This window comes from Pipra filicauda, unplaced genomic scaffold (genome assembly GCF_003945595.2).
Source record: "Pipra filicauda isolate LSUMZ 115617 unplaced genomic scaffold, ASM394559v2 scaffold197_size1571708_pilon, whole genome shotgun sequence".
Taxonomy (NCBI): domain Eukaryota; kingdom Metazoa; phylum Chordata; class Aves; order Passeriformes; family Pipridae; genus Pipra; species Pipra filicauda.
In genome coordinates, this window is record NW_024104306.1 from 324,228 (window position 1) to 386,144 (window position 61,917).

Genomic DNA, 61,917 nt, shown 5'->3' on the forward strand with positions numbered 1-61,917 from the left:
AGTTTTTAACATTAAAATGTTAAAGGTGCAAATTCTATCTTTCATAGTGGACCACTTCTCCTGTTACTCTCCTTCACTTGAAAGCAACCACTGAAAATAAATTGCATTCTGCTAGCAGTAGAAGCTGACTTGGATGAAGCAATTACATTAAAATGCTTAATTAAAACGAGACATGATTTCTGCATTATTTACCCTACACCACTACAGTAGATTTTGTTTCAGTCTGTTAACAAAACACAAAAGCCAGCTCAAAACAGATCCAGTCACTAGAAAAATGTGCTTCCCGGAAATAAAGGAACATACTTTTATTTGTGTGTATTTTTTTGCTTCACAAAATGCAAAGCATAGATATATTTTGAGGTATATATTGATAAATCATCCCATCACATTATAAAATTTCCCATTATAAATTCTGTCATAGAAATGTAGATGTTTTATAAATTATTATAATTTTTAAAAAAAAAATTATTTCAACTAATTTATATCTCTGTAAAACTTAGTCAATCCCATTCTAGCCTTCAGTCAGCATTCATGGCTTCAAGTGCCTGTGGAGAAATCAAGTGTTGAAACACTTGAGTAGCATGGATTATTTTTGCAACTGAGTCACAGTTCCAAGATGCTTTGAAACAGAGGACGGATATGGTGATATGACAGAATTATTTTGTCCCAATAGCCAATATTTCTTACTCATACATAAAAGCTGAGTACACTATAATAAAAACACTGCATGCCACTTTCCTCCCTTCACACAGAGTTTGAGTGGTCCATGCTGATGACTGCCCAGAAATTGCTTTCACTCCATAAGAAACACATCTGAAGGTATTTGCATTAGCCTAATTGCTGCATGGAAATCACTTCTGCTGTGTTAACCATAATATCAATTGCTACACCTCAACATATCCTCTAGATGCAAGAAACATGAAGAAATAGTTAATCCTTACATTGAGTTAAAGGGAGTTAATCATTCAATACCATAAAAATAACTAAGTTCCTTTTACTGCAACTGTTGCCAAGAAAGAGGTCTCTCTTGCCCTCAGCTGAATTGAGCAATAATTAAGTTAGGAGAAAAAAATCAATTCCAGTCTTTCTGATCACACAGGATCAAAGTATTTTCTCACTACAGAGGAAACTGAAGTGGGGATTGAACAGAAAAAAAAGCTGTGCCTGATTGGAAAAACTACAGAATATTTTCAGTAGGAATAACAATACCTAACATGAACTACAGAAGAAGGCTTCTTTGAAGAGGAAGTAAAAACATAGCATAACAGCAACTTTAAGATGTCTCCAAAAGTGCTTCAGCAACTAATTGCACAATTAGTATTAATGGCATTGAACTCTCAAATATTTTTTTCTTTACTCGGAAAAAATTGATGCACATTTGTCTCTGAACTCATGTGTTTAACATCAGCCAGCACAGTGCAGACAACCCAACAGTTTTGCTTCAGTCAGTCTCTCCCCAACACCCACCCAGTGGTAGTTTGGAATCTGTGTTAAAACCAACAAGGTTGAACTCATGCTCTTGAACTCTTGCTGGAACTGCAGTAAATTTCCTTAACTTTCTGCTCCAGCACCAGGCTGTCACCAACAAATCAGCCAGAGTGCTATTGCCACCACCCCAAGGCTGCTCCTAATGGCTGGTAAAACCATTCTTAAGGCACAGAAAGCTCTTAAGGAACCAGAGAGAATGGACATTAATGATGTTAATCATAACTCTAAAAGCAGACTTTAGTCCTCTAAATCTGTCCACCAATTAACATAATTAATGCTTTTTTAGATAATAGTCTGAATAACTTTGGGATCAATCTATTAGTGCCACTTCCAAGAAATGCTATTTGTCTTCTCTTTGTTCCAACGTTACATTATTCCTAACAAAGTATTAGCTATATTTAAATGATCTTTACTGTTTCAGTAAGTCTATGTAAAAAAGACATTAATCTAAATCTGGCCCACTGTGAATTTTTTCCATCAGAAAAAAGTAAAAAATATTTTACTTGACTAACAGCTAGTAGCTGCCTTCAAAGGACACCTCATTAATGAGGTGTCACTTGCCAAGTTATTTCTGTTGAGCTTGGGGCAACATGTCAAAAAAGTTATGGTCATTCCCAGGTAAAGTGAATTCATTCTATGACAACAAATTGATGAATCCTTGAATTTTGCCACATCAGGTTGATGTCACAACATGGTGGCTATCTCTGTCAGCAACTATGTTAATATTTAATAAAATAATATTTGTACCTGAGGATCAAAAACTGTGTTGCGTACAAATAAACACTAAACAAATATTTTGTATCAAACTTTTATGCAAAGATAAATAATTGTTACACTGTAAAATTGTCAGTTCCGTTTACAGTACATCGACTAGGTTACAATGCATGAGAGACTAAAGAAAACAAAGAGGGTTTGTTTAACTACAAACAGTCTTAAAACTGATATACGTTGTGGATAGTTCCCCATAAAAACTTCAAACGCTCTCTTCATTTCATTGCTCACAACTAGCTAACATCTCTTAGCAAAATAAACACATACCCTTTATTTAGCATGGCATATTTTGTTACTGAATTAATAAACAAACGTTATATAAAAATGATCTGAACATTTGCCTCAAGGGGGAGCTTACAGTTCATTCTTGTAGATCCTTTGCATTTTCAAGCCATTCCAAGCTAATGTTCTTCGACGACATTATAAATACAGCCTCACTGCAAAATGTTATTTTTGCTTTCTTTTCAGTCAGTAAATCATTATACCTCCATGCTACTGTCCTTCCTAGGCGTCTTTGAAATCCACAGTGTGGACTGGTTTGGACTGGTTTTTGTTCTTCCTTTACTGAAAAATAAAAATATAAACTATTTTCAGTGCCACATGTGCCTTTGCAACCCCGATTCAGGTTTGTGATCAGACCTGATTGTTTCACCCCCACATCTGAAGGCCATTTTTGTTGCTTTCACAGAGGAGGTTCCCCATCCACAGTGGCACATGGTGGGTTTAGGTAAGCAACTGTTACCAAAGTTACCAGACCACCCTGCTTAGCAGTGCTACTCCCAAGAACTGTGATAACTTGGCCCATATTTCATTCATTTTGGGGTTTTGGGGTTTTTTTCCAGTTCCCATTTAACCACACCTTCTCTTATAAAGTGGTCTTTCCCAGGATAGGTGTGGACACAGTTTGACCAGGGTTGGCGGGAGCTGAGTGCTTCCCTTGTAGGGGGGACCAGACACACACACACCCCCCTCAGCGCTGCCCAAGGGGCTCAGGGTGAAGCCCAAACCCACCCCAGGGGAGGTACCCCAACCCTGCCCACGTGCACCCTGCACCTGCACCCCTGGGACCCCAGAACACTAATGGGTGTCAGTGCCAGAAAGCTTCTTCCCTTCAGGGCTTGACCTGGCATCTAATGAAGTGATGGTGCATGAGTCAGACTCCTAGCAATGAATGACTGGTAGAAAGCTTCACTAGGGCTGGTTTTCCTTCAATTGTGGTTTGGATGGGGGGGGAAACTGGTTCTAAAAGTAGGTGCTCTGCAATATTTTAAAAAAGTGTTCACTCTCATCTTTACAGGGAGCATGCACCACCTTCCCTCATGTACACTGGCAAGTAACAGTGCACTGCAGCCTACTGGAAAGAGGCATTTCATGAGCCACTGCAGCTGCATTTCAATCAAAATGTTTTACTCTCTGGCTAGAATATTTCACACTGACAGGTTCTTTTCCAATTAAGTAATTACCAGAGGAGGAGAAGTAGCCCTACATTACTCTGTGAGCTGGCAACTTCAGAGTCCCAACAGTCCTATACATTCAGTTTTCTGAATTTTCAGTTTACTCCTTTCCTGGTTTGTAAAAGCAAGCAAGTCTGAGTTGATTTAAAATGTACTTTGAGGGAGCTGAATGGTACAGTAGTTTTAGTCCCTCCAGACTTACCTCTGTAGTCCTACAAAGCAGTGCATTATGTACCTGAGCCCATTGGAGTTATTGAAAAGACTCCCATTGGCTTCAGTGGACTTTAGATCAGGCCACAATGCTATAAACAAAGCAATTGCAATGAATTAAGGAGCTTCAGCACTCCTTTCTTAAAGAGACTGATTCCCTACTTCCTTCCAGATTGATACAGCAAATGCAAACATACTTGGTAAATTAATGATGAAATGCTTTGAATGGAGAGTCCTTGCCACACAGTAGGAACAATTTCTAAATACCTTGGATCAGAACTTGAGCTGTATAAAAGGAGCTTATCTTCAGCAAACCTATGCTGATTTTCACCACCTACACATCTGGTTCAGGAAATATATTTTAGTAAGAAAGGTAAGGAAGATGCAATAAATAGCTTGAGCATATTGCTGTTTTGACCATCAAATGCAATCATAGAAACTGAGAAATATACCAGGTTGGAATTTAAACTTTCTGCAAGGCATTCAGATGATAATGGAGATGGGTCTTTGAAGCAGTTTCTCCTTGCTTCCCTGGAAGAAATGAAAGGGAGAGCATCTAAGCATGAATGAGCTGATCAGTTCTGCCAGCTACAGGGATGAGGTTTTCTTTTCCTTATTAGTACCCTTTAAGAGCCCAATGCCAGGCAAAATTAGTCATGACCTTTCAAGCTAGGCATGTCCTGGTTGGCCATGGATTGTGGGTTTCAGAGGAAAGGTCACCATGTTGTGGAAGCCTAAAAAAGAATGAGAAGTCAGGTTCATGTGGAAAGTTGGGGATCCCTCCTTCCCCAGCAGGATAGAATCCCTTTCCTAAAGCTCTACAATGTTCAGATGATCAGTTCAAGTGCCTCTTTTTTTAATTTGCCTTTTGCCCAAGAACTGCACATTTGTAATGAAACAAAATGATTTGCAAGGTGGAAATAAGTGGAAATATAATTGAAAATAGATGGGGAAATATATTTTTAAAAAATAAAGTTCTGTTTCAACAGATAAAGAAAATACCTTGTTCTTGGTGATAGCATTTTGATTAAAGTAATTTTTAAAAATTGGTGTAATTTCTTAAATTAAAAGTTTTGACGAAACCCAAATGAGCATTCTGGGAGGAAAAAAAAAATCCCCAAACCAAAGAGCCAAAACTGCTGTTTTGATTCAAAACCACTTTCTCACTGATTTTTGTATCATTTAGTCTATCAAACTAATCAGCTAACAGGAAAGGGACAATCTTCCAAGGTGAATTTCCAGTATCTGTGTCATGCAATTTTGAAGTCTTGGAAGTTCAGATGAATTACTTCTGAATGAACTGCTATAGCATCAAAGGCCTGATCAAAGCCCACTGAAGTCAACACCACTAATTCCATTGATTTCAGTGGGCCATGAATCTCTCATTGCTTTCCCAGGAGCATTTGAGGGCTGAAACCTTTCTGGGGAGAGAAAGACCTGCCAGGAAAGGTATGAACACATATGTCATACTTACCAGAAAATCCAGGGCTATTAAAATAAGGGTTCCAGATTTCAACTACTGTATAATTGCTATTGTTATCTATATTATTTCTTTATTACCCTTTTTGCTTTGAGCTTCCAAACTTCTACAGTCCTAGTGCTGATGCTTGGATATAATCTTTCACAAGCATGTATTTGCCTGTCATAAGACATGTTGAAAAGTGCACATTTTCCTTTTCTTTATAGAAAAGTGCATAAAAAAGACAACCAATTTATGATGCAGACCTCATAATATCTTTACGATTACTTGCTTTAATGAGGTACATTACTAAGAAGTACTGTAAATATTACTGTAGATTCACTCATACAGACAGAAACAGGCTTCATATTTGAAAAGTTTTCGCACCTGAAATAAGGTGTTTCAGCTATTGGCAGGAAAAATGAAAGAAAAACCACAAAATAAAAATAAAAACTAAAAATACGGAGGAGTTTTTTTTCTAATTTCTTAAAACAGTGATATCATAATCCTTACTATTATTTCTGCTCTTCAAGAGGGATAACAGCTTGTGAATCTGTTTATTACTCTTGATGTTTTACTAAAATAGCAATTATCTATTTCAGTTTAAACCTTTCTGGATTACATTGCCTTGAGAGCACTTTCTGAAAAAAGGGATGAAAAGGATCCTGTAAAAAAGTTTCAGAAGTATTAGTTCAGAAAAAAAAAAAAAGTTGTCATTTCTTAATGTATCATACTTCGAGAAAAATTAAAAGTCCAAAGAATTTTAAAGCATGAATCAAAATATATCCTGTTTCATAGACTGAAATGTTTCCTCTTTGCATAATAATTCATCTGTTTGACACTGCATCTATGTACAAATATCTGTTTACTTTATGCATTTTCTTTAGCAGATACATGACATACAAAGGATGCATGGCTCAAAGCACAGATTTGCTCTTTGTTTTCAATTTCTCTGCTCCAGTGATCCACCTGTTGCTTGTAGGGTATGGGCAGTGAAACAGCATTAAACAGCTGCTGACCCTTAGGTCTATCCTTGGAAAAAACTGCACTTTAAGTCAGAAAGTGAGGCAAGTCCTTGAGTTCACCCTGTATTTGTAAGGACCCCACTATTCCTTCCTACAGCCCAGATGCTGCATGATGGAAGAGGTGAAATAAAAGTGCTGACAACAGCTCAGCCTACCAAATGGTCTGCAGAGATACCTTTTTCATAAAGAGGTGAAGTCCTAACAGCTATGTACTTTGACACCTGGAATTATTTCAACATGTGGAAAAGCCCGAAGGTGAATGTTCAGCTTTAACAGCTGTAAACTACTTGGATTTTAATAGATGAAAAGATGCTTATTTGCATATTTGGGGACAGATGTAAGCAGTCTTTCAGCATGAATAGCTTGGCAATGGAAATATGAATTCTGCATTTTAAGACCTTTATGGATGAATATATTTTACCTTTTATGAAGCATCTGGAAACAGCAAGTCCCAAAAGCCACCAGTATCAACAGCAGTAATGGTATAGTGGGTATTACAACATAAATTAGATTCGGAATTATACCTACAAGACAAAAGTTCTCATTAATGTCTCCCATGCTGAAAATACCCTTAACCCTGTGAGCAAAAATCTGGAGTAAAATATCAGAAATACATTAACTTACTCAAAAGAACACTTATACATTCCTTCTATAGGAAGAGCTCCAAAGAGATAACTCAGCAGTATCAATAAAACAGCATTTACTGAGTGATGTGCAAGATATGTTAAGGTCTTAAATTCTGATATTTTCCGATTTTGTATTTGAAAATTCAATTATTCTAACAAAGCACATTTCACAGCCTATTATTTTTACGGTCCACACAACCTGTAGATTCAGTTGTCCTTGTATGTTGGATTCTCACCCACGCAGGACCACAGGAGGAGCATCTCCTCTTTCCCCTTAAAAGACGGATATACACTGTTCTTGACTAGTCAGGAGAGCTAAAGATCCTCTCCTGCAGGTACCTGGTCAAAAGGAGTGGGAAATGGTAAAAGCCGAGACTATTATCTGTCTACAATAAAGGATGTGGTTTGCAACTTCCAGAAGGATCCAACTGTTTTTCAGTAATTATATGCCCATGTTTTATGCCAGTGTATGTTTAATGTACAGAGTGGAGAGTTTCTTACCCACCTATTTTGAAAATATTTTTTACTAGAAAAAATAAAGGTGAATGTTCAGGTTGGCTCTGTTTAGGAGTTTTAAACAGTCTTTGTATAGTTTCTGTAAGTGGTAGTATTGATTTTAAAACACAGTTCATCAATATATCAATTCCTCTGGAGTTACAAACAACAGAAATATCAGTTAGGAAGCTGACTTAAATCCAGACAACCAGTGTGGAAATAGAGCACCAACTTTCAATAATCCCATGGTACAATCCTGTAAAATCCAGAGTTGCTCCTTGGAGATGTTCAGTTCCTTGAACTAAGGCCATACTACCTATTTTCATGAACCTCAAGACTCCATTCAGGACATAAATTGCTCAACGAAGTAGCTGGGGCACTACAGGAAGCACCTAGGCAGTAGGTATCCATTTCCAAAATACCAAGTGTCATTTCTGCTAGAAATCTCGGCAAAGCACTCAACTCCTCTAAGCATGTGGTATTCCTTAAAACGCAGCATACTTGTGTATGGCACAGTGCTTATTCGGTAGATAACTGGAGAATTCATGTCATGTCTGTTAGGAAAGATTCATTTGTGCCTTTTTTTTTAATGAGTCAAAGGTATCAGATATAACTGATATGTCTTGGGGAGGAGGTGGGGAGGAGATGGAGAGAGGCAAGGCACTGGTTACCACAGCCTAGAAGGAGATGCTCCACAGCTGGGTGAGCACTGGTGAAATGTTACATCTCAGGAGAAACAGTGTAGATTGTAGATTCAGACCAAAGTTTTGGGAGACAAGGAAATTATTTGTTTCCACAGTTACAAAGAAGAATGACTAAAACTCTTTACGTGTTATTCAAATGTATACGTTTTCAGGGCAGTTCCTGTGGAAACAGACTGCTTCCTCCCGTTGACAAATTAATATTTAACAGTTTCCATTATTAACAGAGTCCACTGTTAATATTTTTACCAGAACACTAAATTCATATGAACACATTACCTGTTTCAGTAGCAATAATGTGATACTGATCTTCTGGTTTACTTGTGTCATAAGGATTTCCTGCTGGCACTGTTGGAATAGTATCTGAAAAGGATATCAGACATCTTAGGAAAACAGTGAGTAAAAAATATGGCTGTTATGTTGTTAAATAAATTAATAATAATTACATCTTAATTTATATTGGAAAAATGAAAGTTTTTATGACTGACTAAACGGCTGGATATATACATGTAAACAAGATTTTATTACAAAATTGGGATTACATCTGGAACAAGAATTACGAGCAGTGCTATTCTGAATAGCCATACATTTGTAGCTATTGCTCTCTAAAGGATTCATTTCTCCTATGTTCCAGTTTTAAACTGTGCCTGTTGAACTTAAATAATTTTGGAGGGTTTTGTAAGCTATCCTTATAATTCTGTATTTACCACTGCAAATCAGTTTAATGTTTAAAATTTCTTACCGTAATCTGGCTCCGCTCTGTCTCCTAATTCTTTTTCTAAGACATAATCTGTTAAATCGATATTTGAAATCAATTGTTGAAGAATTAAATATGTATGCAATAAAACAGATGTTTTCATTATTTTGCATGCAGTATCATAGAAATAGATACATTTCCCCCAAACAGTAATTGCTTAACTCTTTAGCATTTCATCTTCTTACCAAAGACTATTTGCATACTAGCTTCAAATCACTTCTACTTCATACTTTTTGCTCCTTAGAAAAGGGCTATAGTTTATTCTAGTTCCAATTCTTGGTGGCCACTGTTATATTACTGAATAAACCACTAAACATCTTAATTTCCTTTGCTCAATAAAACTCCTAACATCCTCAAAGTTTTATTTGTGCAGACAATCCTAAAACAATACAAAAAACTAAGTGTTCATGATTAGCACTTAAATTTTATCCACATTTTCAAAATAAGGCATACAGAATATTGGCTACGAAACAAAACAAAGCAGCACAAGTTTGTGAGGTTAGATGCCAGTTTCATGTAGTTTGGGTTTGCATCAGGCAGCCCTAAAATCCAAATCATAGGCAGTGGCTTCTAATAAATCTCATAAGGAACTGAAATCACTAAAAGAGGAATGATATCTTACTTCTTGTAACGCACCAGAAACTGGAGGACAAATTCATGGCTTTGGGCTGCATTGCAGAGGCTTCTAAATTTACTTATGGTTACTGTTATAACTAAAGTTCACAAAGATCACAGAATTGATGACCTCATATAGAGGACAGGGGTGGAATCTGCATGACTGAACACCATTCCTTCATCATAAGATTATACTAAATAGTGTTATGAGCCTGCAGTTCTGAGTGTCTTGATAAACACAAACTGCTGGGAGAAATCAGAGCAGCAGTAAAACCCACCAGAAAAAGGCAATTATTTTACCTACTCTGACAAAAAATAGCTACATCTGACCATATATAAAGAAAGATAGCAAAATACCCCGAAGAACTGAGTTCTGTCCCTAGACAGCAGAAGAGCAGTTTTTAATTTGATTGCATAATCAAACATACAGGAACTGGAATGTGGTTGCAATTACCAACCTGTAATTAAATTTAAGATTGCTGAATGATCAATATGATCTAAAGCCAGTAAATGCTGTCAAGGAAAGCACTGTAAAAAGGGCTTAGAAAAATTAAAGTGACCACCAGAAATGTAGTTGCAGCTTGATCAAGACTGCCTAATGAGCACTGCCCTGAACTCGCTGCTGATACAATTAGATTCAACTACATCACAGTCACCTACAACCTGTTTTGGCCTGTGACTGGTATCCTACACCATACAGACAGAAAAGTTGTGGAAAAACAACATACTTGGATAACAAACTGAAATTCAATATGCATGTGGCACTTGAATACTTCTGCTAAAATGGATGTATTTTGTATTGCAAATAGCTGACTCTGAAGCTTTTACGGTGATTTGGGGGGAAAAAAAGGTCATTTGTAAGATCTCAGTTTGAGATGGCAAATGTAATTTTCTTACAGGCATTGCGGCACTTTCTTCAGGCAGTGAAAGGAATGTCATATACCTATTTATACACATTTATGCATCCACTCCTTTCCTCCATGTGACAGAAAAATGCATTTCTAGAGAACAGTCTGGTTTGCTAAAGAGCACAGTTCCAAGAGCTTGAAAAATAAATAGCTACAATTCAGTAGTACTGTATTTAGCTGCACAACAATGTCAGTTGTTAGGATTATTGTTAGATAATCCTAACAATTATCTACCTATATATTATTTGCCTTATACGCCTCATTATACACTAGTAACCTACTTCTACATGGTGAAAGGAATATAAATCCATTTTCATTGTTAAGTAATTTCACTGTTATCGCTTTGTTTTCTGCCAATCCAAAACACCTGACATTTTTTCCAATGGTGAAAGCAATAGAAAAAACAATTCTTTATCACATCTCAAGAAGAATGGTAAGTAGTTCACTATTAGAGAATCATTATTTCACTTCACTTTGTATTTTTTAAGGACATGAAATATACTTGAAATTGAACCTTTTTAATCAAATGTGAACTTTCTGACATAAAAATGTTATTTTAATGACATAAAGTCTTTTTATTATCTTATTTAAAATAATTGGGCTCAGTTGTAAAAGTGATAAAAATGTATATGTCACATTTCCTTGAAGGGCCTATGATAGATAATGATTATCATAAACTAATAACTTTAAAAGCAGAAACAGATTTTGAGGGTGAGGTTAAAATGTGTGGGTATACCAAGCCTTCCAAATATTTAATATTTGCTTCCAATATCAATTGTCATTAATATATTCATTAAGAGACTAGAGAGTGAAAAAGCTATCTCCCAAAGTCAGAGGAAGAAAATAGCCTGAATCTCTACAGACAGACAGATCTGTACAAAGAGTGATTATGGTTTGATTGTGAGCATCGAGAGAACAGATAGAAAACCACAGAATGAGGTAGGACAAATAGCTGTTAAGAGCAGGATTTCACAGAATCACAGAATAGCTTGGGTTGGAAGGGACCTTAAAGATCATCTCATTCCAGGGACAGGTTGCTCAGAGCTCCATCCAACCTTGCCTTGAACACTTCCAGGGATGGGACATCCACAGCTTCTCTGGGAAACCTGTGCCAGAGCCTCACCACCCTCAAAGCAAAGAACTTCCTGCTAATTTCTAATCTAAACCCACTCTCTTTCAGTTTGAAGCCATTCCCCCCATCCTGTCACTACAGGCCCTTGTAAATAGTCTCTCTCCATCTTTCCTGTAGGCTCCTTTCAGATACTGCAAGGCCATAATTAGATCATCCCAGACCTTTCTCTTTTCCAGGCTGAACAATCCCAGTTCTCTCAGCTTTTCCTCATAGCAGAGGTGCTCTATCTCTCTGATCATCTTGATGCCTCCTCTGGACTCGCTCCAGCAGCTCCATGTCCTTCCTGTGCTGGGGACCCCAGAGCTGGAGGCAGCACTGCAGGTGGGGTCTCACCAGAGCAGAGCAGAGGGGTAGAATCCCCTCCGTCCCCTGCTGCCCACACTGCTTTGGATGCAGCCCAGGACATGGGGGGTTTCTGGGCTCCCAGTGCACATGGCTGGGTCATGTCCAGCCTCTCACCCACCAGCACCCCCAAGTCCTTCTCAGCAGGGCTGCTCTGGATCTGTTCATCCCCCAGCCTGTATTCATGCTGGGGATTGCCCCAGCCCTGTTGCAGCACCTTGGACTTGGCCTTGTTAAGCCTCATGGCATTCCCACTGGTCCACTTTTCAAGATTTTATTAATTAATTAATGAAATTAATGCATAATTTCATATGCATTCTGACTTTCGGCTTACTTTTTGAGAAACGGATACAGCATAGATTATTTGAAAATATTTTTATGATCCTGCTGCAAACCACGTTTTCATTTGCTGTAAGTACCACCAAGAGTAGAAAGTGTTACAGGCTCAATCTTGAAAGTTTATTTTTCATGTCTTTTCTGTTTTTTCATGATGTTCTAGTTTATAGTTCATGTTTCCTCTACTGACATATACAGAACTTATGTCATGTCTGGAAGTACAGCCAAATTGCCTAAGATCTGGCTTTTTCTGTCACCATCTCAACTAGCATGCATCTGCTTTTCATATCTAAAGTTTACATGCATGAATGCAGAATTTTTTTCCTACTGTTCTGGACTTCAATCTTCAAGCCAAAATTTTTTGAAACAGCCATCACAAAATAACTTAATACAAAATGATGGGTCTGCAACTACAAGGACAGTGTATTTTTTCCAGTAGGACCAAGAGATGTCTTGGTCATTCTACTTCATAGTGAACAAGGAAAGTAGAAAATGGCCACTTAAAACACTTTGTGGAGAATAAAATAACCAGGGAATTAATTATATCAAAGCAAACCTGGGAATGCATGATAGTGAAGATAACCTTGAAAACATTCTTATTAGATACAAGCAGGTTTATCTAAATTTATTAAAATTTATTTTAAAATTTTATATTTAAAATTTATTTAAAATTCCCTCACAAAACTGAGGCAATTCTTTTTCTAAGGTAATGTCCCACCTGTGCAATATAACTCTAGTTTCACCTACCTGGGGCATATTTGCAGATAAAATTGTGCTTCATGTTGCATCTATCATCATTCCATTGATAAAGGTATGGCCCTCCCAGACCAGGGTTTGCAGTTGGCTGATGATACATCACCACACAGGCTTCACTTCCACAGGAAGGCTCATCTGTATACCAATTTCTAGTGGCACACATAAAGACAAGCTTTCAACTTTTGAAGGTAAGGTTCATCAGGGTACTAAAAACAGTTTACATCAATGAAGATACATCAAATCCAACACTCCCATCCTCAAAGATATGCTTCATTTCCCACAATTTCTCTGTGAAAAGAGTTTAAGTCCCAAGCTCCACAACTCTGGATCTTAAAAATCTGATGAGTCAAAGCACCTCTGCAGAAATAAAATCCTACTGCTCTGCTTTCCTGACTATTTGACTTTTAACTGTCCCCTTGTCCTGAGTTCTGTGAGTTGCTGCTGCTCTGGTCTTTGGCTTAATCAGGAAATGAAAGGCTTTTCAAAAAAGGTAGAAACAGAAAAATTCACACTAATATGCATTAATTTACTTAGTGGCTGGCTCCCTGACTCAAGGTGGCCAGAGTTTTGCAGAATGTGCCTGCCTGCTATCAGGCCACATCCTAAAAGATTCTAGGTGTGGTAGAACAACCTCCAAGAGCCATAGAGGGACAAACTCATTAGATGGGAGCAAGGAAAATTGTAGGCTGAAGCCACACTATGCCACCCTTTCACAGCTCCAGATTCAAAATACCAGCTCCACTTTATCTGGAGGAGTTAAGGAGGGACACTAGAAACTTCATGGGCCAGACAGTCGTCAAGCTTCTTTCTAGAATACTTGGCTTGCTGGGCATTTCAATTCCCATTTCTTTCCACAGAACCTTCTCTATAAGTAGTTTTACAGACTTACCTGAAGGGTGAAATACTTCCATCAGCCCACTGGTAGAGGTCGGGGCAAACACTTGATGTGGCCAGTCCATCACCACTCCTCCAGAGCCCGATCCAGAAATCACCATCAGAAATCCCAGAGCCTGATTTAGTGAGGTTTTGTAACATGTTTTCTATCAGTTGCTGCTCAGCTTCGCTTTCCAAGCTCAGTAAAGCCCCACCATCCATCTCACAAGCCTGGCGGGCCTCCTGAAAGCCCACACGTCTAGACAAGTCCTGGAAATAGGCTAACTTGTAACATGAGCGCTTGAAGGCACCATAGCACACCTTTTGACCTGAAAAATAAAAACATGAGAGTATTTAGGGTACAGTAATGAACGGTAAAACCACCAAAAAAAAAATAGATTACATGATGCATATGCTGATGGAGGCCAGGAGATTTTTTTTTTTTCCCCTGTCTGAAAGGATTCATGGGGATACACTGGCACCACTGAAATACTTCGCTCTAATTTAAATTGCAAATATTGCACAGTTCATGGGAATCTATGGCTTTCTTCCCAAGGCCTGTAAAACTCTCCAAAACACTGAAGGTTCCCACTAACTTCTAGAAAAAGACTCCCTACTCTAATGACTGTACCATCAGGCTGTAAATGAGTGTACTCTGTTAAAGCCAAGGTCTGTTTGGAGGGTATTTTCTTAACTATTTCATACTAATGGACCAACTCCACTTTTATTTTGCAATCAAAGCTATTTGATTTAAAAAAAAAATGTTTAAATTTCTCCATTTTAGTGGCAAGAAGCAGCTAGCAGTTTTTGAATCCTGCTATATGACCCTGAGAGGCTGTATTCACAAGGAACTCATCTTGTGGTGTGAAGATACTCTTCACTATAATGTGACAAAGCACAACATGTAAGGGTGTGTGGAAGGAGAGTATCTGCTTCTTTAGGGTATCTGGTCAATGAAATTTTTGGTGCAAAAAGGAATAATAATAAAAGGAACCAAATACACAAACACAGACTTGACAGGAAAACGTAATGAAGAAAAACAAGAAGGAAATAAAGAAAACTTGTCAGGTACACAAATTGGTGAGCTATCAAGAAACTGCAGGCAAACAGGACTTTGCAACTTGATAAGGATGTTGAGGGGACTATGCAATCTCATGAGGCATCAGCAGGGTTAGGGAATGGGGAGGAACAAAGAGGGAACTGACAGGAAAGGGTATTAAAGGGGTCAGTCACATGTAAAACGGTGTGTGTGACTGAACCTGTTCCTTCCCTAGTGACCATCTATTTCTGTCAGCTGAGGAGAAAGAGGGGACTTGACTGTCCGTGTTTATATGGGTGATGCACTTGGGTGCTGTTGAAGGCAGCACCTTGCCTGTGTCAACCTGTGTGACAGCCGTGTCCTGCCTGCACAGCACTGGAATATCTGCTCAGACTGGTTGAACCATCAAGGGCAAAAGCTGCAGCCACATCCTTCAGCTCAGAGAGAAGCCCTGGGTACAAGGTTAGGCACCAGCAGCCAGGCAGGAGGGGTTCCAGGGACTGGAGGTGCTGGAGGAGGTGACCACTCTCTAAACATGCTTTGCAACACCCAACAGAAACTCCAGATATTAGCAGATATCTCAACACACTCCAGATCTCACAAAGACACCCTGTGATACTTTCAGAAAGCCCTAGATCTCCTACATTCACACCACTTCTCCTTTGCCCTTCAGAGTTATGTCTGTGGAAAGAATCAAAAGCCAAATGAAGAAACAATACTTATTCCTTCCAGTTCTGTGGCTGAGAAAGATACATGCCTTTTTCCAGAAAAGGGAAAAAAAATTATCTTCCATTACTGAGATTCTCTAGAGATTATATAACAAGATGAGAAATTAACAGAGTCCCATATCAGCTGCAATTGAACTCCAGTATGTTCATTTCAGGACAGGAGAAGGCTTCTAAATATAACCATCTTTTAGGAAAAAAAAAAAAAACAAACAATTTTTTCCAGTATGGAAAATTATCATTAAAGAAGAAAAGCGGGAGAGGTTATTTTGATAAGTAAAAATTACTGAAGGATATCAAAGCAATAAAAACTACCAGACATTATCTAGATTGTTTAGAAATCAACAAATTTCTTAATTTGACTGGATAATTTGGCAAGGATATTATTTGATTGTACCATGTCAGATTTGCATTAGAAAATTTTGTATTTAGTCCCATTCTTAAGCAAACCCTTTGGCTTTACCTTTGAACAGGATTTATCCTGTTTTACCTTAAAAAAAACCACCGTAATTTGTCACTGGAAAACAGCAACATCATCCTATAAACTAAGTTGCACCACAACTTTTTAAGCCAGTGTTTTTCTAAACACAAAGAAGAAACATAGGAGTAAACAGAAAAGCCTAAAAGCTAGTTCATTCTTCTTGCTTTAGTATTGTTTCATTTTTTTATTAAATAAGTAGCATAATTCCCATAACAGATTGCAAACAGCACAAGAGCTGACTGAAGACTTCTCTGTATTTGCAGAGTGGACAATTTCCAGAATTTGTAGAGAATGAGCAGACTGTATCAAAGCTGCATTAATAATGCAACATAAAAACAGGAATAGCTCTTGACTTTTAGCTAAGAACGGTTCAATAAAAAGGACAAGCTTGTTCCACAGATATCCATGGAAAAACCCAGGCTTCCAAGATCAGGAAGAGAGGACCTATTTGGACTTCGTCTGATAACGTCCTGACAACATTGCGTGTCCCAATTCCTTTCCTGCCATTTCCCTTTATTCATGCAAGTTAAGAACCTTGCTATCAATCCATGTAGCGAGAGCCACAGTCCTGGCTGGCCAATGGTGCTGAAGAACCAAAGCACAGACCCTTAGATACAGAAGCATATAAAATAATGGGCTTCTTTCTAAGACTTCTTTGAATAGAAGAAAAAAATGCCCCTGTTATCCAAGTAAAATGTTATCCAAGTAAACTGCTCAGAAGTAGGAAGTGCAAGAATGAAAGCTGCATGTGAAATCCCAGCTCATTCCCTTCATCTATAATACTGCAATTCAAATTTTGTTAACATGATCAGTTTTCCCCAGCAGCTCTGTCTCACTGACAGGGTCAAGTGCACAGGGAAGGAGGAGCTGAGCAACATTTTGACCCTCACCACTGAGTGAGTGACAATGGCTTATTGCCAGAGTACACATATGGATATAACAGCTCAAACATCCAAAGGTTAGCACTGAATCATGTGGGACAGGAATCACTTACAAGGAAAAGTGACCACACCTTTCCCTCTAGTTCAAGAGTGGACTCAAAGCATTAATTCAAGATGTATATGTAAATTTAGGGAGAGTCCTTTGTTCACTGTCTTGCCTTTTTTTTATTTTCCCAGACAATTTTTATAAAGAAGTTCTTCCATGGTTCCTTTCATACTGTGCACATACTCCCCCTTGACACCAAGTAGTAAGTAATGAGCAAATTCAGCTACCAAAATATTCCAGTCACAGTTTCAGTCACGCAGGAATGTTCAATCCAGATGAGTGGGCCGACGACTGTAGATCTCAATTCCCATGCTGTGCCTCCCTTTCATGGGAAAATAGTTAGCTTTCCATCTATAACACACACATCCAGTCCCCTGCATGTTTCTCAGGTGGTTGAAGCGCCTCCCCTCACTCTCTGTTCTCATGCACAGTCTCTGCTCTTCTGTGGCTCTCCAAAAACCTAATTTAAATGACCTTCCTAGCAGGACAAATGGGTCCTTGCTGGCTACCTGATCAAGCTCCTTCAGGATATTCATCTCCAGTCAGCTGCTGCACAGAGTCTCATGCTGCTTGATAGACTCATTTAGGTCAGAAAACACCTTTAATATCATTGGGTCATGGAGTCCTGGCAAGTGCTGTGCCTGAGTTGCTATAAGAATACCACTGTTGTTGCAGATGTTTATGCAGTGTTAAATAACTCTAAAATCAAGTCTTACAAAATGAAGGAATTGAACAAGTGAAAATTTGCACGCAATCCAACTCCTAAATTCCTGCTCTTTCATTTGTTGTTCTCTACACCTCTGGCAAAAGAAATAACTTCCCCCTTAAAGGCTGATCATTTCTGCAAGAATATACCCCTAGAAACCAACAGAGAAAACAGCAAGGAACCAAGAAATAACTGGCATTAAGATCCATAGACCCATACAATGTGAATGAAGTACGTGAGGCAGAGTAGTAAGCTTTCTGGAAGAAGCTGTGAATTTCTCTTGTTCTAGTTAATTTAATCCCTGCATTTAGGCAGTGACCGACTCTGAATCTTTTCTTTCTTCTTTTGAAGGGGACTTTGAACTAGCGCCACTATGGCAGATAAATGTGTTAATGGAAATCTGCAGTTTTGCCTCGATAGCTGGCAAATCAGTTGACATTTTAGTGCTCTTCTTGGAATGCACTGAGGTGTCAGGTTTTTAAGCTTCATTTTTTACCACTTTCTCTACTAATTTCTCAACTACAAAGCAAAAATAATTTTCCAGTGAAAACCGACAGAATGGACCACATTGTACAGCAGACAAGATAAGTATGGAAACATTAACTATGTGTTATTTTACTTTACACTAACATCTTTGCAGCAGACAAGACTCCACAGTTAATTTTAAAGCAACATTTTTTCTATTTCAGCTGTATAAATTCAATTCCAATTTTTCTGTCACAATTGAATAGAAAATAGATTTGTAAGCAAGACTGTTGGAATGAATCACATTAAGACACTATGCAATATGAATAAATGGAGGCAAGTTAGACATTTACAACCTCTCCAAAAGATCTGCCCTGTGATACTTGGGGGAATAAAGAAAACATGAAGGAAAACCTTGCGCCACCACATGGTATCCAGAAAGAAAAAAAAGAAAAACATGTTATTGTGTTTGTTCCTTCCTTCAGTGTGAGATTGAAGATCTAACTAATTTAATAAGAATAATTTAAGAAAACCTAAGAACTCATTCTTACTCTTTTCCCCTACAAACACCCAGGCAAATTAAGGTTTCAACCAACCCTATCTGACTATCTGCTGATGTGAAGGTGGAGTGGTTATATCCTTCCTTTCATGAAGCGTATCAGAAAAGCCTTTCCTCACTCAAGCAGAACAGTCCAGACCCTGGTCAGAAGCAGAAACATGCAAAACACACCCTTGGCTTGGTGTCGTGAACCCATTCCTTACCTTTCCATCAATAATTGCTTTCTTGCCTCTTGAGGGAAGAGCATTATGTTGAAGCAACAACTGACAGAAAAAAAAACTGGTTTTCACTTTCTTCCACAGTTACAAAAGTGCAAGATTAGGTGTCTCATTTTCCTTATGGAAATGTCTCCTGGTTTGTTCTCTCTACCTCTCCCGCAGACATCAGCCATACAACACAGCTCTGGCCCTGTTCCCTCAGCCTCAGCAGCTCTGGTCACCTACTGCAGAGAACCTGAACTGACTGGACTTCCCTTGCACTCTGTCTCACTATCCCATTAGCTGATGAAAGCAAGTGTACAGTACTTGCTCTAAGAAACACCAGCTACCATTCATAGAATCATAGAATCGACCAGGTTGGAAAAGACCTCCAAGATCATCAAGTCCAACCCTTGATCCAACAGCACCATGGTTACTAGACCATGGCACTAAGTGGAACATCCAGTCTCACCTTAAAAACCTCCAGGGACCATGAGTCCACCACCTCCCTGGGCAGCCCATTCCAATGTCTGTCTGTAAAAAATGTCTTCCTAATATCCCATCCATAAGGACCAATTTTCATCTTTAGGTGTCACATAGCAGTTCCATAGTAGAATGTTTTGATCTCAACATTAGAACAAAGTTTTTAATTAAACTACTCATTAAAACATTTCTGGAAGGAAAAAAGTGTCCTTAGAGAAAAGGAGAAACAAGCAAATTCTTAGCTGGTATTTCAATCAATTATGTCTCCATTAAGTTTTAATAATTATATTTCATTAAACAGAAATAATAGATTCCTTGATTTCTGTCATGACAGAAGTTATAGTGTCATGACAAAGTGTCATTTAGAAGCTAAATTGCTGATAAAATATCCAGGTCAAAGACTCCTCTTCCCTAAGAGCATCAAGATTTGTACTAACTAAACCTCCATGGGCCCATGAGGGACACAAAGATTATTTTGAGTAACACATATTGCTTGCTGGAGTCTTTGAAGATATCAGGTAGAAGGCAAGCTCCCTGCTAGCAAATCCCAGCCTTCCCTCCTCTTGAATCTCACAAACTAACCTACAATCCAGGGTCCCCTACCATTAGCATCCACTGAGATTAGTGGGGAACAGCCACTGCATGTGCATAGCACACGTGAGGAGAGACAAAACGGAATACACAAAGTCTGAGGTAGTAAAGTCCATTATGTTTTTATATTGTGACTTTTTCTTCACAAGATAGAAAGGAATGTGCTTGGTAGAAAGGAATGTGAAATATTTAATGCTAACCAAAACAGCATGATGCTGATGGAGAATTCTGAAAATAAAGTGACAAAATAAAGACACAAGAACTTAAGTGAGAGTAATAATGAAATAGCAAAAACAGAATTCTACATAAATTAATTAAAATATTCCACTGGTTAGAAATATATTTCTTTGCTTGTGTTATGAAGACTAGTCTTGGTCTCAAGCTTGCATGAGCACAGTGACCTCAGGGTCTGGGTAACACTGGGCACAATTTGTTTTCACCTGTCCCCGAGTCACAGGGCACTCCATGCCAAGTCCCAGTAATGCATTTCAAATGTGACCAGTAAGAGCCTAAAAGATATTAAATTTCCCTAATCACATTTTGGTTCAAAGCTGATGCATCTTGTCAAATGATCTTTGTATCATCCACTCAGATTTTGACTGGATTCAGCTGATGGTCATGTTTTGCTGTTGATGTTTTACTCCATCATATTTGTGGCCATTCATTGAATTTAATTGATGATTCATATTACTTTTTAAAAAAACAATACTGTGATAACATTTCATAATTACATTCTGTCTTCATTTAGGATAAAAGCAAACTGCCATCTTCTCTCACAAAGTTTGTAACACTAAGACACATTCTCTAGTTGAGTCATTATTCAGACCATTGATGTTTTCTCAGCTAACACTTCTGAGCAGCTTAAGCAATTCTGTGTGCTCTCAAATTTGCCATTCAAATACCAGCTCCTGTACAGATCACACACCAGCCTGTATCCATATTAATATCTTCATAGCTATCTCTTCCATACCTTAGTAGGTATTTTTTCCTCCAACCCTCCTAATAACCAAGTCTGCAAAGAGAAGAGACATCCATTACTGATTTATACTTCTTCTGGATTAGGGGTTATGCATAATTGTCATCATACATTTTTTCTTAAGTGATTTTTCTAATGGGAAAAATTTTCAAAGGTTCCAAGTCATTTTTAATGGCTTATATAAAATATCACAGGGCCATATTTGCCTATCTAGTAGCTGTACTTCAAGTAGATATGTGTACAGGGAGACACTTTGTATGCATCATATCAGTCACAAGCATGTAGACAATGTCTAAGGTGGCTTATTGGAGGTTGGCCCCAAGCTCTCAAGCAAAACTCATCTATTAGCCAGACTTCTAACAATATTATTCTGAGGGACTTCTATAATGGAGTCCCTTTCTTGCTAAATTCTTGGTTATTAACCTGTAAAAGTTATAGATGTATAGACAGCATGTATAAAATGATCACTAAAAGGCAAATTCTTTCTATTCTTTCTTAGACACAGGCCAAATCTATCTTTAACCATTAACCACTCCATATCTTGTGACGTAGCAAAGACAGTGCTAGAGGTCCTCAGACACCAGCCAAACAGCCTTCTCTAGGATTAATGCAAATCTTGCAAAGTGACAAAACAGGGACAATGGAAATTTTAAGTAAAAAGAAAGTACTGTATTATACCATTCAGACAGAGAGTTAGTAGTTATGCAGAATATGAAATTACACAAGGAGCATTTGTCCCAATCCAGTCTCTGTCTTCTTTATTTTCTCTTTTTATAGTTCATTTATTGCTGAAATTGGGTTTTCAGCTGTTAACTAGTTAAGCTATTGTGTTTCTAAGCACTTTTGGGGACAAGGAGTTGACTTGTTATTTCTGAATAACAACTGTTCTCAATAGACCCATAACAGCTACACTTTTACAAAACCAAGAAATCAAAAGGAGACAGTCCATTTGTAAAGGAACATTAGGCAGTACTGATTTAAATATTAAATATTACTTATCATTAACACCTGGATTTTGCCATCTGGCTGAATACAAATGCAATTAAAATTCAATCTGATAGCTTCCCTGCATATTGCAGCAAGATTGCTGGTTGTGAAAAATATATAAATGAACACTTATGACAAGTATTGATCTAAATATTACATTTGGGGAGGCTTGTCAAAGCCTCTATGTGCTCAGAACCTGCACTCTTCTAGGTCTTGGGAAGACACAAGCTGGGATCCCTTGTCCTGCAAAATGTTTTTCATTGTGTTGAAGAAACACTGGGAGGATTTGTCTTTCCCAGAGTAGACTAAAAGTTTGCCTGGATTTTCAAAATCAATGTTGTGGTGTTTCAGACACAGGCTTGCTCTTGATGTACTGGGAACTGGAATGAAAGCTGCCATCTTCACAAAGCAGTGATAGGTTTATTCATTCATTTCACAAAGAAAATAACATTTATTTCTTTTAGTTAGCTTCTCAACTCTGGCACACACAGCAGGGATCTCAGGCCACTGATAAAGAAGCTGTAAAGAAGTAGCTTGATGTCTAAATCTCATTAGAAGCTAATCAACACTTCACCCTCCATAACTACCCTTGCAGGAAAACATACGATTACAATTATGTAAATCAATACAAGGTAAGTGTCTTCAACTGGAAAATAAATATCCATTTTTATTAAAAGGTTTTAGTCACTGATTCAGGTCATAAGTCATTATCAAAAAGAAAAAAAAAATCTATAAAGTATTTCCCAAAAGGTATTTCTTTTTTTTCCCCTCACAGTCAAATCATTAAAGCCATGACAGCTTTCCTTTCTTCTAAGTGAAACATACCTTCGTTTTGGCATCAGCTCTGTTTCAGATATATATCACATCATAAATTTAAAGCATGTGATCCATTTAGATTTTCCTGTAATAACAGTTTTCCTCTCTTCTGATCGTGTGAACTTTACAGGTATATATCACAGGGCTGATCATGGCAGACAGCCGCTTACTTCTGTAAGGGGCCACTACACTCCTGGGGGTTCACCCTAGGTGCCAATATAGCTGCTAAGACAACCACCTGCAAGTTGCCTCCTCTATTCCCATGTTAAGAAGGAATAGAGATTGATGTGAGACCTATATTTTTCCCTTGTCTGCCTTGGAGAAATCTAGAAACACTGCCACTTGGAGCAACGCAGCCTCTTTGGCACCACCAGGCATGATGAGGACAATGCACTTAGAAACTTAGTGCTGGCACCCAGAGAGGATCAGCTTGCACTTCAACGTGGTACAGTCTGCATCTGATCAACTGGCAGTAAGAAAAATGTCACCATGAGCATAGGACATGGAGCATACGCATTTTCTTCTGCGATATATACTCCGGACCTCAGTTTCCCTAGCAGTGAATTGTGTTTGTTAAAAATTACAATTCTACCCAAAGAATAACACTCTTCATGGGTACAAATAACTCTGTTCACTTCCATGGACACAAGCAGACCAATGATGACACCCAAGTGTCAATGGAATCTATTTGAATCTATTCAAACTAAGAGGAAATGCGGTGTGTTGGAAAGATCTACACATCTACAAGTCTGCTCCAGGATGTGGATTATTTACCCAGAACTTAAAAAATACTGCTGATGCTCTTAGCAGCATTTTTACTTTATTTTCTTTTTTTCTTAAAAGTCCTACAAACACCCACTAATATGATAAATTTTTTTATATACCATTGCCTGAAGGCACACCAAGTGTCCAATCATATCAGCTGTTATATAAAAAGCAGCACAAATACTCACAAGATGGGCCCAGGGAAGCTGTGGTTGCCCCATTCCTAGAAGTGTTCAAGGCCTGGTTGGATGGAACTCTGAGTAACCTGGTCTAATGGAAGGTGTCCCTGTCCATGGTAAGGGTGTTGGAACAAGATGATCTTTAAGGTCTCTTCCAACCCAGGCTATCCTGTGGTTCGAATTAAGTCCCTTCATCAATAGTTTTCTGTGAAGTCAAACCCAGATCAGATTTCCCAGAAACTTTAAAGACAGACATGGTAGCTAAGAAGTTGTTAAAATGTTGTGGAATAGACATGACAAGAAATGTTTGAATGGCTTAAATATAATGTGTTCCAGCCTAGGGAGCAGGGAATAGTAATACTCTCCTGTCCCAAAACAGCAGACATTTTCACAAATACCCAATTTTATATAAATCAGTATGTTCCCTCTACAGGTTTTCCCCTAAGCATAAATTTAAGCACTTCTGAGAACCTCTGTTGATGGCTCATTTCTTATTTTTGCCTCTTGAAGGAAATAGTTCATAAATCTCTAGCCATAGAATATCCCTCAGTTGAAAGGGACCCTCAAGGATCATCAGGCTTCAATCCTGGCCCTGCACAGGATACCCCAAGAATCACACAATGTGCCTGAGATTGATGTCCAAATGATTCTTGAGCTCTGGCAGAATTGGTGTTGTGACCACTTCCCTGGGAAACCTGTTCCAGTGCCTAACCACCACCTGGGGGAAGAACATTTTCCTAATATTCAACCTAAATCTCCCATGGTCAATAAATATGTCTTATGCCAATTAAATTAAGAAAAAGAGGAGAAAAGAGAAAACTTCCCAATTATTTTTAAGAGCAAGCATCATCCATTCTCACCCTTTTTCAGTAAAATTTGAATGTCTTTTTCCAAATAAATGTATTTTCATGGATTCATTGCCAAAATACCTGTATTTGCCATAGATTTAATTCATATATATATATATGGATGCAAAATTGCATTAATTTCCTTGATTTATGGACTCAAGAGTTTCCTGGGGTGGAACACCCTACATGCATCTCAGTACGAGAGTGTAGAGTGCCTTCTTTTTGCAGCAGTTCCACAATTAAGACAAATCAACAGGCAAGTCCTTGCTCATTTGCATTCTCCTAAGAAACTGGGAAAAGCCAATCCATATGGAATCTTAGAATTGGTACTACAATTGGTACTACAATACACTAAGAGAAAAATAGTCAAATAGAGATAAAGCATAACAGGTTAGTTCTCATTACATGTATACATGTACATTGCTGTAGGGGAAGAAACTGTTGAGACACAGAGTGGGATTCATCTCCCCAAACTTTAGTTATTCCCAATGTACCTGTCCACATCTAAGCTGGCTCACTGACCTCACTGTGTAGACAACTGAATGAAACAGGCATTTTTAGGGTGTATCTGTGGTATTTTCAAGATCTAAAGCAAAATGAAACTAATCCCACTCTAAAAATACCATTTTTATCCGTCACCCATAAAGTGAGCCTAGAGTCATTAGCTGGAGCTACTTTGATTTAGTTGCAGCTACATTTAGATTTAGTTGTAGCTCTGCCAACTCTTTAGTTAGGACTCATTATTTTTTAAGATTGCTTGGAACTGAAGGTCCTCCTGTTTGTCAGTGGTGGGAGTAGGGACTGCTTCAGCAAGAGTCTAAAATAATTCCCAGCTTGTGAGTGACGGGTATGAGTATGGGATTAGAGTGCAGCAATTACTAGCAAATCATTGTTTCATCTTACTTATTTTACATTAGTACTGTACAGTCTTTTCTGATGCAGAGATTTCCAAAGAGAAAGCCATTATGAGAATTAGTTTCAGAAAAAGAGAGCTGTATAGAGCCCTTATGAACCAAAGCATGTTCTCCTGCAAAGATCTTATAATCAACAAGTTTGATCTACACAGGATCAGACCTTAACTATATAGAATTCAAGTCAAGGTACAGAACATGAGTTCAACAAGAAAAGAGATTTTTTTGCACAGGGCTGCTGTACTGGGACAGCACATCAGCCTTGTCTCACTTGGAGCAAGAAAAGCCATGTGAAAGAAAAACCAACTATCCATACCATTCCACCACAGCTCCCTCCATGGTAAGAATTTCCTCTTGGGCTCCTCAGACAAGTGGAGTACAGGGGCTTGACAATCATGAGTTTGAGAATTGCAATGCCTTCCTCTATTTTTGAACAAGATGTTGTGAGGGAAAAGTTGCATTCCTGGAAAAGTTGCATGCTCACCTGAGGCACAGCACTAGAAATTTCCATCACTCCCCTTAGCCCCTGAGCAGAACTACAACCTTGCTAACCTGCATATCTCTCCTCCATAAGCAGGGTAAGCTTAAGAGGGTTGATCAAGGGGGCATTACCTCTAATACTGAAATATGACTCCTAAAGCTGGTTCAAGTAGTCTGGTATTTCTACTCTGCTTTATAAGGACTCATCCACCATCACACAACTCCCATTATCAAAACTGTGTTCTCATTCCACAGGGTATTGTGGAATTTCTTGGTGAGGAGTAAGGTGTGTTTAATAGAAATATGTATTATATCCAAGAGTCATCACATCATTTCACTTTAAGAGCCCAGATCATTGATTTGTCTCCAAGAAGACATTGCTCAGAATAGGTAGATAAGGAAAGGAATTGATAAAGAAGTCTAAGGGGATTAAATGCTCAGCTTCTCCTGCACTTCTCCAAGTCCCAGGTTTAATGAGTACTGAGACCTAAAACTGAGCAAAAAGATGTTGTCCTGTGTGGACATGCATGTGTATTAAAAGCTTTTCTACTATGGAGCTGAATGCTGGGTATTTAAAATGTGTTCAATACACACCTGTTGCACGTGTATCCTGTAGACAAGAGAGGCAGTGGGTTTTTTCAGGTTATACTTTCAAATTTTAAGCTACAAGTGTATCTTAAAATGAACTGTTCATAAAAAAAAAAAAACCCACACACTTTACAGTAGAAGGTTTCATCTACAGAAAATACTTAACAGTTTGACAGACAAAACTGTAATAAGCAGGCCAAGCCAATTCAAATAAGTCAAACCCTTTTGAGAAAGGGTCTATTCAATTCAGTACCCATGAAGATACTTCTTCAATTATCTTACTTTGCAGTACTTTATGTACAACTCAAATCTGATCATAAGCTGTGTGAATGAGCATATCCACTTCCTTAAAGGCATATGAAGCAGATAAGTCTATACTTTAGGGGCAATTCTTGTGCTTTCATGATCCACTAAATGTTTTTCCTCGTTTAGTGTTTTACATATCCAAATACTTCTACACCAAAATAGATACATACTGCTTTAAAATACTGCATCACTATTTAATCTGCTATTGATGCATAGCCATAGCAAAGAGCAAAATTTAAAAAGCCACAGAAATACAAGTAGACAGCAAACAGCAGTCATTAAACTATAACATCTATGATTAATACATAGGCTGTTAAATGATTAGTAATAAGATTAGCTTGCATCTCTCCTGCCCAATAGATACTTAAAGTAATTGCATCTTTGCAAACTGCATTATCATCACTTCATGTTCTTTATGATGTCATGGGACAGCAAGGCAGACTCAGCACTTTCTTCTGAGCCTGCCTGGACTTTTTTTGTCTTCAAGAATCAATTCTCTGGTAACACTAGATACCCTGATATGGAGGCTGTGAGCACTGCTCACAAACCATCTGTCTAACTACACTAAAAATTACAAAACATTTGTATTACTGCTCTTCAAAACTTTCCAAATCAAAGCTGACAAAGAAATAACACCTGAATGTGAATGATTTGATGCTAGCAATAGTTTTAATTATATCCCAGGAAAATGAACATACTTGGAAAGAGTAACAGAAACCCTTTACTTAAGGAAATGTCATTTTGAAAAGGCAGGTCCTTTCTTTTCTGCCCTTTTGACACTGTGGTCAAAATGGTTGCAAATTTGAAATTATTGCTAGGTTTGGTGCAAACTTACTGCAGTAAATGGGATTTCACAAGGTCCAACCAGTACTCAAGGCAGTTTCACAAACAGCTTCTATATGAGTGGTGGGAATTATATATTTATTTGGAATGAGAACAGTGGCACTTCCAATCATTCAAGATTATTTATCATGACTGAAGCATGAATTAGCAATTTCTCAGGAAATCAGGTCTATTTAAGATATAGACTTATGAATTCATACAAAGTTTTTTTTAAGCCCAAATTGTCGGTTCTTATACAGGAGAGAGATAAGCTAGATGGGAGTCAGGTGGACAGCACACACTACCCAATTATTCAATAGCACTATTTCTTGTCTGAAAAAGTGTTGACTACTGCTAGTACTAGACCTATGCCTGAGCATGTTCCAGGATAGGGGTGTGGTCCTTGAGAGAAGAGACAAAAAGAAGAAATAAAATTTAAAAAGAGTTCTTCTGTCAGTACGTCAGAGTAGCTGGCAGAAGCGTAATAAACATTTGGCTGTTATTTAACTAATGAATACAACTTCAGCTAATTAATTAATAGTACAAAAATTGTTCTTCTATAAGTGTCTTCAAATCCTCCCTGTATTCTACCAGCTAAGTATTAGCTGCATAATACACTGATGTGAGGTTCATTATACACTTTGAAATGTTTCAGGGAAATATAGGGCAGAGCCTGTATTCTTTCAAAGCCCCAAAACCTTTTATGCATCTAGGAACAATTTGACTAAGCAGTACACACATATATCATTTTTAAAAGCTGGAACTCTACTCAGTTTGCTGCATCTCAAACACAGAACCTTCAGCTAGAAGATTAAGGGACTGGGTTTCCTCTGTCACACGTGGACTCCAGTAGTGAGACTACTAATGCAAAATACATCTCACTGATGATTAATCTTCACTATTCCTTAACAATCAACTGTTACATAAGATTCATATAAATCGTTATACAAAGAGCTTTAATGTATCATGTCAGCCAGTACAATTCACATTATCATGGAGGTAGATGAACTATTTCAGGGTACTCTTCAGGCAAGCAAGCTTTTTCAAAGTGTTGGAAGTACTGTTACTTAGCTACTGTTTCCTGAAGATATTGTTTCACCAAAAGCCCAACAGCACCTCTCAGTTCTGCACGTGAACGTGTTTCAAATAAAACATGATCAAAATGGTCAGTGTCTGCACTCCACCAGCAACTAAGAAAGTTATCCAAATTCAGAAATCAAATGTCTCCCACAAAAAACTGTAAGAAAAGTTTTCTTGACATGCTACTGTTACAGCCTCTGAAACAATTGTATACAAATCATATGCATAAAGAGAAGTGTTTCTACCTGCATATACAAACATTTACACAACTTGTTAACAAGCACTGTGGACCATGTAAAATCTTTGTTCCAGGCAAATGCATGGATGTGCTGCACATGTAACGTGCCTCCGAGAGCCTCTTAGCTTTAGCTTGAAAGGTCTGAGCCAAAGTACAATTAAAAATAGCCTTTTCATTAAATTCAGCAGCTTCTGAGCATATGCATCCGTAGACTGGAAACACACAGCATGAGCTTACAGCTCTCAAATTAAACCTAACATAGAGATTTCTGAAGTACTGTCTTCCTTTCTGCTCTGAGAGTTGTGGACGCACCTACACGTAATAAAACTATTTATGCCACCTGTTCTTAGAAGTTTGCTTTTTTCCTCCTGACAACATTACAAACAAAGAAGAAATATCGCTATACAGATGCCAACACATCTCAACCCACAGCTGTTCCTCGGGAAGACGCTGCAGCGAGCACATGCTCGACCTTTTTTAAACAACTCGGACGGAGCCGGAGCGCGCCTGCAGTCATCCAGCTCCAACAACACGGGGCAGGAACTGCCTCCAGGCTGCCGCGGGAGCCTGCGGACCCGGACCTGGAGCTGTTTGCAGCTCTACCGGGCGCGCAGCCCCGGGATGGCCCCGCCGGGACGGCGGCGCTCCCGCAGCGGGGCAGGAGCGCCCGGGAGGCGCTTCCAGCGCTCGCCTAGTACACGCAGGTCCTTCAAGCAGCGGGCTCGCTCCCAGCTCTCCCCCTCTGCTTCCCGGTCCTGCGAGCGCCGCACTCCCGCACCGGCCCCCGCACGGCACTCACCGCTGAGGACGCGCCCGGCGAGCGCCCCGGGCCCGCACAGCGCGGCCGCCGCCAGCACGGCCGCCAGCCCCAGCCCCGCTGCGGCCCCCATGGCGCTGCCCCGCTGCCGCTGCCGTCCGTAGAAGCGCTCGGGGCAGGGGATGCCCGCCGGAGGAGCTGGTCCGCAAGCCCGGCTGTGCCGCTGCCCGCCACCGCCTCCACTCCGCCCGCCGCCCTGCCTTTATCTGCTCCCCTCGCCCAGGGACCGCCCCCGCGCCGCCCCCAGACCCAGACCCTGCCCCAGACCCTTCCCCAGCTCCGCCAGCCCCAATGCCTTCCCCAGCCCAAGCCCCCCCAGCCACAGCCCCTTCCCCTTCCCCAGCCCCCCCAGCTACAGCCCCAACCCCTGCCCCATTCCCTCCTGCCCCATCCCTGCCCGCTGGAGCGGTACCGCACAGGTACCCAGAGCGCAGCGCAGGTACCCGGTGTACGGCCCGATGCTCTACGGGCTGGAGGCTGTCGGGGCGATGGGTGCCTCGCAAGCCCCCGCTGCCGGGTCACTCGGGGGTAGTCGCTGTCCCCAGTCACACTGGGTGAGTGTGATCCAGAGCCAGGTCTGTCTGGATTCTGTTGAAGGCTTTATAGACCTTCCTGGTCTGTGTTTTCTGTAGCAAGAGTAAAAATGTCCTATTGCCAACTTGGAAATGGGGAAATGTATATCCACATGTACAGGTATATTCCTGGAAAGTGTGTACATACACTGGAATATACAGCATACATACTGTAAAGTCCCCTTTTCTCACTGTCCTAGAAGATACCATAGTCAAAATCACATTGCTGTCATTCTGAAAATACACTGACAATTCTCTGGGCCTCTTCGAAGGACCACCTTAAAGACTTGTCCGCTCTTCAGAGTCATGTTGAGGTTTTTTGTACAAATAAACTTCGTAGATTTCTCTAATTACTTGTGAATGCTTTGCTTTTAAATGAGATAGATCATTACAGATGTACTTAAAGGACACCTTGTATGCAAATTATTTAATGGTTTACCAGTCAACTTCATCTTTCTTAGACCTCAACTAGAGATCACATATATTTATGTGGCATATTGGTAAGTAATTTTCCCTTTGGATGTTTATAGCCAGGTTTTGAAGTCAATACACCTCAGATTACTATGGATTTTAAAATATTTGATGGATTCTCAGCTGCCTTAAAGCTACCTGGGATCAGTTTTTTACTGAAAAAAAACCCAAACTTGAAGTCTATAAGTAACAATGGAAAATTATTTCAAGCACTGCTACGTTTTGCTACCAACGTTTTCCATTTAATAGCAGAGTTATTTGTTTGTTTGACTGATACAGATTTTTTTTTCCAGGTGGATTTATGCTTCCAGTTAATAACTAATTTTTCACTCCATCTATAGATAAGTTGAGCTGTGATCCTACTGAACAATACATTCTGAAATGGAGAAATTACCTTGAATCTCCATGGCATCTGAGATTCAGTCTTTCCTTTATGTAAAGCTGATGGTTTGCAGAAAGAGAAGAGCATGATCAAAACCTATAATGGATAATATCAGGGTTCAGGTTTCTTCAAATTATCTTGAATCTCAAGTCATGTCCAGCCCTGGAGTTGGGAAAAATTAGAAAGATATTACAAGTTTTCCAGAGTGTAAAGTCTCCTACTGTCTCAGTAATGACATATGGATAGTAAGGGGTGAAACCCTCTAAATCCTATACTGAAGAGCAGGCATAGATACTGAAAAAGTCTTCTTTCTTTTCCTTACACCTTTGCAAACTTTGTTAGCTTGCCAGCCCCTAAAGCCACTTAAAAATGAAATAGTTGTATATTTGCACAGCTAAAGGAAGTCTCCAGGCATCCACACCATCTCTTCCAATGGAATTAACAGCACGCAGAGGGAAACTGAACAAATTCTGTCTTTAGTAAATTATGCATCACCTTTCTGACATGCTTTATGCTGGTTTATTAGCCAAATTTGGATATACAGTGACTGTTCCTGGCATTCTGCTGATGTTTGCTGCACAGCTCATCATGTGAGTCTCTTGAAGGGGAAAAAAAAAAAAAGGAAAAAAAAGGAGTAATTTCAGTTATTCTGTGACCAAACTACATTTTCATAATTGTCTGTAGAAACTTTCCAGGCTTATGTTCATCTTACTTGCAGCCACTTGCTGCTTTCTTTCCTGTAGAAAGAAAACACAGAGCCCTGTGACGCTGCATCAGGGAATGTGCACATCACTGCTGTGCCAATTCACACCAGTTAAGAAACTGCTTATTAATCTCTCTCCTTCTTCCTATCCCTTTCACAGGTGAAGTAGGTTTCTTTTTTTCAGGAAATGGTGAATTTTTCACTTTCAGTTAAAAATAATTGCTTCCCAGACATTGCAACTGCATAATTTGCAATTGTTTGCCTGGGCCTTCTGAAGGATGGAAACGGGACTCATTGCTGGGGCCAGGTTTATGGTTTTTATGACCCGTTCCCTCTGTGGTTTCATCCACAATGTATGAACATAAGATGTGGTAGCACTGTGAAGTGGCTGGGCAGCCTAGAATCTTAAGAAATACAGTAATTGTATTCTAATTCAAAAGCCTAGCAATGCATATTTCAAGTTTATAATCATTATAGCTGAATCCTGGTAACCTGTATGTCAACGAAACAACTCTTTGAAGGCAGACTGTGTTTTCTCCGGCATAATTAATTTGCCACATTTCAAAGATTTGTTTCCTAACCTGGAGAACATAAAATTAGAAGGAGAGTAGCTTAGCTGAACATAAAGCTTTCAAAATGTTGCTATCTCCAAATCGGGGCTAAATACTTTTCTAAAGTAACTTTCAGTCAAAGTCAAATTATTTAACAAATCAAAGAAGAAAATAGGTAAACTTGAGCAATGTTTTTCCATAAATTACCTAAAGCATTTGATAACTTGGTGGTACTTAGCCTACAATTTTTGAATAAATATGATCATTAAATGCTGATTTGTTTCTTCTTGTTACTTTTTGGACACTTTAGAGACCAGATTTGGCTAATTTTAAAAGATGGTTACTATTCAGTATCACTAATCAATTTTCAATCAAGCCTGGAAGGGAAAAAAAATAAATTAAGTTAGTTGCCTTTTGGACTTCAGAGGACTTCAGAGCCTCTCTACTTTGTGATTCCCCAAAGTGCTAGTGCTCTGTACTTTGTTTTCATGCAGTGTTGTTAAAAATCTGAGTTACAGATGTTTGCTCAGTTCATTTCTCAGCAAAGACTATTTTCATTTTAGTTTTCCCACTCTTATCTAAAATTCTTCAGTCATTTGCCCATGATCTTAGTCTTTGAAGCTGCCTTGGTACACAACTGAAAGTAGGAGAAGAAAGCAATAGCTTGCACATGGATAATTTATTCAATAACTTTTCTAGAGCTCTATCAATTTGGTATCTCATTGTCTTCCAAAAATGCTACTTAGCTTCTCCTGCCAATTTTCTTGGGACTATAATGGTATTATATTTTTAATGGGTTTTTTTATTCTGTAGTTATGGAAAAGAATTCAGTGCTGACACTAAAAACTTTTGAGAAAATAAAAGAAGTGCTAGAGGAGGGAAAGGGTTAGAAAAATTTTACGTCTTCTTCACTCCTTTTAGCAGTATCTGAGGTGCCATCCACCCATAAATTTAATGCGGGTCAAAACAAACAAACAACAAAAAATAAAGGAGCAGAACAAAAGAAAAGAAATGCACCATTATTTGGTATTCAAGCATCTTAAAATGTTTGCAAACCAGCACAGTATGGTGCTGCTTAGAAATTCCCAAACTACCTGTGGATTAGGGTCTGCATAGCTGGGGCCAGCGACACTCCAGTTATCGTGGCAGCGTTCCCACCTCGGCGTGTGCAGCCCTGGAGCCAGCTAATTCAGCACTGAATCAGGAATTTCTGCAGAGTGCTGCATTGCACAGCACAAAACGCCGCCGTGGCCGTACGTGCGGTGCAGCAGGACTGACAGTTACACCAAGTCCTGCCAAGGAGGACCAAAGTAATTGAATTTCCTTCTATTATAATCCATTTAGATGTAACATATAGCAGAAGTAGCTTTAAAAAAAAAAAAAAAAAATAAATAACGATTAACAAAACGGTTTAGTTAAACGGGATTTCTTAAAGGCCATAGGACTTTTTTTTTTTTAAGTATCAGCACAAAACCTGTAAGTTCACAGATTATCTTGAGCATTCTTAAACTGTGATTATCTTGCATCTACTAAAATAACATGATTTCTTTCCCCCTTAAAATCCCATTAAATCTGGTTCTTCAGCAAAATCTTCATGGCTACAGACCCAACTTATTAATATTTCTTGGGTTTGGATCAGATTAACCAGTAAAATGGAATTCTATGCATGTTAATTAAACCTGATTCTCAAACCAGATGCAAAATACTAAGTGAGCAGCAGTTCTGTCCCAAACTAAGATAATGAATTGTGTTTCAAACTGCCAAGATGAGCATTTTGACAACTTTTAAGCTTTATCATGAGAACTCATTCAAGGCAAGGAGGTAATTGCAAAGAATTCTTGTTAGAAAATTCACCTTTCTGAGTAAAAGTAGTGGTTCACCAGAATTCACAGCTGAGTCAAATTTCTAGCCCTTTCTTTCTCTGTCCTCTCAGGGGAAGCAACAAGTGTGTAGCATTATTCTCTTACTATTTATGCCCTGCTTCAAAGTCCAGGTGACCTCTGCTGGAGGACATTAAGTTCTATATTTTAGTGAGAACAAGCAACTGTATATTTTTACTAGATTTACCTGAACGAGAACTTAAGTCTTGGTCATTGGTATTTGTCAAATAACATGTAGCACATTTGTGAGAGTAGAAGTATGAAAACTAGTATTCCTCTTTCACAGCGTTACCCTGTTTTCCCTGTGTGCCAGAGATGATGACAGGACCTTGTTTGCCTGATGGTGTCTCTATGTATTACAGATACCAGTAACAGTATTTACATATTTACATATTTACAGCCTTGCCACCGTACCCTGCATGAAAGATGCACTGCGCATTTCCTTCTGGCTGTGACCTTTGTTTGATTATTTAATCTGATTTTGTTCTCATTTTCTCCTGAAAACTTTCTCTGTTTCTTGAAGCATGACTACCAGGCTGGCACACCCATTCTTTCCTTCTCAGCTGCTTTCAGGCATTTGAAAAGAATTGTGATTCAAAGGAGATATTGGTGGCCAATAAGGATTGATGACTGTAAGGTCTGTTCAGCACTAGAGATTCCCTGTGGAACCTGAGCTGTGGATTGTGTTTTGCTGTTTCTTCTTTCTGCAGGAGGCAATTTTACTTACCAACAGAAGGAGGTTGACTAGGCTGTTGCAGAAAAAAGGAAAATTACCTGGGGGGATGTAGTGGTGTTTCCTTTTAAACACTTCTTTGCAATGCATCTCTCAGTTTTACTCAGCTCTAAAAACACTTATTCTATTCCTCTAATCCTTACCCTGTTACCTTAATTTGATAATTCTATGGGTGTTACTGCAGGTATCCTGCAATGTTACCCTATCTTGACCCTCTTCATTCAGGATTAGGTTTCCTGAACTCTGCTGATACTGATACAGCAACTGCAGCTCATTCTTGCTCCTCCTGATAAGTCAGAATCATGTTCTGTAAGTCCCATAATGCCATGAAAGCAACTCTGCAGTGCTGCTTAGTCCTGATCTCCTAAACAGCAAGGATATGGCCACATGCAGAACTGTCTTTGTTCCCTGCCACACTGTTCTTTTTCACCTCAGTTGACCAATATGACAGTTTTACTTTTCAGGTTCTGCTGCTTCCTGATGCTGAGACACAGGATCTAACATCAGGTGAAGAAGTGACAGTACTTGGGCAGCTGTGTGTCTTTTCTCCTTCTCTGGGAAGGACTGGGTTCCCTTGTTTTTGTTCTGGTGAGGTTTTCCAGATGCAAGGCTACCTACACCTCAGGGGATTACTTCTCTAGTGAGGAGGAGCTTCATCATAGATCTGCCTGCAATAAGAACTAGCATGGTCTCATAACTTCCAGTAACTCAGATGGTGGTAACAGGGTGGCAGTGACTCCTCGCTGTTTCATGATTCTAATTCCTGGAGAGCTGGGATTAATTCAGTTGCAGAAGTCAATTGTTGCTAATTCAGCTCTGCAGCGATAAGGTGGCTGATTCAGCAGGAAAGAGAATTCATTTTCTTCTGGACACATACTGGTATCTCTTTTCATGAACTAAGCTATTTGTGATCCTCCCTACCTTGCAGAAGCAGGAATGCCAGTTATGACTACTGGCCTTGCATTCCCAATGAGGTTTAATCAATGTTAGGTGTGCCAGGAACTCTGAAGACTTGGCTCTCATGCTTCTGTTTAAAACTGAACTTTGGCAACTGACACCATCTGAACATGCTACTGCTCCTAAATTGTTCTGTTTTCCTTCTTTCTTTGCATTCCCTTGTCCCTGTAACTTCTTGAAGTGGACTTGGGGAGGGGGGAAGTTAATCCACACACAAAATACCCCACATCAGCTAGTTTAATGGATAATATTTATGAAATAAAAGTCATCCTCTCTAGAAAGTGTAATCAGTAGATTTTACTTCCTGTCTACAGAGAATACTGAATAATCTTATGAGACTACATTGTTGAATTAAAGCTTCAATTGTTTTGAAGGTGGAAGGTTTTTTTCAAAGAAAGAGAACTGATGGCACCTGCATCACAGAAAGAAATCTAGACATTAGAGAAATAGGAATTCATATATTAAAAGTTTGGTTGGTTACATGCCTGAAAAAAGTGCATAGCTTTATAGAAGAGATGATTCTGTTCCTTTAGAACATTTGACAAAGGTTATTTTTATTGCAAGAGAATGTACTATCGAGGATAGTACTTCAAAAACAAATGTCTGTGGGATTTTGTCTTAGCTAAGCCTAAGTAAAAGCAAACACTGGCACTCCAAGAATGCTGGTTGCACTTGCTACAATGAAAGCTCTATGTAATAAGCTTGTGCAACACATACTCTGACTTTAAATATGTAGCATACCTTAAGGATATCTGCTCATTAAAATGATTCTTGTCAAACGCTATATTGTGCAACCTGACCCACGGCTTTACGAGTTTCCAAACTTGGAATGCCTTCAGCTCTCCTGAGTTGAATGTCAAATGACAGGCAGTATCTATGAGGGGATGGGATGGAAATTGCTTCATGTCCTCTTGGAGGAAACTCACTGCAGAAATCTAACTGGAATGTTTGTTGGTTCTTTTGAAGTCACCAGGCCATTCTTCTGTATGTGGTGTAAACTCTTACCTTCAGTTTTGTAAAGAGGCTGTAGAAAAACTCAGATATTAGGGAATGGTAGTGAAACTGCAGAGTTAATATTAGCAGCAGAGCTTCCACCATATGGCAAGTGCACAGGTGAGATAGTTGAGGATTACTCTTAACCTTTTCGGATCATCTACCCAAATGAAGGCCACTTGGATAACTCTCTGATTATGTTTGGATTCTCTTCTTTACCAAAATCCTGCTAACAAGGACTTTGATGAGGTAAATATACTACTTAACTAACAATAAAAGCTGGTTACTTTTCATAGATTGGTGGAATAAAATTAAATAAACAATTTTAGTAAAATAGAAGGAAAAAGGCTAAAAATTGCTATAGAGTCAGCCTTTGGTGTCTATTACCTTCATTTAGGTTACCAATTTGCAAGCATCAGACTAGTAGAACTACTCATGAGAACTGAAGTTATACTTAAAAGCAGCAACCTTTTCATTCATTTTTGAAAGATCACATTATGGACAAAATCTTTCTTTCATGCACGTTGCTTAAATATTTGTCGTTCTTCAAGTTCGGAGTAAATTTCTCACTCAAGGGGATAACTCCCTTTCAATACATCATGATCTCTCACTAGTTGAATCTTTTCATTTGGATACTGCTTTATCTTCCTTTTACCCTTCTTTATTCTCACAGCTTCTATTCCACCAATGTTTGTTGCGTGCAGTTCTGTGCACATGGTCCTCTTTCCTCTCTGTAGAGAGAGAACAGGGAGAAAAATTGATTAAATCATTAAATACAAAACATCTTAGTTTTTGTGGCTGTTCCAGCTGCCTAATATACAAAACCTGAGAGTGTTTCTTAGTAAAATGGGCTGAAGAATGCGAACTGTAATACAAGTAGTGATCTGAGTTGGCAGAATTGGCTATGGGTGTGTTGTGGTGCTGGTTAACTCAGGAAGGAATTCTTCTTGTCTAGTTGTTAAAAACAGAAAAAGGTATGAGTTAAATATGCAGCAAGGTGTTTTGGTTCTAGCATTTTTCTAGGCATGCTAAGGAAAATAAAATAACTGCAAAGTATCTTTGAGAACTTGTAACTGTTTACAAATAGTGCTGCTGGAATATATGAGTGAAAATGAATTTTTACTTTAAATTTTAGTTTTCCTGTCTCTCCTTAAGAGAGAATTGTCCATTCACATCAAATTTTTTTCCATCTTGAAACACAGAAGCTAGGAATGAGAGCATCTGCTTTGTGTTATAGGAGCTGTATTTCAAAAGTTTTGAGTATCTGAACACCATAAAGGTAGTTTTTACTAGAAATAAAAAAAAATGAAAAATCTCAAAGCATCCTGTTCTGATCTCAAATGTGTCACAGACCTTTCCCTTCTTGCCTCAAGGTCCATGAGAGACCTGCTGCTGGCTTGAATGACTGAAGACTTTGGAATTCTCTTTCAGTAAATAATTCAAACTCAGTATCTCTTCAGGGTTTTTACTGATCTTGATTGATGTGGTGTCACAGAACTGATCACAAACATTTAAGACACTTTCCCAGGCTGACGTGACCTCATGGGTCATGTCATATCTGGGATTTTTTTGAGCCACACAATCTGTCCAAAATTGCTGGTAATTTTGCAGGAAAGCCAGGACTTTATGTGATCTGCTTTAATTTGGGGGGAGTATCTGAGAGAGATGAAGTACTAGAAGTGATGTTCCACAAATAGCTTTGCTGGTGCTCCACCAATGTGAATGCACATTGTGTGCTGGGGTAGCTGAAATGTCCAAGGCATTGGGGAATGGGAGGAAGACTTCTGGAAAGGGATGGATTCCTCTATAGTCAATGTGAATAAGTTCATGGAAATAATAATAATAATAATAAAAAATAACCTTGCTGATAAAAATTATTCAAAAATTGTTGCCTCATGACCAATTTGTAAAGGTCTCTACAGTGCCATCCTCCAAGGGCATGAAGAGAAAAGAGAAAAGAACTAAACCAGTGAGCAGTAGGGAGCTTAAGGGGAACACACTCTATTTTCAAAGGCTCAAAAAGCTTCTTATTGACTTCTCAAAGAAATTTGCAGAGATCAGAAAACAAGGGGACTGCTGAACTCCCATTTGCATCTTCTTGACCTCTAAATAACCCATACACTTACATTTCTGATGATTCAGTACTACTCTGTTTAATACTTTTGATCTGACCATGCAGAACACAGAAAAATAACCAAGAGAGTCTGTTTCCGTCTTCAGGCCCTTACTAGTAGAATATTTTCATAGTTCCAATAGAAGATGGCCAAAGTTACTGTGGAAAAGATCTTAGTTTTAGGTTAAAAATCAATTTGAGTTACAAGTTTGAGATATCTCCCTTCTGCTTTATGAAAAAGAAAATTGGTTTTATAGAAACAAATCTTTGTTGGAAATGTCAATCTGTGGAAGGAGAGTGGCTGAAATCCCCCACAATGTAAATTGAGAGGAAAATATTATCTAGAAAATCTCTTTTGGAAAAATGAATTTTTACATAATGTTTCTAATTACAATTAATCTGGACGCTGATTGTCAAGCTCTCATTAAAAACAAAAATAATAAAAAAACCCCTTAGTTTTTCTATATATTTCTTCGTTCTGTGCTATTGACTGAAGCTGCCCTTTTTACATTGCTACTTTCCTGTTAATACTTGCCACTTTATGACAAACTGAGTATTCTGTATTAGAACTTTCTACAGTTGGAGTCGAGGCTTCAGAGAATCCTAAGGGCACAAAGGGAAGTTTTAAAAAAAAAAGAAAAGAAAAAACAAACCTATTGTGATAGTGTGTCAAAATAAACCTTTGCCGTTTAGTACACTTTCTTCAAGTGACAGACTTCTCACGCCGTTATGAGATCATCACACATGGTCCACATTTCATAATTTATATTTCATCCAGTTTTCAGATTTCAGATCTACTTGCTCATCCATGAAAATCGATATAACTTCTGTATCCATTTATTAAGTTGTGATGGAAAAGACATGAATCATCACTGGCTAACTATACTTTGTTCGATATGATACAGCATTAACTTAATAGCCTCTGAAGATCTTGTCACATTTAGCTATATCCCAGTGCTGTGGCAACCACTTCTCCTTTAGCAGTGATTTGTGTCTTTCCCCTTTCAATCTTATTAATGTGTTTGAGTCATTAATAGCTATGGAGCTCTTCAGGTGTGCAGTATTCAGGTGTATCACTACAGATGCAGGGTGCAAAACAAAAGTGACATAGGAGTATAACTGCTGGTTTACTTCAAGGTTTTGTCTGTATTTTGACAAAAAAAGAATATTCTTCTCCAGAAGTTACCCTGATTTCACGGAATCATCACAGAATCATAGAATGGCCAGGTTTGAAAGGGACTCTAAAGATCACTTAGATCCAATCCTCCTGTCATGGGCAGGAGCACCTTTCACTAGACCAGGTTGCTCCAAGCCCCATCCAAACTGGTCTTGAACACCTGCAGGGATGCAGCATCCACAGCTTCACTGACAAGCTGTGCTGGTGCCTCATCACTCTCACAGGAAAGAATTTTTTCCTAGTATCTAGTGTCAACCTACTCTCTTTCAGTTTAAAGCCATTCCCCCTTGTCCTGTCACTACAGACCCTTGTAAATAGTCCTTCTCCATCTTTCCTGTAAACTCCCTTCAGGTACTGGAAGTAAACTCCCTTCAGGTACTGGAAGGCCACAATTAGGTCACCGTAAAGCCTTCTCTCCTCCAGGCTGAACAATCCTAATTCTCTCAGCCTTTTCTCATAGCAGAGGTGCTTCATCCCTCTGACCACCTTGGTAGCCTCCTCTGAACTCTCTCCGACAGGTCCATGTCCTTCCTGCGCTGGGGACCCCAGAGCCAGATGCAGCATCTTAAATGTTTGTTTAGTGAAAAAAATAAAATAAGATCCCAATGACAATGACAAGGTCTGTATACGGATAGGTGTGATTGCTTCTCTGTATAAGAAATAGCAAAGGAAGCAGTTATAATTTTGTAAGATCTAAAAAAGGATTCCTCAAGCTTCTAGCTCAAGCTCTAGAATGTTTGCTGCTGTAACTGGCTGAAATGGTTTTCTTAACTCAGAAATCTCTGCTAAGGATCATCCTAAAGAATCATTCATAGGAATGCCTGGGATGCCACGTTCAGAATTTTTGTACTATTTAAGTACCTCAGATGCCCTTTTGATTCACTGCTACACTTGAGAAGCTGAGTGAGGCTGTTGTAATAGAAAGGACTCAAGTCCTCACTGGCTGACTTTTAGGGCACAGTGAGCTTTTAGGGAGAGAAAACCCTTCACCATTGATCTAGGCAATAAATTTAGCCATCCTAAAGAATTTTTGAGTGTGCTGGTAAGTTCTTTATCAAAGTTGCTTGTGTTCATTCATTAACAAGATCTGAGGTTTTCCTCCTCTTTAGTGAAGGGACTGACCAGGTAAAAGTGCAGTTTTAAAAGTAAGCTGAACAAGATGACTAGGAAAGACCCAGTTTTAAGTGCAGCTACTTCAGTTTTGGATGCTGAGAACTGTTTGCTAAACAGCAGATATGCTGCTAAAGAGGTCTCTAAATAGATATATTTTCTTGTGCCTTTTTTATTAACTTTGGATTACGTGAGACAAGGCAATCGGATCAAAACTGTCTGAAGTCTTGTGTAAAGGACTATGTTGAAGACCAGACTATGCTGGGACCAGACACTGACCACACCTGACACCTGGTGTCATGAAGCCAGTAAATTGCTGTTACTCATTTCACTGGACCCTGAGCCATTCTGTAGCTATTTAAGATCCTCTGCACTCTGATATAACTGATGCTTGCAGCCAGGGCTGGTGAAATCTGATCTAATGAGGGAGAAGAACCTCACACAGGACCACACATTGCACCAACTGGCATTTCTGGGTACCTCCTCACCTGCAAGCTATCCTGTCCTTTTGCAATATGCAACCATCTGTCCCCATAACAGTTGGCAATTATTCCATGTGGATGGCATCCTTGAAAATTATACCATAATGAGTATTCTGCTTTTTAAAACATACTTCCTGAATAGTATTATGCGCACAGTAATTAATTCTGGTAGGCTCAGAACAGGATTATGAAACTACTGGCTAGTCTATCTAATCAATTTATTGCATAAAAAAAAAAAAAAAATAAAGAAACAGAAATGGGAAAAAAATACTCTGTCCATAAACTAGGTTTTCTTGTGTTGTGAATAAAAATATCAATTCCCTGGGGAGGAAGAGAATTATGCTGCAAGTCTGCTGTAGCATTCATGGTACCAGAGCTAATATAATAATCATTACTCACGTCATCTTCATGAAGTGGAGGAAGAGAACAAAGGTGAACTAAATGGTCATGAAAAGTACTTGAGTTAGGGAAGGTGCTTTTCTGGAACACAGGCTTTTCTGCATGCTGTGGATTTAATTCTAACAGTTTGAAATAGACTTGATCAGAAAGCAGAGTTTTCCCTCTGGAGGAATACCCTAATTTTTCTACCTGCAAGTCCTAAAATGAAATGTAAATGAGATGACTCAAGACCAATAATTACAATAACAGTATTGTAAATGTATATGTACAGAGATTTGTTTTCATTTCAAGTATGAACAGTAATACTTTACTTTTAGTTCATAATAAAAGCAAAGTATTTAACCTGAAATTGGACACTGTGCTGAGCCTACTAAGAAAATCAATATGAGTGAACTTTTTCCTTCCAGGATTGAATGACCATTTCTGAGCTAGTGGACGGTTTCAGGGATCAACATTGTGACAAGGACTAAACACAAAGACAGCTGCAGGAGAGTGGGAAGAGACAGATCCTGTAAGAAACTAAAATTACCCTGGGATTGATAGATAGTGTACATAGCCATTTTCTGGAAGACTTTTAGCCTTAGGTTTGTTTCTAAGGGAACTCAGCTTGGAACTTGGGGGTTCAAATGAAGATGAGGACTGTGGTCTCTTCAGCCTGTCTCTCTCCTTCTCATAAATCTGTGCTCCAGTTCTTCAGAAGCATCCGAGCCACAGGGCAGAATGGCCCATTGCTGGTGATGGGTCAGAACTATCCTTCACATTTCTCTTTTAAGTGTGCTCTGGAACACTTTTCTTGTGCTCAGCAAAGAGATTTGAGTTTCTCTTCTCTTTACTGTTTTAAATTTGCTCAGAAATAATGTCCCAAGTGTATATTTCATTTCAACCCACCATAATTACTGATAACAGCCAGAGTTGGAAGGGACCTTAAAGATCACCTAATTCCATGGATAGGGACACTTTCCACTATCCCAGGTTGCTCACAGCCCCATCCAGCCTGGCCCTGAACACTGCCAGGGATGAGGCATCCACAACTTCTCTGGGAAACCTGTTCCAGTGCCTCACCACCCTCACAGTAAAGAATTTTTTCCTAATGTCTAATCTAAACCTACTCCCTTGAAACCATCCCCCCTTGTCCTCTCACTACAATGACGAGAAAGGGTAGCTCTGTGACCAAGCCCTAGCTTTGACATGGGCTTCATTTCTAGCTTTTCCAACATCCTGGGATGTATCTACTAGTACTTCATATCTCATAAGGTTGACAGTACTGCTCTTATACGAGTTATCTGAGTTTTCTTTTAAAAGAAGAATTGTCTTTGAGGCAGGAATGAATTCCTTCTGGATCATAACTAGCAAAGGTGATAACAATAACAATTGGAGCTTCTGGGCAGCTGAGCAGCACAAATAATAATGCTGAGCACAAATCATTCCAGTGAAGAGCTGATCAGTATCTGCTCTCATAGCAACTCTGAGGATCTTTTTGCTTCTTTTTTATCACTAGTGATTTGTCTCTATTCTCTTTGTTAAGGCCTTGTGCTTCACTGCCATAGTTGAAGCAGAACATTAGAGTAGAATACTCTCTTTTGATAAATTTCTTCTTCAAATTATTCAGCCTCATTTCTCCTCTAAGAGAAAAATGTCTGCTTTCTTCTGCCATTTGGGTTGGTTGGAAATCAATCTTCTGACTGTATCACTGGACATCATCAGGCACTTGGAAGTCTTGGCAACCTCTTCAGCTGTCAGGTAAGACAGTAAAAAAACTGTTCTGCTTTTCTATTTTCTTCAATATTGCAAAATCTCAATATTTACAACATTTGTAAGTTAACTACTAAATATTTACACATCTGTGGTCACTTCCCTACCTCAACTCTTACCATAATGCTAACCAGTGAAAAGAATTTTATGCTGTTTTTTTAAAGAATTGTATACTGTACTTGCAGACCTTGTGCAGCAACCATGTCATTTGCACACTAAACTCAGTCTGAAAAGAATGGAGGATTTAGAAGAACTAGAAATGTTACCAGCAAAAAATAGAGTGTGTGCTAAAAGAGGTGCTTTGTTAAACACTCTAGAAAAAAAACTGATGAACAATCACAGATCGTGGTCAAGCTGCACAAAATCGGTGTAATTCTGAAATTGTCAGAAAATTGACTGGGGAAAAAGACTTCTGATTTTGCTTTGGTTTAGTGTTCCTGTTGCACATCTAAAGGGAACAAATGTTGTAAGGTATGTTGTTTCTTTTTTTTTCCTGTCTTTGTACCAATCCAAAAGGAGGATAGTTTACATCTGATAGTCAGTTCTTTTACCATAACACATTTGCCTTTATGTATATAATCTCCTCATCTCTCACATCTTCTGTAGCATTGCACAGATTGAAGCCCTTATTCGGGACAAGACTACTACCAGTTGAATAGGGGTGAAATTAGACCATCAGAGACCTCATTTCTACTGGAAAGGCATGAGCTGGGAAGAAAAAGTAGCTTGGCTTTCAGATTTAAGGATGCTCTGACAGAACCAGTAGTAATAAAATCCAAACAAAACACCATTTTGAATGTTCACTGAGCAAATTTAATCTGAAAGTTACTGATTCACAGCGCACCCAGAATCCTGAAATCAGTGTGGTGTGGCATGGACATATGGTCTGTCTGAGAGGAGCTATTTGCAATACCCAAGTTTTGCATGCTATTCCTTATCCTAAAGAAAACTCTAAGAGGTTGTTTTCAACTGGGGTACAGTTTATTTTGTTTGCAGTGGCTGATGTGGGGCTGTGTTTTAGGTTTGTGCTGAACACAGTGATGATGATATAGAGATGTTTTTGTTATTGCTGAGCAGAGCTGGCACAGAGCCAAGGCCTTTTCTGCTTTGCTGGAGAGGAAGTTGGGGGTGCATGGGAAGCTGGGAGGAGACACAGCCAGGACAGGTGACTCCAACTGAGCAAAGGGATATTCCAGACCATATGACATCACGGTCAGTATATAAAGCGGGAGGAGGAAGGGGGGAGACACTGAAAGTGATGATGTTTGTCTCCCAAGTGACTATTACATGTGATGGGGATCACATGGGAAGTGACTATTACAGCTCTCCTGGGGATGGCTGAACACCTGCCTGCTCATGGGAAACAGTGAATTAATTCCTTGTCTTGTTTTGCTTTGTTTGCACACACAGCTTTTGCTTTCCCTATTAAACTGTCTTTATCTCAGACCACAAGTTTTATGGTATTTATCTTTCTGATTCTCTCCCTCATCCCACTGGTGGGGGAGTGAGCAAGTGTAGGGCTTGGTTGATACCTGGGGTTAAACCACGACTGAGGTTCTATATGAATGAGCAGAAAATACCTGTCTGCCAATGGAAATGGATTGAGGGGAATCTGCCTGATCATAATATTCAGAAATATACATGTCTATTCATCTGCTTATTTTTTTAATGCACTCATAATGCCTATTACAGATGGTATTGTGTTCCTGTGGATGACTTGATGGTTCTGTCATAATTTTTGACAGGAGCCAGCCTGAAGATTGTCTAGCCAACTGCTCAGCCCACACACTGAGAGTTAAGTCCACCAAATGGATCCTTTTGCTGTCTGGGTTTCTTTTAATTCCCAGCAAAGCATTTGAAAAAAACAGTGAAACCTTCCTGCCAACTGCATTAGGTACTCAAAGGATCATTCTGGTAAGGTGAGGTTCTGGCCTGAGCAGAGCTCATTTTGGCTTACAGTGAGCCATCCAAAAGAATAGGAGAGGATACATTGCTTAAGTGGCTGTGGGTATTTATTTTACTTCTATATCTACCCTCCAGGTCATTATTTTATGTAATTTTACAGTTTCAGTAACTCTGCAGCCATTAGGAGGTAGAGGTCTTCATGACAGATTTTCTGTGGAAGCTCTACTAACAATACAGATTTTTTTTAAATTTATTTTTTAAGATAAAATAGATAATATGTATCTTCCGTTTAATCCAAAGGAGCAATTCTATAGGATTGAGGTTAAAACATGCTAAGGCATCCTAGGATATTTAAAACTGACACTTAGTAGAGCATAAAAGCACACTTTTATTGGCTCACTGCAGAATTTACAGCTACAGTTAAGAATATAACCCTACAGTATATTTCAAAGAATTCTATTTTCTGTAACATAGTAGCTACCTTAGCTGGTAAAAAGTTTTCCTGATGTATGTACATTACTTTATTGACTTGCACTTTGCACCATGATAGATTTATTCCTTTAAGTGACACCAAAAGTAATAAATATAAGACTTCAAATGAAAAACAATTTTATTGGCACACTGGAGAAAGAAAGTAAATGCACTATATAAAAACTTGGCACAAGCAGTCTATATTTGTGAAATGAGGCCAAATTAATGAGGAAAAGCAGTTAAAAAGCAGCTTCAGCATGCCGTTCATTTTCCAATAGTTGAAAAGAAAGAAAGACTGAAGGCTTGGTTGTGAATTTTTCACTGAAGCACAGGCTGTGGTATAATTTATTGCATTCTGGAAAATTGAAGGGGTTTCCTGATTCCAAAAATATCCCCCTGTGCTACTTGCCACAGTTCAGTATTCCTGTAGGTACTACTCAGAAGTGTGCTATGGAGGTGCAATTCATCATAAGAGCTCATCATGCTGTGTTGGAGGGCTGAAAAAAAGTGCAACACATTTTTGTTGCAGTTAGATTCGTTCAGGTAACACAGAGACAGAGGTCAGGTCTTCCTTGTATGCATAGCAAGAAGCTTAAGGGCTGTTTTGCCCTGAGGAAGTGCCAATTCTTTTCATATCCCCTAAAAAATGCACTCACAAAGCAGATAAATATTCATTAATAGCCAAAAAAAATGAGATAACCAGTTATAAACCCTTATTTCTGATGCTGGGAACCACGAGATGATATGATATGTGATGGACCTATGGTCAAGGCAGTGAAGAGATCCCATCCTTGGTCTTCTGATATTCACTGGTATTCTCAGAGGGTCTTGGTAAAAATCCAGATTTCTCAATCAATGACAGCAGTCAGGAGTGGAATACAGACTTAGCTTTGAAGAGTCCCTTGGAAATGCACTCTAATATTAATAAAGCTGCAGTTCCTGAACAGGTGCATATAATATTTCAATGGAACAAGACAATATACTATACATATACTCAAGATTGATGTGCTTTGACTACAGGTACATCTACTAACTATAAATTGGCTGTGTAGATATTGACTAAATAACAATCACATGACATCCATGATAAAGAGGCATTAGCTATTATGTGGATCAAAGAGTCCTTCTACAATATTCTTCCAGGCTAACCACGGGAAGGGCAGTTTGATCTTTCTTCCTGAGATCTGAAATAAAGGCAAGCCACTGTGTAGAGACAGGAAGATAGACTGGTTTGGGGAAACTCAAATTTTCAGGTAAAGTTAATATGAAATAAGGTTACAGTTTTCAATTTCTAACCATTCATGACTTAGGATAATGAATCTCAAATTCTATTTTATCTGGGAATATCTATATTAATGGTACCCATCTAATTCTGCAAATCCGTGAAGTGTCTTGAATTTTTTGTTTTAAACTTTATTGCCCTCTCCATATCTTACACATCATCTTTATTTAACTCTATCTTCCTTCAATGTGTTAGAATTCTACTGTGCAAGCCTCCTCAAGTCAGTAGAAATTAGTCAACAGGAACTAGTTGACAGTGAGAAGATATCTGAGAGACTGACTTCCTATATTTTCCTCCCTTCAAATTTTTTTCCTCTTCTTCCTTCTACTGCTCTGTCAGCACCTTGCATTTGAGAACTGACAGTGTGGTGTCATTCTCCTTATAATCTCTTCTAGCTCCATTCTCATCCTCAAGTCCTTCTCTTTATTCTTGTTGTCCCAGGAAATTCCTATTAAGTATTTCTAGTTTAAAATGATATGAACCTGTATTTGCTTTGTGTGACAAAGTTTTGGTAGTGATAGGGCTACAGGAGTGGCTGCTGTGAGAAGCTGCCAGAAGCTTTCCCCACGTCTGGCAGAGCCAATGCCAGATGGTTCTAAGATGGACCTGCCACTGGCCAAGGCCGAGCCTATCAGCAATGGTGATAGCACCCTGCTGACAACATTATTTAGCATGGGGAAAAAAAACCAAACCCTAGGAAACTGCAGCCAAAGGTATGAGTGAGAGAATGTGAGAGGTTCTACTCTGCAGACACCAAGGTCAGTGCAGAAGGAGGGAAAGGAGGTGCTGCAGGTGCCAGAGCTGAGGTTCCCCTGCAGCCCGTGGTGCAGCCCGTGGTGAGGCAGCTGCGCCCCTGCAGCCCATGGAGGTCCATGGTGGAGCAGAGATCCACCTGCAGCCCATGGAGGATGACCCTCTGGAGCAGGTGGATGCCTGAAGGAGGCTGTGACCCCTTGGGAAGCCCATGCTGGAGCAGGGTCCTGTCAGGAACTGTGGTCCTGTGAGGAGAGAAGCCCGTGATCGAGGTTTGGTGGCAGGATTTGTGACTCCGTAAGGACCCCCATTGGAGCTGTTCATGAAGACCTGAAGCCCATAGGAAGGGCTTCAGTTGCAGAAGTTCATGGAGGACTGTCTCCTGTGAGAGGGATCCCAAACTGCAGCAGGGGAAGAGTGTGGGAGTCATCACCCTGCAGAGGAAGGAGCAGCAGAGACAACTTGTGATGAACTGACCACAGCCCCTATTCCCTGTCCTCCTGTGTCACTGTAGGGGAAGAGGCAGAGAAAATCAGAAATGAAATTGAGCCCAAAAGGAAGGGAGGGAAGCTGCTTCTTTGAGATTTTTTTACATTTCTTATTACCCTACTCTGATCTGATTGGTAATAAATTAAACTGATTTCCCCAAGTCTATTTTGCCCATGATGGTAACTGCTGAGTCATCTCTACCTGTCCTTTATCTTGAACCTCAAACTTACTCTGTCCCAGTTCTCTCCCTTGTGCAGTTGAGGAAGGGGAGTGATAGAACAGTTTTGGTGGGCACCTGGCAGCCAGCCAAGGTCAAACCACCACAGAAGTAGTCAGTGAAAGGTTTCAGATGGACAAACAGCTTTGGGCAAGGCAACAGATCTTGGCCAAAATGGATAGATAGGACACTTCTAGAGGACTATAACTATTCAGCATTCCCGGTGTACTACTCTCTGCACTTCCACTGCTGTTCTGCTTGTCGTTTTTCTTTCAGCAGCCAGGTGTGTGACACTGGGTGATGGTAAAGAAGGAAGTGCAGATCTTTTGTGTGTAACAATCATCTTTTTGAATCAAATACAAATGGTCCTTATGTTTGAAGGCATAATAAAAATAAGTATATTCAAAAACTATATATCTTTTCTTTAAGGAGATCAAACCAGATCAATTCAGTAACAGCACATAAATTTCTCGTCTCTTTTAATATTTACTAGCAAGGGCAGTAATTCATGCACTTCTTTATTATCCTGGCTTTAAGTCTGGGGGAGTTTCATTATTTGAGACTTCTCTGACCACCCAGAAGGGTGCTAATTTGGGTCATCTGAAGTAGAAATGCTTGCAGTGATGTTTCATTATGGTCTTTGTGAAAGTTTGGCTACATAAATTGATAAGTGCCATGTGTCAGTTTTTATTTCGACATGCTTAATGAGAGAATGCCTTATTTCCTGCTTTAGTGAGGTAGTTTCTAGGTTTCACATCAGCTTGTTTTAGAGCTCTTTTAGGCATCTCTACTACCATAAAACCTGTATTATGCACACACTCTTGAACAGACCTAACAATTCAAGAACCCAGATTCAATAAACAGTAGAAATTCCTCCTACTCATTCCAGCAACAAACCAATTATAATTATTTAAAATTCAAAACTGCAAAGAACCACCAGCATTGAGCTGGGAGAACCACTGTAGGTCAGTCAATGTGATCTGGTGATAATCTTATATAATTCTTCCTGTAGCCTTGTAAATTGGCCTGATCTGCTCTTTCACATTATGTATTTACAGTGATACAGCTAATGCTTTTTTTTAACTACAAGTAGTGATGAGAATTATCAATTTTCATCTGTGATGACGATTGACAATTGTTCTTTCTATTAATGGATGATGCTCATTTAAGTAAGAGCAGACTTCTATCTCATTGGTTATTTCATTAGCTTTTAATCTCGAGTCAGATGAAATACTGAAAATAATGAGATTTTTATCTTATGCTCAGATATTTTATGATAGTTTTCCATGGGAACACTGAATTGTGCTGTTTAGCTATTTCTGATTAAAATCACTCAGATTTGAGATTGAGTTGTTTTTTGGCTAAGATGGCAAAACCAGACATCCTGGCCTTGAGAAGCATTCTTCCCTTGTTGAATGTTATGTAAACTCCCCGTCTAGCCTAAATCAGTCTGGATGCACCAATCAGTGACAGTGGGAGAGTAAAGTGCATTATGGATGAGGCGGTGTAACATCCCAGCTGTAGTTCACCATTGGAAGATTCTGGCTCATGGGACAATCATAGAATCGTAATCATAGAATGGCCTGGGTTAGAAGGGACCTTAAAAATCATGCAGTTCCAACATTCTGCTGTGGGCAGGGACACCTTCCACTAGACCCCTCTGATCACCTTGGTGGCCTCCTCTGGACTCACTCCAACAAGGACTCCATGTCCTTCCTGTGCTGGGGACCCCAGAGCTGGAGGCAGCACTGCAGGTGGGGTCTCACCAGAGCAGAGCAGAGGGGCAGAATCCCCTCCCTCCCCTGCTGCCCACACTGCTTTGGATGCAGCCCAGGACACGGGGGGTTTCTGGGCTCCCAGTGCTGGGTCATGTCCAGCCTCTCACCCACCAGCACCCCCAAGTCCTTCTCAGCAGGGCTGCTCTGGATCTGTTCATCCCCCAGCCTGGATTGGTACCAGGGGTTGCCCCAACCCAAGCCCTGCCTCTTACCCTTGGGGTCTTGTTAAACCTCGTGAGATTGCACAGTGAATAGGTTATGCAGGTGAATTGCTCTAACTATGAGGTTATGCAGTAGCTCAGAAGACACTGGGGAGAGGAGCATTTGTTTCAGTCAGTAACTTTTTTGGATGGGAATGCATTGATCAGGGAACCTTTTTCATTCTGACATCTCTGAGCACACCTGTATTTCCATCATTCTTAATCAGCTTTCCTCCCACTCATGTGTCATTACTTGTGGTCTATCCAAATGTAAGTTAGCAAGTCTGATGGACGTATAATGCTGACTGCTATATATAGTGGTGTGAATAGGACTTGCTAGAGAGTCATGGCCATAGTCAGCAGTTAACATATCTGCAATGAGGAAGGCTGGAATTTATGTTTATGGAATTGGAATTAAGCTTTGCAGGTGCCAACCCATAGAAGTTCACTGAAACTTCATGGCCAACAGCCACGGAAATTGAATATCTGCTGAATAGGGCGTTAAATTAGCAGGGCTGCTGAAGCAGGCTTGCTGAAACAACGTTGTCATATTTCAGTGTCAGAACAGTTTTGTGCATGTTTCTGACAAAAAAAAAAGGATGAATTTCTCATGACAGATCTCTTGTTTGGAGAGAGCAGGGTGATTAAGCTGTTAATACAGCTTTTTTTATTATTCCTATAGAAGTATTCAAAGAGTATTTCTTTAAATACAGCTCAACGTTGTGTGGCAAAGGTTGAGGCACCTGTGCAACAGTGAATGAAGACTATCTAAATATGAATAACTAATTATCAGGGAACAGGAAAACACTAGTTTTCTTTCATGACTGAGATGGCTTCATCCTATTCAGAATAATCTGTTGGGAAAATAATTAGCATAAAGAAGATGGAGTTTTGATAAGTAACTTTGATGTTCATAATTATAGTAATTTTTGTATAATTTCTTTCATTTATGCTCATGTTTTATTTCAGTTTTCTCTTTCAGTCATAAAAGCTGATATTAAATTTTAGAGTAAACCTATCTTGCTGTAGACAACCTCCTTAGGAAAACCTGTTGTCTTTTTATGATAACAGTGGACTTAGCACAGATTTGCTGTTAGGATTCCTTTCCATTTCTCTGAATTTGTCTTCCCTATCATAATAATTCAAGCAGATTAATGTTCCAGGAAGGGTATAGAAGTATTAAATTTAACATGGCATTAAAAGAAACTTTTTTCACTTTATTTGTATAATGTTCAATATTTTTAACTTTATTATAGACAAAAATGCATCATCTGAAGTGTTGAGCAGAGTGGAAATATTGGGATCATTGTGCCATATGAAGAATAAAGGAGGATCTTCCTGACTTAGGTCCAGAATCTGAGACAGTAGTGTCTGTTCAAGGGCACTGAAGGTTGCCAGATTCTATTGTACTTGTTCTTGTGCTTAGTGGGATAAAAATTCTGTCCTAACTTTCTTTAAGACTCTATAATGCATCTCAGCCAGCTGAGAAATAGAATTTTTTACACAACATTTCTTTACACAAAATGAAAAAACCAGTCAGCTTACATTAGTAATGTTTTTCAGATCTATTTAAAGATGACTCAACAGAATAATTGCCACATCCCGCCTCTCGTTTGCTGCCTAAGGAATTAGCTACTAGGTTCTCCTAGTATCTAATTTGGCAGCAAATTGCTCATATTGTTCCTCCTATCAAGGAACAGAACTGAACAATTATTTCTCTTCTTTTTCATTTATTGCAGAGTTTGTGCGCACATATTGTTTAGTAGGAATTCTTGGCATTTGGGGTGCTTGCTTTCTGAAACCCTGCTTAAAAGCAACATGTTCTTGTGAAGGACATTTTACCACTTTTTTTCCCCCATAGATTCTGTTATTTTAAAAACTTGGTCAGGTTTCTAATGGCATGTGTAGTTAAACTCTGTCCCTGTCTTCTCACAGCTCAGGGATTCTGGGGGTACCTTTTCAGATGGCTAACTGTGCTACAAGAGGAAGACACATGAAATGCAGGAGTGTTGAAGGATGAGTTGTTGCATGTGTCCCATTGAAATCCAGAGAGACTTAAGTGCAATAGAATTATCATCCTGCAGCTGTGCAACTCAGCTACAAACTTTTGACCAAGCCAGGGAACTCATGACAGAGCCCCGGTGCAACTAGGCTGTGTATTGAGGATGCAAGCAGGGACAGGCTACAAAGGAGGAATTTTGAAAAGAAAAGTTGTCCAGGAAGAAAGGGATGATGCCAGGAAAACCAAAGGTCATCTAGAGTCAAGAACTATGAGTGACACAAAGGGCAACATGAAGTGTTTCTACTGCTACATCACCATGTTTCCCAGACCTCTGCACTTAGTGGCAAGGTTCAAGGGGGAGAGCTACCAGCAGTGGGTGAAGGTTGAGTCAGGGACAACTTGACCAGTTCAAGTCCATGGGATCATCTCCTTTTCTGTGATCTTGATTTAGTTTTATTAATTTTATTAATTACAAATTGCATATCTCCTTAGAACATGGTGGAAATAACATAAGGATAGAAAGACGTGGCAAATACACTGATGCATTCTCAAAAAGTTGATTCAATTCCAGTTCCTTTTTTTTTTCTGATTACTTAATGTTTTGAAATTAAGAAAAAAACAAAAGATCTATTTGACTCTTTTAAGCCAGATTCCTTAACGCTGCACAATTTGCTTTCCAGAAAAAAACACACATTTTCCTGCATACCAGAATAAAAGGAGTTGCTGCTAATCATCATCACTAGAAGCCTATGGTAAAAATTAAAATCATTAAAATAAAACTGATGTCCGTAATAACCAGAATGCATTTTTCATTTTTTATTTTTATTTATTTTCATTCCATTTAAGTCCAGTTGCTACTCAACGTACTATGCAGTGCCTTCTTATGGACTTGCTGCTACCTATTCCCAATTTGCAACTGACTTCTCAGTAGTTTTTTCGGTCCTTTAAAATACGAATATCCCCCCCATTTCTATAAAAAATGCAGTTTGAACTGTCGCTTGAGGTGTACTTGCTCAGAATAATTTTCCTGAACATTGAGTTCCAGTTTGGTATTTTTGATGTGTTTGAGACCTCTGTACAGGAATGCTTTGATAGCACAGCTGTTTCCTAGTAGTTCCAGATTCTGGACCCTGGGGATAAAGTGAAAAATCTGGAGAATATCATCAGGGAAGTGGCTTTTATTTCAGGGTCTATTTAGTAAGAAGTGATAGGAGGGTCCACACTGGGTTTCCTGAAAATCATTTCTTACTTTTATTTGTTTTTGTGAGAGGATGAAACAGCAAAATAAAGCAAGTCTTTATCTGATTACAATTTGAGCAATTGCAATTGACAATTCAGTGGTTAATTTTGTGGTTAAGAAAATTAATAAGAAATCATCTTCCAAACTTCTGTAATTCAAAATTATGAAGTTATTGATACCAGTGCAAAAGAAATACCATGAGAAGAATAAAGATTTAAAAATTCTGCTTACTTTCATCAGTTGTGATGAAAAATATAAATGTATGATAAAATGACCTGTGGGTAAAGTAAAGGCATATTCAAAGCATCCAACTAGTGAGTCTGGCAATACTATTAAAGAAATAATGATGAGGTAAAATATTTGAAATGTTGGCTAAATGGTAGCAGTGAAACTGATTTGGCAAAGTCATTCGAGCTTTCACCAAAAGCTGTTTCACTACAGTGATGAAAATCTGTGTTATTTCTGTCCTCAAGTTACTGCACTCCAGTACCTTCAACAACTGCCATGAAGCTGAGACCGGTCTGCAGGCACACAGTGCTGTGGTTGTCAGGAAATCCAACAGGCAGAAAAGGGACCTGTCATTTCTTTGTTTTTTTTCTTTTGTCAGATTCTTTACCCTTTCTCGGTATCCTAGAACTGCATTCTCCTAGATACTTAGTATTTCTTCCCCTGTGTAATCTCTATATCCATGTCCCCACTTTTTTTTCTCTCTCCACATTCAAATCTCCAACTAACCTAAGACCTTTGCACAAAGACTACTTTAGCACCTCATTTCTCCTTTCTCCTAATTTTCATGTTTTAACAATTCTCCATCAAAACTACCTCTTTCATTCAATTCCTTCTTATTGTCTGCTTTCTGCCACGATGATTGTTTCTAACAGTACCTTCTCAAAACCTAGAATAAAAGCAGTGTAGTCCTTTAACTTACGTTGGTAAATGTTATTAGTGTTTGATTTTTGAAAATATTTATTATATATACCTTCTTAATGACATTGTGTAAGTAATTTCTCTTAAGCTACTTTGACACCTCACGGTCTTCTATTTGACAGAAAAATAAAAAGACAAAAAGGCTGTATCATGTACCTAATTGTGGTGATTTGACCCCAGCTGGATGCCAAAGCCACTCTATCACTCCCCTCCTCAGCTGGACAGAGGAAAGAAAATATAACAAAAGGCTGATGGATGGAGATAAGGACAGGGAGCATCACTCGCCAATTGCCATCATGGGCAAAACAGATATGATGTGGGGAAACTAGTTTAATGTATTACCAGTCAAATCATGGTAGGATAATAAGTAAAACCAAATCTTAAAACCACCTCCCTACCAGCCTCTCACACTTCCCAGGCTTAACTTTATTTCTGATTCCCTACCTCCCCTCCCTGAGCAGCACAGTGGGATGAGGAATGGGGGCTGTAGTGAGTGCATCACAAATTGTCTCTGCTGCTCCTTTCTCCTCAGGGGAAAGGACTCCTCATGCTCTTCCCCTGCTCCAGTGTGGGGTCCTCCACGAGCTGTAGGTGGATCTCTGCACCCCCATGGACCTCCATAGGCTGCAGGGGCACAGCTGCCTCACCATGGACTCCACCACAGGCTGCGGAGGAATTTCTGCTCCAATGCCTGGAGCACCTTCTTCTTCACCGACCTGGGTGGTCTGCAGGGCTCTTCTTCTCACGTGTTCTCCCTCCTCTCTTCCCTGGTTGCAATTTGCTCCTGTACAGTTAACATTTTTCCCTTCTTAAATACATTATCCCAGAGGTTCTCCCACCATTGCTGATGCTCAGCCTTGGCCAGCGGTGGGTCCCTCTTGAAGCCGCCTGGCTTTGGCTCTGTCGGACATGGGGGAAGCTTCTGGCAGCTTTTCACAGAAGCCCCCCTGCTACCAAAACTTTGTCATGCAAACACAATACATTAGTCAATATAATGTGTATTAGTCTTTGGGATTTTGGGCTGTAATTTTGGATCGTCCTGTATGTTATTTTTGCTCCGTAAAAGGAACAGAAGGATGCAAAAATCAAGTGTTTCAGGGACACGTAGCTGAAAAATGGCATGCAAATTGCACAATTAAAAAAAAAAAAAAGAACACAAAAACAAATAAACTTGCAGCAAAGCAGAGACTAATATTTCAGGTCTAGATTTATCCTTCAGGTATTGTTTGTTGATACAAAACTCCAGCACCTGGTTCTGGTACAGACAAAGAGAGAGTGAGATTGAAGCAAATCACCAGTGTAGAAAAAAAATGTGCACAGGCAGGAGAGACACTGTCCTTGATGAGGAGGTGCTGAGAGGATTACCAGTCATGAATATTCAGTAATCATCCATGTTGAATTTGTGACGTATTAAACCCTTGCACAATATAAACGATGTTTTAGTCTTATGGCAAGCCACTGTTTGTTCAGATAACAAAAGCTAAGAGATTCTTCTGCTATGAGCATGAATGAAGACAATTCGTCATGCTGAAACATCGTTGGTATTGCATCCTTAATATATCTGCTCTGAAAGAAATGGATTTAAACTATAAAAAAACCCTGTATTTGGATCATTATGATAAAACTGAGAAAACTCTTCCCTTAAAAGCAGCACTAGTTTTCAGCCTAAATAGGCTCCAAAAAGCCACTTCATTTTGATGTGTTTATGTTAGATTGCCATACCTGCTTGGTGATTTGTGCTAGTGTCTTTTTTCCTTTGTGTCTTCTCTCTGAAAGAACTTGAGAATGCTTATGTTTGAAACTTAGGGATGTTCATTTAGGTAAATCACTTTTCTACTACTATTCTGTATGTATATTCTATTGTCTCAAAGCAGAGTTAGATGTCATGTTCGTGATCTACCATGAGTCAAATTCACGTTGCTCGAACTTGAACAACCCACAAACGGCATCAACCAGGCAAAACTCGTGATGTGAACCCCAAACTTGTATTATACATTTTGCCCTCAAAAATTTGTTGAAGCATTATTTCAGTGACTTGTCCCTAAACAGAAGCAGCAAAGGCACTCAGAGATGCATTTTGTATTAGAATTTGACTCTACAGCAAATCATGCCTATCATTCAAACTAATCCTGAATACCATGTTGTCAGACTAAACAATCACTTCAAAAATCATGATTTATTGTTTGTCTTCCTTGATACAAAACAAGGAATCTATTGATTTTTTTGAAGCCCATTTTTATTGTGGTGCGAGGCTTCTCAATCGCTATTATCTAGAATATTGTATGGGCAGTGAAATAGTCAGTGCTATTAGTTAATGTGCAAGCAAATATCGACCAGTAATTTTCAACAATAAATTTAATGATACCAGACACGAGTGTATGTTCAGCGTTTTATTTTGACAATCAAAAACCTGAAGAAAATCTCAGAGTTGGAATCTAACTACCATTAAAAATTGTGCAATGGTTTCTATCCATCTAGCTTTGGCAAAACTGGCTGTGGGCCAAAGGTCTAATGACTTTAGCTTTAGAAGAAAATCAATGGTATGCAAATAGTTATTGAATTGTCATGGAGTAAGCAAAGCAGCTCAAAGATTTAAACAAAAGGAGAGGGTTTTAATTCCAAGAACAAAGATTTGCTACTATTTCCCTTGGGATGAAGACGGTGTTTGTATCAGTGGGGTTTCTTTGTTTTGTTAGGGAAAAGTACCGGGATGCTGAGTGGCAGGCATATTTAAGACACAGTATAGCTACCAGGAACCATGTGATAGGAAAAGAAATATTTTACTTTCTGCATGTGAGAGCATTTCTGTAATAATCCCCCTGCCATGCCTCAGTGCAGCACTGGGGTGCCCATTGGTTTCCATAGTGCTGCATTCCTTGTCTTGGGCAGGGCTGTACCCCTTAGGCTGCACCCCGCTGATGTCAGAAAGGTGAATGCAGTCTGTAACCATATAAATATGATTTTGTCTTTGCAATTGTAGGCCACGGGCCCTGGGCTGAGCTACCTTTAACAGGTGCCTTGTGGTCAAATCGATGGGAATGGTTAGCTCCGATAAAATAAGGCTTAAATTTACAAAACGGAAGAGAAATTCATGTTTGCTACCTATTTTGTCTAACACAGGATGTGGTGAAATGAAGCAGAAGAGAAGCTGAACTCTTTATTGAAAGCCAAATTATTTTTCTGTTAACATTAGCCTATACCATTAAAAGATGAAAGATTTATTATTGAATTACTAGGAAACACAAAGCATACAATTAAGGTCTGAATCTGTGGCTGCATGTTTTTAATTCTTCATCACAGGCAGGTCTCTCATAAATCACTCATCATTTATGAAATACATTATGAGAATATGCTTAATGTTAATTTTCTTAAAGAAGGAATTAGAAGGAAGTCAATTATTTCAACAGACTCTATATTATTTTTAAAAAATTGTTTTCCATCAGTTTTGTCAGTTTTCCCAAGTGCAAAATTAAGAACAGTAATATTCAGTGTAGCTGCCCTTCTTTTATTTAAAATTAATAATATTACACTTGCCACTGCTGGGAGCAGGTGTCCTGGGCGGTGAGTCCCACGGGGTGTCTGGGCTGCCCTTGGCCTGAGCAGGGCTGAGCTGGGTTCCTGTTGCCCAGCCTGTCTGAGCTCCAGCTCTGGGAATGCTGCCAGGGAAGGGGCTGGCAGCCCCAGGCAGTCCCTAGGCGATCCTGGTGGGCTGTGTGGAAGCTTTCACCTCTTCCCTGGGAGCAGGGGGAAGGGAAAAGGCTGGACTGAGAAGCTGTGTAATTAAGTGGAGTGGGACACAAGATTGAGGACACCACCACAGACAAGGGGTCAATACCAGGAAGGTGGGTTTGTACATGTAACGACTTTGACTGTATTATTAATGAGGCTTTTTTGCATTAGATAATTTGGACTATTTGACTGTGAAAATGTTAATTGGACAAGCAATAAAGGGCGTGTGGCCTTCACCAAAAACTGTATTTTGAGTGTAAGAGTATTTACCACAGATAATACATCTAATTTATGTTAGGTGTTTGCTAGTATAACTAATAATTAATTTGTTTTAAAAATTGCACCTGTATTTCAGAAGGTGCGTGAGTAATTGATTTTTTCCCTTGTATGATGAAAACTAGTTAAAGCACCTTTGTCCCTCGGTTAATTTGTGCATTAAGGGGTCTTCAGATGTAATTTGCTGCCTGTCCTCTTGTTTCCTTTGAACTGCAGCAAGACACATTTCTCTTCAGCATCTCAAATTCCTGACTTTCTCACTGACTCCAGGGCATGTATCCTTGCTAAATGCTTGAAAAACAGGAAAACTACTGCATAGCTTACCACCTAAGACACAGAAATGGTGATTTAACAGTGGTTTGTAGCAGAGTGGGAGTTAAACCTTGACACTGTAAGGCTCAGGGTTCAAGTACCTACTGTCACTAACAGCAAAGCTCATCTGTAGTGCTACTCATTTCTAACAACATTAGTGACCATAACACCATCTAGAAGTTATGGAGAGGAACAGAGACAGCCACAGATCTTGAAAAGGATCTTGCCCTTGGATTGCTGGTTGCTCAGAGGAGCTCATGATCTGGAATTGTACCAGATCATTTACAAATGTAAGATTTGTCTTCAGGACCTCAGATGTGAGATAGTTCGTGTCCAAAGAATCTTCCTCTGAGAAACAGGGCAGTTTTTGTAGCTCTATGGAGATGAAAAGGTGTCTAGGATGCATAAAAGTGTTATGTCACTGTTGATAAGAAAACACAACATCCTCACTCTGAGGACCCACACAAGATCCGTGGTGGTTGTACATGACTTCACAGCTGACATGATCCAACTTCATAGCTCCCACTCCCACTCTTCATCCGTTTTTCACCATATCACTCTCCCAATGGCACTGAGAGAATCGGGTATTTTCCTTTTCTTCCCCCTGAGAGTGAGATGCTCTGTCAGGAAAGTGAGCAGATTCCACAGGAGTCACCATCCCTTTAGCACCACCACACAGGACTCCAGAGAAACCTCTGCAAGATAAGAGGTATGAAAGGTGATTTTTTACTGGCCTCACAAGCAGAACCACATATGGTACATTAGAAAAAAGAATTTGCTAATATAATATTACTTCTCTTTTGGTTTGAAAGCTTTTAAGTATAATATATGGCAGCACTATCCACATATAATATGAATAGGGGACAATGGTTCATACTGGAACGTCAATGACCTGATGGATAATATTTATGCATTTGAGGCCAAGTTTTTTTTCTTTTTTAATAACTTGATTCCCTTAATCAGGCAAGAGTTACTTCCAAAGAGGCACTGTTATTGTCTGGAAGTCATCTGGAAACTATTCAAATATCACAGAGGTCAAATTAAATGACTGGTCTTATTTCCAGAGTGATATATTTCAAACCATAGGATCCCTTCACAGCTGAAGCAATTCTGAACCCTTGCTTACAGAGGGAGTGGACGTTTAATAAAGAATTATCAGGATGGTTTTCTAAAATCAGATGAAAACAAGCTGACAGGGTTGGAAGAATCCTATCAGTACAGACATTGATTCGCTTATTTTTCCTCTCTTGGTTTCAGCACTTTTCACTCAACTAGCTACAAGTAAAATCCAGTCATCCAAATTTTGGACAATTTCAGACACTATTTTTTTTAAATAATTGTGTATTTGAAACAGCAGAGCACATGCACATAAAATATTAGACTGAAGGCACAATCCTACTTGACCTGCAGTTAATACACATTGCCAGAATTTTATCTGAATTGTAATTGTTGAGTTTGATTTTTCTAATTAACCTATCTTATACATAATGACTGATGGAACACTGTAAGGTCTTTAAATTTTGACAAGCAAATCAAACATCTTTGCTTACAGAATCCAATCTAGAATCTAAACCTATTAGCTTTTTAGGATCTCTCACCAGTAGGAAATTATTTAATCTATTTATTTTAATTCTTCTGCCTGTAGGACATCTCTCTATGTCTTGGAAATAACATTTGACAAGGACTCAAGATTATATTGTTAAGATTATAATAATAATTAGATCCATTTGCAGCATTTCCTAGTCATATTATAATATAATAGTACTGTAGTAAGAACTATTTAGTGTTTGGAAAAAAGAGTCTGATTGTTGTCTTGCAGTCAGTGCCAGATTCTCAGGTGGTGTAAATCAACATTACTTCCATGAGCTAAATATCTTGGCTTCCATTTTTTAAGCATGCTTTGTTTACAAGGTTATTTCAGAAGCATTGTGATGGTAATTCTTTCACTGGCAATTATAATTTTTTTCCATTTGCAAGTTTTCTTTCCTCAGTCCTATTCTCGTTGAAATTAAAGTGGAGACTTAGTTTTTTCACTTTAGCATCCATTTGGTGATTTGATGCATGATG

The 61,917-nt window shown here is 39.1% G+C and overlaps 1 protein-coding gene across 6 annotated transcripts; it reads right to left on the bottom strand.

Annotated features, from left to right (window-relative positions):
* Positions 1–2,280: 2,280 nt before the first annotated feature.
* Positions 2,281–30,132, bottom strand: CHODL (chondrolectin). 6 transcript variants are annotated; one of them, XM_039380535.1, is made up of 8 exons: positions 29,977–30,132; positions 13,965–14,277; positions 13,067–13,224; positions 8,972–9,019; positions 8,509–8,592; positions 6,829–6,931; positions 4,376–4,454; positions 2,281–2,823 (listed from the first exon to the last, which is right to left on the bottom strand). In XM_039380535.1, exons 1-8 carry the CDS (start codon positions 30,065–30,067, stop codon positions 2,821–2,823), a joined length of 879 nt encoding a protein of 292 aa, XP_039236469.1. In that variant the 5' UTR covers positions 30,068–30,132; the 3' UTR covers positions 2,281–2,820. The 6 variants fall into 6 exon arrangements, with proteins under 6 accessions (XP_039236469.1, XP_039236472.1, XP_027571431.1 ...); XM_039380536.1 differs by lacking the exon at positions 4,376–4,454 and adding an exon at positions 4,585–4,657 and having other exon boundaries at positions 2,745–2,823; XM_039380538.1 differs by lacking the exon at positions 8,972–9,019.
* Between the last annotated feature and the right edge of the window lie 31,785 nt (positions 30,133–61,917).

Excerpts from the sequence above, each read along its gene's own strand:
- CHODL (XM_039380534.1), bottom strand. The coding sequence starts at position 30,067 with ATGGGGGCCGCAGCGGGGCTGGGGCTGGCGGCCGTGCTGGCGGCGGCC. Across the intron at positions 9,020-13,066 it reads TATCTGCAAATATGCCCCAG|ATTATGTCTTAGAAAAAGAA; the intron begins GTAGGTGAAACT and ends TCGATTTAACAG. Across the intron at positions 4,455-6,828 it reads TTCCAGATGCTTCATAAAAG|GGAAGCAAGGAGAAACTGCT; the intron begins GTAAAATATATT and ends CATTTCTTCCAG.